Genomic DNA, 60,948 nt, shown 5'->3' with positions numbered 1-60,948 from the left:
TAGCCATCAAAAAAAAAAAATATATATATATATATATATTAAAAAAATCCTGTTTCTTATTTTCCATAATTAGCTAGTAATATTTGTAGTAATATAGGCAATTTATGCAAAGGATTTTACCTCTCACCAGTCTCGCCATTACCAAAATTACATTATTGCAAGCAATTATTATATTAATAAACAATTATTGTGAATCATCCTATATTGTCCCTGACATCTTTTACAGTGCCTTGCGAAAGTATTCGGCCCCCTTGAACTTTTCGACCTTTTGCCACATTTCAAGCTTCAAACATAAAGATATAAAACTGTAATTTTTTGTGAAGAATCAACAACAAGTGGGACACAATTATGAAGTGGAACGAAATTTATTGGATATTTCAAACTTTTTTAACAAATAAAAAACGGAAAAATTGTCCGTGCAAAATTATTAAGCCCCTTTACTTTCAGTGCAGCAAACTCTCTCCAGAAGTTCAGTGAGGATCTCTGAATGATCCAATGTTGACCTAAATGACTAATGATGATAAATAGAATCCACCTGTGTGTAATCAAGTCTCCGTATAAATGCACCTGCTCTGTGATAGTCTCAGAGGTCCGTTTAAAGCGCAGAGAGCATCATGAAGAACAAGGAACACACCAGGCAGGTCCGAGATACTGTTGTGGAGAAGTTTAAAGCCGGATTTGGATACAAAAAGATTTCCCAAGCTTTAAACATCCCAAGGAGCACTGTACAAGCGATAATATTGAAATGGAAGGAGTATAAGACCACTGCAAATCTACGAAGACCCGGCCGTCCCTCTAAACTTTCAGCTCATACAAGGAGAAGACTGATCAGAGATGCAGCCAAGAGGCCCATGATCACTCTGGATGAACTGCAGAGATCTACAGCTGAGGTGGGAGACTCTGTCCATAGGACAACAATCAGTCATATACTGCACAAATCTGGCCTTTATGGAAGAGTGGCAAGAAGAAAGATATCCATAAAAACTGTAGTTTAAAGTTTGCCACTAGCCACCTGGGAGACACACCAAACATGTGGAAGAAGGTGCTCTGGTCAGATGAAACCAAAATCGAACTTTTTGGCAACAATGCAAAACGTTATGTTTGGCGTAAAAGCAACACAGCTCATCACCCTGAACACACCATCCCCACTGTCAAACATGGTGGTGGCAGCATCATGGTTTGGGCCTGCTTTTCTTCAGCAGGGGCAGGGAAGATGGTTAAAATTGATGGGAAGATGGATGAAGCCAAATACAGGACCATTCTGGAAGAATGATGGAGTCTGCAAAAGACCTGAGACTGGGACGGAGATTTGTCTTCCAACAAGACAATGATCCAAAACATAAAGCAAAATCTACAATGGAATGGTTCACAAATAAACATATCCAGGTGTTAGAATGGCCAAGTCAAAGTCCAGACCTGAATCCAATCGAGAATCTGTGGAAAGAACTGAAAACTGCTGTTCACAAACGCTCTCCATCCAACCTCACTGAGCTCGAGCTGTTTTGCAAGGAGGAATGGGCAAAAATTTCAGTCTCTCGATGTGCAAAACTGATAGAGACATACCCCAAGCGACTTACAGCTGTAATCGCAGCAAAAGGTGGCGCTCCAAAGTTTTAACTTAAGGGGGCTGAATAATTTTGCACGCCCAATTTTTCAGTTTTTTATTTGTTAAAAAAGTTTGAAATATCCAATAAATTTCATTCCACTTCATGATTGTGTCCCACTTGGTGTTGATTCTTCACAAAAAATTACAGTTTTATATCTTTATGTTTGAAGCCTGAAATGTGGCAAAAAGTCGAAAAGTTCAAGGGGGCCGAATACTTTCGCAAGGCACTGTACTCCTTCGCAACAGTTGTGGGATACGCAAATACACCCACACACTCATACACACTCAATAAATATATACATCTAATAAATTAGATGTATATATTTTTTTTAAATATTTCCCCATGATAGGACAATAAATAAATTAAATGTATAATTTATTTTTAAAACGCTGTTCCACCATGATAGGACAATAAATAAATAAATAAATAAATAAATAAATAAGATGCATAATTCATTATAATCATATCATCTGAACAACATTGAAAGCCCTCTCACACCCCCGCTCACAGCAATACATTGGTTCTGGGATATGCAACCATTTCCTTTCTCACTCAACGCCGCACTTTCCCAAACATCAAAAAACACACACCACACCATCCACACATACTGTGCCTTCTGTTTACTGAGTTTTTATCTTCACCATTTTGAATTAATGCTTTTGTGTTCCAATTAGTTATATTTGAAGATATAAAGAAAAGCTATATTCTTTGTTGTATTATTACAATCCATAACTGGGCTAGAATTGTGTTTCATTATTTTTCTCATCTATAAGAACTTAGTAATTTCTAGAATAGCCATGGACTAGTCTTTGTGTCTCTGAACAGCTGATTATCAATATATAGTTTATCAACGACGAGAACTGCTCGTTTCCCTTTTAATCTATTTTCCTTGAAAATTGGATGCAGAACTTTACACCGTTCTGCAATTTCCTTCGGGAACTGGTCATTCATGCTAATTTGGGTCCCAGCAAGTCTTTTACCAAGGCTTTTAACCATTATTTTATCTTTAAAGGAAGCACATTTGGCAACGATTGGGCGTTCATACCTCTGCCCTCTCTGTCTGAAGCAGTGCACCCGTTCGATTTGGATTTTGTCGAAAGCTTCACTTGGAATCTGAAGCGCTGTAAGGAGGAACACTCTAACTACAGATTCAGGAACTTCCTCTTTCTCTTGGATAACTGTAAGTACAAGATTCTCTCTCATGGATCTAGTCTGTATGTCAAGTAAGGCTTCTCTCAGAACATTGTTCTCCTTTTTAAGTTCATTCACTTTGGTTTCAATCTTATTGACTGTCACTTTTAGCTTGTTTGTATCTTTCTCCAATGTCGCAGCTTTTTCATCACTCATCTCGAGGCCTTCAACTCTTATATCTTTACTGACTAATTCAAGTATACTCAGTTTGTCATTTATTGATTTTAACAGATGGGTTTCGACCTTTACCATTCCCGCTGGTGAAAAGATTAAATCATCAGTGTCTGTAGAAGAGTCATGTCTTTGTTTTGAAATAGGTTCCTGTCTTACTCTCCGTCATGTTGAAATAGGTTCCTGTCTTACTCTCTGTCATGTTTGGGTGTTGCTTGTTTTCGTAACATTTGTCGATACATTTCTTAAGATTTGTTTTGTGTTGTTATCCAGATTGAAAGTTATCACCCACCAGATGGTGTAGTGCTAATATTTAGTCTAACTTACCGATATTGAATATTACATTTTTATCTTGAGGTGCTCTACATAACCACGTTCAGTCCACCATCTTCAGTCCGCCATCTTTTTGTGATGTCGTCTACCTTTTTTATTGTGGTTGATCCACATCAGAGCATCTGAATGGGAGATCCGTTCCCCTGTTGAAACCTGCTCAGGGAAGAAGCCTTAGTATCTGTTTAAAGATATCATTCATCAGGTCATACCAGAGATGTATTTAGTGGTAGTACAGGCGTTGGTTATTACCACTGTAGTGTTGAACCTCAAGCACAACTAAAGTACCTCAAGGAGAACTTAAGTACCTCAAGGAGAACTAAAGTACCTCAAGGAGAACTAAAGTACCTCAAGGAGACCTAAAGTAACTCAAGGAGACCTAAAGTAACTCAAGGAGACCTGAAGTAACTCAAGGAGACCTGAAGTAACTCTTGGAGACCTAAAGTAACTCTAGGAGACCTAAAGTAACTCTAGGAGACCTAAAGTACCTCAAGGAGCTCTAAAGTACCTCAAGGAGCTCTAAAGTACCTCAAGGAGCTCTAAAGTACTTCTAGGAGTCTGAAGTACTTCAAGGAGAATTAAAGTAACTCAAGGAGACCTAAAGTAACTCAAGGAGACCTAAAGTAACTCAAGGAGAACTAAAGCACCTCAAGTCAAGGAGAACTAAAGCACCTCAAGGAGAACTAAAGCACCTCAAGGAGACCTGAAGTACCTCAAGGAGTCTAAAGCACCTCATTAAATTACCTCAAGGAGAACTAAATTAACTCAAGGAGAACTAAAGCACCTCAATGAGTCTTAAGTACTTGACTAATGCAGCTCCAAAATGCAGGTGTTTCAGCCTAGCTTAGTGCTTTCTGTGGTGGTGGGGCAGCCAGCGGAAAATACAGAGCGTAGCAGTTGGTAATGTTCTCTAGTTGCGTCGTGCTTGGCTCAGTGTTCTGTCACTCATGGGGACACTATGTCAATGCAAAATCTAAGGGTAGAGCTCCAAAATCCAAGCCCCTTGGGTGCTGCCATAGAGTTACATTAGAAGTGCACATCCAAGAAGGCTCAAGGTCATTGTGATGTCCAAGATGGCGGAGCAGTCAGACATCTTTGTCCTGTCGTGTCCCTTGTATATATCTTTTTGCATCTTTTTCTTCGCATATCTTTTAAAAATATTTTTCTAAACCTTAACTTTTAAATACTCTCCTGCAACCCGCCTCACCCAATGTGGCGTGGATCTGTTTTTTTCTAAAGTATTTCTATTTACTTCGGATCTGGAATCCCTCAACTGAAGCTAGCCAGCTAACTACCTACCAGCTATCAATCAGCAAACCATTGCTTGCGGTCATCAGCTAACGTTTAGCTTAGAAAGCTCTCGCCAGTTCGAACAACGTGACTCAAACCAGAGCATAACGGACCTATTATTATTTTATATATTTTTCCCCCCCATATCCCCAGATTCCTACCGCAAACTCTGAACATTTTCATCTGGATCTTCGCAACTAGCTAACCACAATCCCGGATGACTACTCCTGACTAGCGTTTCCATCCCGGAGCAAGCATCAATTAGCCTGAAGCTAGCTCCGCAAGGGCTCCTGTGCTACCACTGAAGCCCACTCCTGGGCTACAATATCCGGACCCCTTCTACTGTCGGTACAGGGCACGGAACCCCGCCGATCCTCTACGACTGGAATACCGACATAATCTGCCTGAGGATTCCAACAGGCCCCTCAGGCACGATGTCCGCTGAAGGCCCATTCTGCTAACTGGCCTGCTAGCTATCTAGAGCTACTTGAAACCCTACTAATTCCACGAATGGTCTATCGACGTCACCGCACAAAGAGGAAAAACAGACTTACCCCCATCGCGACGTCCCCCAAAGGCTAACTGGCTAGCCCCGGTCTGCTAACTGCTAGCTTGCCTGCCCTGGTCTGCTAACTGCTAGCCCCGGTCTGCCAACTGCTTGCTTGCTAACCCGGTCTGCTAACTGCTAGCTTGCAAGCCCCGGTCTGCTAATTGCTAGCTTGTTTAGCCCCGGCCTACTAACTGTTAGCTTGTTAGCATCGGCCGGCTAACTGTCTGAATCGCCGTGTCCCCAGTCAGCCCAACCAATCATTGGACCCATATGTTCACTTGGCTACGCATGCCTCTCTCTAATATCAATATGCCTCATCCATTACTGTCCTGGTTAGTGATTACTGTCTTATTTCACTGTAGAGCCTCTAGCCCTGCTCAATATGCCTTAACCAACCATGTTGTTCCACCTCCTACATATGCGATGACATCACCTGGTTTAAACGTCTCTAGAGACTATATCTCTCTCATCATTACTCAATGCCTAGGTTTACCTCCAATGTACTCACATCCTATCTTACCTTTGTCTGTACACTATGCCTTGAATCTATGCTATTGTGCCCAGAAACCTGCTCCTTTTACTCTCTGTCCCAAACGTGCTAGATGGCCAGTTCATATAGCCTTTAGCCGTACCCTTATCCTACTTCTCCTCTGTTCCTCTGGTGATGTGGAGGTTAATCCAGGTCCTGCAATGCCTAGCTCCACTCCCACTCCCCAGGTGCTCTCATTTGTTGACGTCTGTAACCGTAAAAGCCTTGGTTTCATACATGTTAACATTAGAAGCCTACTCCCTAAGTTTGTTTTACTAACTGCTTTAGCACACTCTGCCAACCAGGATGTCTTAGCCGTGTCTGAATCCTGGCTTAGGAAAACCACCAAAAACCCTGAAATCTCCATTGCTAACTATAACATTTCCCGCCAAGATAGAACTGCCAAAGGGGGCAGTGTTGCAATCTACTTCAAAGATAGCCTGCAGAGTTCTGTATTACTATCCAAGTCTGTACCCAAACAATTCGAGCTTCTACTTCTAAAAATTCACCTTTCCAGAAACAAGTCTCTCACTGTTGCCGCTTGATATAGACCTCCCTCTGCCCCCAGCTGTAACCTCGATACCATATGTGAATTTATTGCGCCCCAACTATCTTCTGAGCTCGTGCTACTAGGTGACCTAAACTGGGACATGCTTAAAACCCTGGCCATCCTACAATCTAAGCTTGATGCCCTCAATCTCACACAAATTATCAATGAACCCACCAGGTACAACCCCAAATCCGTAAACACGGGCACCCTCATAGATGTCATCCTAACTAACTTGCCCTCCAAATACACCTCTGCTGTTTTCAATCAAGATCTCAGCGATCACTGTCTCATTACCTGCATCCGTAATGGGTCTGCGACCAAACGACCACCCCTCATCACTGTCAAACACTTCTAAAACACTTCTGCGAGCAGGCCTTTCTAATCGACCTGGCCGGGGTATTCTGGAATGACATTGACCTCATCCCAACTGTAGATGATGCCTGGCTATTCTTTAAAAGTGCCTTCCTCACCATCTTAAATAAGCATGCCCCACTCAATTTTTTTTAAACTAGGAATAGATATAGTCCTTGGTTCACTCCAGACCTGTCTGCCCTTGACCAGCACAAAAACACCCTGTGGCGTTCCGCATTAGCATCGAATAGCCCCCGTGATATGCAACTTTTCAGGGAAGTTAGGAACAAATATACTCAGGCAGTTAGAAAAGCTAAGGCTAGCTTTTTCAAACAGAAATTTGCATCCTGTAGTACTAACTCAAAAACGTTCTGGGACACTGTAAAGTCCATGGAGAATAAGAGCACCTCCTCCCAGCTGCCCACTGCTCTGAGGCTAGGAAACACTGTTACCACCGATAAAACCATTATAATTGAGAATTTCAAGAAGCATCTCTCTACGCCTGGCCATGCTTTCCACCTGGCTACCTCTACCACGGTCAACTGCCTGGCACCCTCCACAGCAACCCGCCAAAGCCCCCACCAGTTCTCCTTCACCCAAATCCAGATAGCTGATGTTCTGAAAGAGCGGCAAAATCTGGACCCATACAAATCAGCCGGGCTAGACAATCTGGACCCTCTCTTTCTAAAATGATCTGCCGAAATTGTTGCAACCCCTATTACTAGCCTGTTCAACCTCTCTTTCGTATCATCTGAGATTCCCAAAGATTGGAAAGCTGCCGCGGTCATCCCCCTCTTCAAAGGGGGTGACACTCTAGACCCAAATTGCTACAGACCTATATCTATCCTACCCTGTCTTTCTAAGGTCTTCGAAAGCCAAGTTAACAAACAGATTACCGACCATTTTGAATCCCACCGTACCTTCTCCGCTATGCAATTTGGTTTCAGAGCTGGTCATGGGTGCACCTCAGCCATGCTTAAGGTTCTAAACGACATCATAACTGCCATCGATAAGAGACATTACTGTGCAGCCGTATTCATCGACCTGGCCAAGGCTTTCGACTCTGTCAGTCACCACATTCTTATTGGCAGCCTCGACAGCCTTAGATTCTCAAATGATTGCCTCGCCTGGTTTACCAACTACTTCTCTGATAGAGTTCAGTGTGTCAAATCTGAGGGCCTGTTGTCCGGACCTCTGGCAGTCTCTATGGGTGTGCCACAGGGTTCAATTCTCGGGCCGACTCTCTTCTCTGTATACATCAATGATGTTGCTCTTGCTGCTGGGGATTCTCTGATCCACCTCTACACAGACAACACCATTCTGTATACTTCTGGCCCCTCTTTAGACACTGTGTTAACTAACCTCCAGACGAGCTTCAATGCCATACAACTCTCCTTCCGTGGCCTCCAACTGCTCTTAAACGCAGGTTAAACTAAATGCATGCTATTCAATCAATCACTGCCCGCACCTGCTCGCCCGTCCAGCATCACTACTCTGGACGGCTCTGACTTAGAATATGTGGACAACTACAAATACCTGGGTGTCTGGTTAGACTGTAAACTCTCCCTCCAGACTCACATTAAGCATCTCCAATCCAAAATTAAATCTAGAATCGGCTTCCTATATCGCAACAAAGCATACTTCACTCATGCTGCCAAACACACCCTCATAAAACTGACCATCCTACCGATCCTCGACTTCGGTGATGTCATCTATAAAATATCTATAAAACACTCTGCTCAACAAACTGGATGCAGTCTATCACAGTGCCATCCGTTTTGTCACCAATGCCCCATACACTACCCATCATTGTGACCTGTACGCTCTCGTTGGTTGGCCCTCGCTTCATACTCGTCGCCAAACCCACTGGCTACAGGTTATCTACAAGTCTCTGCTAGGTAAAGCCCCGCCTTATCTCAGCTCACTGGTCACCATAGCAGCACCCACTCGTAGCATGCGCTCCAGCAGGTACATCTTACTGGTCACCCCCAAAGCCAATTCCTCCTTGGCTGCCTTTCCTTCCAGTTCTCTGCTGCCAATGACTGGAACGAACTGCAAAAATCTCTGAAGCTGGAGACTCATATCTCCCTCACTCATATCTCCTCGCTTTAAGCACCAGCTGTCAGAGCAGCTCACAGATCACTGCACCTGTACATAGCCCATCTGTAAACAGCCCATCTATCTACCTACCTCATCCCCATACTGTATTTATTTACTTATCTTGCTCCTTTGCACCCCAGTATCTCTACTTGCAGATTCATCTTCTGCACATCTACCATTCCAGTGTTTAATTGCTATATTGTGATTACTTCGTCACCATGGCCTATTTATTGCCTTAACTTACCTCATTTGCACTCACTGTATATAGACTTTTTGTTTTCTTTTGTTCCACTGTATTATTGACTATGTTTTGTTTATTCCATGTGTAACTCTGTGTTGTTGTGTGTGTCGAATTGCTACGCTTTATCTTGGCCAGGTTGCAGTCGCAAATGAGAACTTGTTCTCAACTAGCCTACCTGGTTAAAAAAAGGTGAAGAAAAAAAATTGGCCACAGATAAAAGGACTTGAAATCACATTATATATACCATAGCTTTAATTAGACTGATCATGCCAACATCCTACTTTCAAAATCTTAGCTAGCATGCTAGCAGTCATCATCATGAATCAGGTCAACAATCTACTGGCAAATCCTTTTCAATCCTTGTCATATAAAGAGAAATTATAAAGAGAAATTATAGATAAAATGTACCGTTGCTCATCGATCATTGGACATAAACATAACACAACAAGTTGGAAATCTGAAATTCAACAATGAGTGGTTTGGAAGGAATCAGTGTCTAACTGCAAGCATTTCAAAGCAATCACTAGCCTGCTATTCAGTGGAGTGGGTGTGTGGTCCAAGTCTTGGTTTAAGTGTTTCTTTTCCAAGCTTTAAAGGGCTAAACGTTCAACAATGGCTGTGCTTTAAATCCAGCTTGACTTCTGCCACATTCAAAACAACTGTTAACTCGGAACTGGGAAATCTCAGACTTCAGTGAGTTCAAGGCAACTGGGAACTTGGAAAAAAAACAGGCTCTGACTGGGAAAATACGCTTGAACGGTCATCCAACTCGGAATTCCAAGTTGGGAACCCGGGCCTCTTTCTAGAGCTCCAATCTGAAGATCACTGACTTCATGATTCGACCTTGTTTTTTTCTTCAGAATTCCCAGTTGTCTTGAAAGCACCATAAATACAGAGAATGCCATACTTTGATGACAAAGTTTGACAACAAAATTTGCCCACGAAGGAGCAAATTTTGAGTGAGCACATCACAACTTGGCCATTCCAAAAATATCTTGTCTGCTGCTGCATAAATTATGTAATATACATGGGAGATATGTATACTGTAGCTAAGAAAGTAAAATAAAGTGTATGCTGTGTAGTAAGCTGATAGTAGCCCATGTGCCTCACCCTAATCATTTGGTTCCTTTTCCCCTCAAAACTTAGCCTACTGTTCTGACTTGATGGTGCACGTGTAGCCTATAGCCTCTTTTAGAGAAATGTCATTATTGAATATTGTATATATTGAGCCCCCTTTATTTATCCAATGGTTCTGACTTGGTGTACAGGGAGAACACTGTAAGAACGGCCCATGTTCTGAATTCTGTCGCTCTACATTTCAAAAGTGCTGAAGAAATAGTTATATTGACCACGTCCGTCCTAGCTCGCTCATTAATGTCTTAATCGAAAATACGGATTGCCTCTTATCCATTTATCGTCATCTTATTCCATAGTTTGTACATCTCAATTGTCAGTAGAAACCTACATTTGTTTCAGCAAGTCAGCCATATCAGATATATTCATATTTTTAAATGCATTAAATGAGGCTGAATGAACTGTTTCGCTGCCAGACAAGGCTCAGCTGATAGCCAGGTGTAGCAGTGGTAAGGTGTTGGGATTGTTGTTGGGACTCTGCTGTTGAGACAGCTTTATGTAAGCCCTAACAGCTTGTGGGTATTGTTTGTCACTGTTATAGTGTAATTAATGTATTGTTTAGTGTTGTGTTCTGTAGTGGCTTTGCCCCACCAAGACTGACATGCTAAAATCGCCACTGTGTCTTTCTGCAGCATACCACTCTGCATCCCATTGCTGGCTTACTTCTGACGCTAAGTAGGGACAATCCTTGTTGGTCCCTGGATGGGAGACCAGAGGCTGCTTATAGTGATACTGGAGTGCCAGTAGAGGGCACACTTCCCTATTGTTTAAGGAAATTGTAATGCAACAAGGCAGTGAAGAAGACATTGCCTGCAGAAGGTGCAGCCTTTTGGATGGGAGGTTAAATATGGTGTCCTGACTCTCTATGGTCACTAAAGATCCCATAGAATGGGTGCTAACCCCGGTGTCCTTTATAATTCCCATAAAATCATGGCCACCTAATCATCCCCAGCTTCCAATCTGTTCAGTCATCCCCTTTACTCCCCCTGTAACTCTTCCCCAGGTAGGTGCTGTAAAATATATATGTTCTCAGTCAACTTACCTGGTAAAATAAGGATAAATAAATACACAATCTGGGTATAAATATAACAAACAAACACTTTCATGATTTTAAGCATTATTATTTGTGTCTTACATTTTACATTTTAGTCATTTACCAGATGCTGTTAAGCAGAGTGACTTACAGTTAGTACACTAATCTTAAGGTGAGACAACCTCATCACAGTTGTAGTAAGTAAACGTTTCCTCAATAATGTAGTTACCAGCAAATTCAGAGCTAGAAGGAAAAGATGAAGGGACCAATCTCAACCTTTGTGTTGTATTACTTTGCTTACAAGTATTTATGAAGCATCTATTTTGTTTTTATGAAGATGTTATGAAAGCTCTATACAGGTGTAGTTGCTGCTAAAACGGATAATGATTTCTAGACGTGGCTATGTTCTAGAAGACATCTCACTCTACATCATGTGTTCCTTTAGGCTATGTTCTAGAAGACATCTCACTCTACATAATGTGTTCCTTTAGGCTATGTTCTAGAAGACATCCCACTCTACATAATGTGTTTCTCACGCCCTGACCTGAGAGAGACGTTTTTCTCTGTTTGGTTAGGTCAGGGTGTGACATGGGGTGGGCATTCTATGTGTTGTATGTCTATGTTGTCTTTTTCTTTGATTGGCCGAGTATGGTTTCCAATCAGAGGCAGCTGTCATTCGTTGTCTCTGATTGGGAATCATACTTAGGCAGCCCTTTTTCCCACAGTCAGTTGTGGGATCTTGTCTTTGTGTTGCATGTGTTTGCACGCCTAGCTTTTCGTTCATTGTATTGTTTATTGTTTTTACTGGTTCTCATTTATTCAATAAATATGATGAACCCAACTCACGCTGCGCCTTGGTCTCCTCCTAATGACGAACGTCACAGTGTTCCTTTAGGCTATGTTCTACAAGACATCTCTCTACATAATGTGTTCCTTTAGGCTATGTTCTAGAATACATCTCACTCTACATAATGTGTTCCTTTAGGCTATGTTCTAGAAGACATCCCACTCTACATAATGTGTTCCTTTAGGCTATGTTCTAGAAGACATCCCACTCTACATAATGTGTTCCTTTAGGCTATGTTCTAGAAGACATCCCACTCTACATAATGTGTTCCTTTAGGCTATGTTCTAGAAGACATCTCACTCTACATAATGTGTTCCTTTAGGGTATGTTCTAGAAGACATCTCACTCTACATAGTCTGTCATCTGACTATCATCATTATAGTGATATTTGGTGTGCTATCAAAGTCTAGATGAACAGAGGAAAAATAGACCAAAAAGTAGAGTCAAATGCGTCTTTATTAATTTGATAGAAAACATAAACAACACATATAGAATATACAGTATTTACACAGATGTTGATCATTTTGATAACTAAACAAAATGTAAAACATTTCAATTCTTGACCTTCCAAAATGAAAAAATATATCTACATATTTACATACTTTTTATATTTTCAATTGCATAAATGAACAATGAACAATTGAACATTCAAGAAAACATTAAACTGACTTAAAAAACTAAATATCAGCCTATTTAAGTTTCCATTGGAAGTTTTTATGAATGTCTCTCAAGTAGTAAGTGATATTGTGTAAGACATACTAATTTTGTCAATTTAAAAAAGGACTTTCTAAGGACAATTAAACAGTGTAAACGTATTCAGGCAGTCTTCAGGGCACTGACTCAACTGTGGTAATTCATCAGGATTATCTTTCTCTCATGGTGCTCTCTGTTCCATCAAGTTCTTAGTGGAATTGGTGTCATTAGTTCACAGATTTACTGCACACTCCTGAAACAGAAAATAAATTATTATAATTATATAATTAATACATGTATTATTTATAAAACTACTAATAAATACAGATTCAAGATATACTGATACAGACATACTGATGTACTGATACAGATATACTGATACTGATGTACTGATGTACTGATACCGACATACTGATGAACTGATACTGATATACTGATCTACTGACGTACTGATACTGATATACTGATACAGAGGTACTGATACAGATATACTGATACTGATGTACTGATATCGACATACTGATGAACTGATACTGATCTACTGACGCACTGATATACTGATACACTGATGTACTGATGTATTGATATACAGATGTACAGGTATACTTATGTACCGGTAAACTGATGTACTGATGTACTGATAAATCGGTGTACTGATATATAGTGATGTATTTATATAATACTGATGTACTGATATAACAGTGATGTACTGATATAATACTGATGTACTGATATCGTACTGATATAATACTGATGTACTGATATAATACTGATGTACTGATATAATACTGATAAAATACCGATGTACTGATATAATACTGATGTAATGATATAATACTGATGCACTGATATAATACTGATGTACTGATATAATACTGATGTAGTAATATCATACTGATATAGTGATCTAGTGATACTGATATAGTGAGTATTGCTCTGTTGAGAATAATGCGTATGGATCAGTTACTGTGTATTGAAGTTGTAATGAAGTCTGCATATGAAGTCCTCACCTTTGGTTTTTCATTATTTTCTCAATGGTTTTCTTGGCAAATGGAGCCTCTGGATTCAGACACTTCATCCCTTTTCCGTTCTTCAGAGTGACACTGAATATACAAGGAGAGACAGACTACTGTTAGAAGTTATCCATCACAACTTTCAACTGAGGATAGAGAGAAATAATATTATCTTAATAGCAGGTGTACAAATAAATAGTAACATTCACCATTGTGTCCATCTACTAAGCTAGTCACAATATACACTGATATTAATATAGTACAGACAGACAGACAGACAGACAGACAGACAGACAGACAGACAGACAGACAGACAGACAGACAGACAGACAGACAGACAGACAGACAGACAGACAGACAGACAGACAGACAGACAGACAGACAGACAGACAGACAGACAGACAGACAGACATATTTCTTACATGATCTCCATGTTCTGGCAGGAGTGTTTGGAGGTGTACACTTCGAGCTTCTCAATGAGAACAGGTTTAACGTGGTTCACCATTCCATTCAGACACAGGCACCGAGTTTTAGAATGACCCACTTGGCCTGGGGATGACAAGAAAAGGTTATGACATGTTTGTTTATGGTGTGATTGCAGCTAAGAACTAAACTCTTCAGTCAGAAATCCAACTTAATATTTGACTACACTTCTCCCTGGCTATGCTACAGATTTCTAATAAAGATGTCAAAGATATTATAAATATAATTCAAAATATTTCATAGATGTTACCTTCAACATTGACCAGGAGCAGACAGGCCAGGAAGCTGATGAGGACTGTTGATGTCATCATGTTGGTCATGGATACTGCTTCTTCAGTTTCTTTAAGAGTCTGGATGGACAGCTCAGTCAAGTGATGGATGTTGTGAATGGAGGAGAGCTTGGCTTGTATTTATACTGTATTTATATTAAGCCCCACCCTTTCTCTGACAGTCATCCAATGAGAAGGGGAGAGAGAGAAAGAGAGGGGTTTTCCCTGTCCTCTGTTTCAGCTCCTTTCTCCTTTTCCCTGCTTCTCCTTTCACACAGGATTTCCCATTTCTCAGAAACACTCTCTCTGACAGTGAAATTTGAGGCGTGTTTAAGACAGAGAGATGATAGAACCTGTCTTTCCTTTTCCATCCCAAATGGCACCCTATTCCCTATATAGTACACTACTTTAGACCAGAGCCCTATTCCCTATATATTGCACTACTATAGACCAGAGCCCTATTCCCTATATAGTTAACTACTTTAGACAAGAGCCCTATTCCCTATATAGTACACTACTTTAGACCAGAGCCCTATTCCCTATATATTTAACTACTTTAGACCAGAGCCCTATTCCCTATATAGTTAACTACTTTAGACAAGAGCCCTATTCCCTATATAGTGCTCTACTTTTGACTAGAGCCCTATTCCCTATATAGTGCACTACTTTTGGCCAGAGGCCAATTCCCTATATAGTTAACTACTTTAGACCAGAGCCCTATTCCCTATGAAGTGCACTACTTTTGACCTGAGCCCTATTCCCAATATAGTGCACTACTGTTGACCAGAGCCCTATTCCCTATATATTGCCCTACTTTTGACCAGAGCCATATTCCCTATATATAGTGCACTACTGTTGACCAGAGCCCTATTCCCTATATAGTGCACTACTTTTGACCAGAGCCATATTCCCTATATATAGTGCACTACTGTTGACCAGAGCCCTATTCCCTATATAGTGCACTACTTATGACCAGAGCCCTATTCCCTATATAGTGCACTACTTTAGACCAGAGCCATATTCCCTATGTAGTGCACTCCTTTTGTCCAGAGCCAAAAAAACTATATAGTGCACTTCTTTTGACCAGAGCCCTATTCCCTATATAGTGCACTACTGTTGACCAGAGCCCTATTCCCTATGCAGAACACTACTTTTGACCAGAGGACTATTTGTGCCATTTGAAAGTTAACCATGGCCTTCTTGGTTACATTTCCATGATATCAAAGACAACGACGTCAGGCTACCTTAAGACACGTTTGGCACCAATAAAGGTGTCCCTATTATTCCCATGCGAAACAGTTCAACATATATTATGACAACATTTTGTGAAGTCTTTGAGAAGTTTTGGTCTTCGGCAAGGTGTTTTTTCAGCTGTTCCTGAGGCAAGCCAAAGTTCGGTAGCCAAAGTCTACGCCTGTTTGTCGGTGATTGGTCAACAGTAGGGATTCTTCAATGAAGTGTATTTTGTCGTTCAATGAGAGACGACTCATTTTCATGCATATTATTGCACTTGAGAAACACTGCATCCAAACATTTTAGTTAGATGTAAAATTGCACGACTAAAGACTTCCTCTGCAAAAATGGCAAAATGAATTACAGATTTCTTTAGTTATCTCAGATGAATTCTGACTACTTTTGAGGATTTATATACTGGCTACAGCGTTTCTGTTTTTTTCTAGTTTTTCAAGCTTAGGTCTTTTAACGAAGTATGCGAGGCACACATGTCCCAAGTACTGCTAGGAGCTAACCTAATACAGCAAGCATTAAAAAAACACCTGAAACTATACTGAACAAACATATAAACGCAACATGTAAAGTGTTGGTTCCATGTTTCAGGAGCTGGGAGTATTTATGTTTGTAATAAAACCCTTTTGTGTCGAAAAACTCATTCTGATTGGCTCCCCATTGGGTGGGCCTGAAAAGAATATACACAGTACGAGTCAAAAGTGTGGACACACCTACTCATTCAAGTGTTTTCTTTATTTGGACTATTTTCTACATTGTAGAATAGTAGTGAAGACATCAAAACTATTTATTTTCAAATAATGTGGCCCCAATCAACAACTTCAATTTGAAGTATTTGAAAGTATTTTCAATTATTTATTTCCAAGTACATTATTTAACATACCCAACCGACCTGGGTTAAATGCATGGGACTGCATTTCAATCAGTGATTTTTATATTTTCAAACACATGCCAAGACTTTTCAAGTGTATTTCCAAAATACATACCAATATTCAACTACTTGTCAAATAAAAAATATCTAATACAGTAAAGATCTAACACAGTAATTGAAAAAAAAAAGTATCTGATCTCAGATCTGATTGTGACCCGTAATTAAGGCTCTCTGTCAGATGAATGATCTGATCTCAGACCTGTAATTAAAGATCCCTGTCAGATGAATGATCTGATCTCAGACCTGTAATTATGGACCCCTGTCAGATGAATGATCTGATCTCAGACCTGTAATTATGGATCCCTGTCAGATGAATGATCTGATCTCAGACCTGTAATTATGGATCCCTGTCAGATGAATGATCTGATCTCAGACCTGTAATTAAGGATCCCTGTCAGATGAATGATCTGATCTCAGAACTGTAATTAAGGATCCCTGTCAGATGAATGATCTGATCTCAGACCTGTAATTAAGGATCCCTGTCAGATTAATGATCTGATCTCAGACCTGTAATTAAGGATCCCTGTCAGATGAATGATCTGATCTCAGACCTGTAATTAAGGATCCCTGTCAGATTAATGATCTGGTCTCAGACCTGTAATTAAGGATCCCTGTCAGATGAATGATCTGATCTCAGAACTGTAATTAAGGATCCCTGTCAGATTAATGATCTGATCTCAGACCTGTAATTAAGGATCCCTGTCAGATGAATGATCTGATCTCAGAACTGTAATTATGGATCATCCCTGTCAGATTAATGATCTGGCTCAATATGGTATATTTATCAACTTAGAGGACTGTGTTGATAGTAGCCTACTGTAGAATAACTGACTGGGTGAAAAGCAGATTCTGTGGAAAAGTTCCCGTTTCCAGGAAAGAAGTTACTGTCCATTTGAAAAAGGGCCAAATGGAAGTGAAACTGAAAGTGAATACAGGCCTAGTTCCCTCCTTATTGAAGGAATGTAGTTTCAGTTTGGGACTTTCCCTTTCACCTCTTACATCTGGTCGGTTTAAATGGGATAGTAGGTAAATGGTTTGATTTCAAGGAATGCAGTTGTGTCCCTGTGTGTTAATATACAAAGTAGTAGAGTAGTACACTACCAAACTACCACAAATGTATGAATAAACTCACATTTCCTTTTAAGAATCTGATACTGTTCAGATTAACTTTTTTTCCAGAACAAAGAACCAACCAGACATGAAAGTTACTTTAGGAAACGTTGTTTTTAATACAAGGTACAACAACCACCAACAAACCACAGCAATACTGGTAAGAAAGATGGTGGTACTGTTATAAGAACAGTATCAGAGATTTAAAGGTTTAAATGACATCAAGTGGATTTAGTGAAGAGATGGGTAGAACAGAGACAAAGTAACATGATGACACCAAAGAATATGAAGCTGTGGTTTAAAACAGGAAGTGGCAACACTGAATTCTAGAGAATCACACAACTTTGTGTGTGTGTGTGTGTGTGTGTGTGTGTGTATTTCTGTGTGAGTGTATCTCTTTGTGTGTGTGTGTGTGTGTGTGTCTCTCTGTGTGTGTGTGTGTATTTGTGTGTGAGTGTATCTCTGTGTGTGTGTCTGTGTGTTTGTGTATTTGATTTGTGTGTGAGTGTATCTCTGTGTGTGTGTGTGTGTGTGTGTGTGTGTGTGTGTGTGTGTGTGTGTGTGTGTGTGTGTGTGTGTGTGTGTGTGTGTGTGTGTGTGTGTGTGTGTGTGTGTGTGTGTGTGTGTGTCTGTGTGTTTACAAGATAAACAGCGAAAGTCAATTAAAAAAACAATTTTGCTATTAAATTCATTTCTGAATTTCTTTTTGCGAGTAACATTCCCCTTTACTCCTGGTTACAATAATAGGCTAATCATCTTGACGTGTAGGCTATGCAATTACCAATAGGCAGGTTTCCAATGACTCAGGTTTATTTGATTAAAGCAATGTCGGCAAAGACATCTTTGTGACATGTGTAATGGAAGAAGCCACTGCTCCTAAACCGCCATAAAAAAGCCAGACTACGGTTTGCAACTGCACATGGGGACAAAGATCATACTTTCTGGAGAAATGTCCTCTGGTCTGATAAAATAAAAATAGAACTGTTTGGCCATAATGACCATTGTTATATTTGGAGGATAAAGGGGGATGCTTGCAAGCTGAAGAACACCATCCCAACCGTGAAGCACGGGGTTGGCAGCATCATGTTGTGGGGGTGCTTTGCTGCAGGAGGGACTGGTGCACTTCATAAAATAGATGGCATTATGAGGGAGGAAAATCATGTGGATATATTGAAGCAACATCTCAAGACATCAGTCAGGAAGTTAAAGCTTGGTCGCAAATGGGTCTTCAAACTGGACAATGACCCCAAGCATACTTCCAAAGTTGTGGCAAAATGGCTTAAGGACAACAAAGTCAAGGTATTGGAGTGGCCATCACAAAGTACTGACCTCACTCCTATTGAAAATCTGTGGGCAGAACTGAAAAAGCATGTGCGAGCAAGGAGGCCTACAAACCTGACTCAGTTACACCAGCTCTGTCAGGAGAAATGGGCCAAAATTCACCCAACTTAGTGTGGGAAGCTTGTAGAAGGCCACCTGAAACGTTTGACCCAAGTTAATAATAGATTGTAATGAGGTTTAGCATTGAGTGAGTCATTTGTCCCAAAAAATTAGCTTTAAGGTTTTTTTTAAATATTTAGCACCAACCTATTGCTAGTTACCCATTCTAAAACTGACTGGAGCTCTATGTTAAGTGTCTCTGATATTAATTTTACTGTTGTAGCCGACGTGTATACTGTTGAGTCATCAGTGTACATAGACACACAGGCTTTATTCAAGGTCATTGGAAGGTCATTTGTAAAAACAGAAAACAATAATAGCCCTAGCCGGTTGCCCTGCGGTACACCACACTCAACTGAATTTTCATGAGAGAGCCTTCCATTAACAAAACCCCTCTGTGTTCTATTAGATAGGTAACTCTGTGTTCTATTAGATAGGTAACTCTGTGTTCTATTAGTTAGATAACTCTCAATAAACCCTCTGAGTTCTATTAAATTGGTAACTCTGGGTTCTATTAGATAGGTAACTCTGGGTTCTATTAGATAGGTAACTCTGTGTTCTATTAGATAGGTAACTCTGGGTTCTATTAGATAGATAACTCAGGGTTCTATTAGATTGGTAACTCTGTTCTATTAGATAGGTAACTCTGTGTTCTATTAGATAGGTAACTCTGGGTTCTTTTAGATAGGTAACTCTGTGTTCTATTAGATAGATAACTGTGTGTTCTATTAGATAGGTAACTCTGTGTTCTATTTGATAGGTAACTCTGGGTTCTACTAGATAGGTAACTCTGGGTTCTAATAGATAGGTAACTCTGGGTTCTATTAGATAGGTAACTCTGGGTTCTATGAGATAGGTAACTCTGTGTTCTATTAGATAGATAACTCAGGGTTCTATTAGATAGGTAACTCTGTGTTCTATTAGATAGGTAACTCTGTGTTCTATTAGATAGGTAACTCTTGGTTCTTTTAGATAGGTAACTCTGTGTTCTATTAGATAGATAACTGTGTGTTCTATTAGATAGGTAACTCTGTGTTCTATTTGATAGGTAAATCTGGGTTCTATTTGATAGGTAACTCTGGGTTCTAATAGATAGGTAACTTTGGGTTCTAGTAGATAGGTAACTCTGGGTTCTATTAGATAGGTAACTCTGGGTTCTATTAGATAGGTAACTCTGGGTTCTAATAGATAGGTAACTCTGTGTTCTATTAGATAGGTAACTCTGTGTTCTATTTGATAGGTAACTCTGGGTTCTATTAGATTGGTAACTCTGTTCTATTAGATGGTAACTCTGTTCTATTAGATAGGTAACTCTGGGTTCTTTTAGATAGGTAACTCTGTGTTCTATTAGATAGATAACTGTGTGTTCTATTAGATAGGTAACTCTGTGTTCTATTTGATAGGTAACTCTGGGTTCTATTAGATAGGTAACTCTGGGTTCTAATAGATAGGTAACTCTGGGTTCTATTAGATAGGTAACTCTGGGTTCTATGAGATAGGTAACTCTGTGTTCTATTAGATAGGTAACTCTGTGTTCTATTTGATAGGTAACTCTGGGTTCTATTAGATAGGTAACTCTGGGTTCTATTAGATAGGTAACTCTGGGTTCTATTAGATAGGTAACTCTGGGTTCTATTAGATAGGTAACTCTGGGTTCTATTAGATAGGTAACTCTGGGATCTAATAGATAGGTAACTCGGGGTTCTAATAGATAGGTAACTCTGGGTTCTAATAGATAGGTAACTCTGGGTTCTATTTGATAGGTAACTCTGTGTTCTATTAGATAGGTAACTCTGTGTTCTATTTGATAGGTAACTCTGTTTTCTATAAGATAGGTAACTCTGTGTTCTATTAGATAGGTAACTCTGTGTTCTATTTGATAGGTAACTCTGTGTTCTATTAGATAGGTAACTCTGGGTTCTATTAGATAGGTAACTCTGTGTTCTGTGAGATAGGTAACTCTGGGTTCTATTAGATAGGTAACTCTCAATCCATAATAAGGTAGACGATGCAAATCCATAACGCCTACGTTTTTTCAGCAATAGATTATGATAAATGACATCAAAAGCTGCACTGAAGTCTGTAAGAACCGACACTGGGGTAGAGAAGCAGGTACGGAGAGTGAACATTTCATTTTGCACCGACATGGAACAGGACAGGAACAGCGTCAGAACCGGTTAACACAATGACATACGACAATTAATGCAGATGCGGGGAACAGAGCTGGGGAACAGACAGAGATAGGGGAGGTAAAGTCCAGGTCAGTGCAATGAATCGCTGATGTGCGTGATGAGGGATGCAGGTGTGCGTAATGATGGTGGCAGGAGTGCGTAGTGCTGGGCAGGGAGGGAGAGCGGTAGCAGGCGTGACAAAGTCTAACAAAACAGCTCCCACAATCTTCTTACCATCAATTTCTTTCAGCCAATCATCAGTCATTTGTGTCAGTACCAAGGATGTTGAGTGCCCTTCCCTATAAGCATGCTGAAAGTCTGTTGTTTGTTTTCTGTCAAAAACCATAGTATTTGATCAAACACAATTTTTTCCAAAAGTTTGCTAAGCATTTGTAACAGGCTGATTGGTCGGCTGTTTGAACCATTAAATGATGCTCTGCTGTTCTTGGGTAGCTGAATGACCTTGGTCTCCCTCCATGTCTGAGGGCACACCGTCTTCTAACCTTCAATTGAAGATGAGGCAAACAGGAGTCAAAATGTATTCTGCTACCAACCTCAGCAAATTTACCATCAAGGTCGTCGGTACCAGGTGGTTTGTCCTTATGTATAGATAGCAAAAACAAATGTCACCTCTTCCATACCCTTTGTGGAAGAGGTGGAACTCAAACTTTGTGGAACTCAAATCTACAGTGCTTGTATTTCATTATTTGGTACATTATGCACGAATATGAAGGCTCAGCATTTGTTGTTTGCATGTCATACCTAAGTTTGCTAGTCTTGTCAACAACAAAGATATTAAAGTGGTTGGCAATATCAAAGGGTTTTGTTATGAACAAGCCATCTGCCTCAATGAAGGATGGAGGCGAGTTTGCTTTTTTCCCTGGAATTTAATTTAAAGTACTCAAGAGTTTTTTACTTTCATTCTTTATATTATTTATGTATGTTCCATAGTATAGTTTCTTATTTTCATTATTTTAGTTACGTAATTTCTCAATTGACTATGTTTGCCAGTCTGCTGTGTTGTCAGACTTATTTGCTTTTCCCTTTGCCTCATCCCACTCAGCCCTACAGTTTTTCAAATCATCATCTATCTCAAATCAAATCAAATTGTATTTGTCACATGCTCCGAATGCTTACTAACAAGCCCTTGACCAAAAATGCAGTTTTAAGAAAGACTTAAGAAAATTACAAAAGTTTAAAAAAATCAAATCAATCAAAAAGTAACACAATACATCTACATAACAATAACGAGGTTATATACTGGGGCAACCAGTACCGAGTCAATGTGGAGGCTATATACTGGGGCTACCGGTACCGATTCAATGTGGAGGCTATATACTGGGGCTACCGGTACCGATTCAATGTGGAGGCTATATACTGGGGCTACCGGTACCGATTCAATGTGGAGGCTATATACTGGGGCTACCGGTACCGAGACAATGTGGAGGCTATATACTGTTGCTACAGGTACCGAGTCAATGTGGAGGCTATATACTGGGGCTACCGGTTCCGAGTCAATGTGGAGGCTGTGTACTGGGGATACCGGTACCGAGTCAATGTGGAGGCTATATACAGGGGCTACCGGTACCGAGTCAATGTGGAGGCTATATACTGGGGCTACCGGTACCGAGTCAATGTGGAGGCTATATACTGGGGATACCAGTACCGAGTCAATGTGGAGGCTATATACTGGGGATACCGGTACCGAGTCAATGTGGAGGCTATATACTGGGGATACCGGTACCGAGTCAATGTGGAGGCTATATACTGGGGATACCGGTACCGAGTCAATGTGGAGGCTATGTACTGGGGCTACCGGTACCGAGTCAATGTGGAGGCTATATACTGGGGCTACCGGTACCGAGTCAATGTGGAGGCTATATACAGTGAGGGAAAAAAGTATTTGATCCCCTGCTGATTTTGTCCGTTTTGCCCACTGACAAAGAAAGGATCAGTCTATAATTTTAATGGTAGGTTTATTTGAACAGTGAGAGATAGAATAACAACACAAATATCCAGAAAAACGCATGTCAAAAATGTTAGAAATTGATTTGCATTTTATTGAGGGAAATAAGTATTTGACCCCCTCTCAATCAGAAAGATTTCTGGCTCCTAGGTGTCTTTTATACAGGTAATGAGCTGAGATTAGGAGCACACTCTTAAAGGGAGTGCTCCTAACCGCAGCTTGTTACCTGTAAAAAAGACACCTGTTCACAGAAGCAATCAATCAATCAGATTCCAAACTCTCCACCATGCCCAAGACCAAAGAGCTCTCCAAGGATGTCAGGGACAAGATTGTAGACCTACACAAGACCATCGCCAAGCAGCTTGGTGAGAAGGTGACAACAGTTGGTGCGATTATTCGCAAATGGAAGAAACACAAAAGAACTGTCAACATCCCTCGGCCTGGGGCTCCATGCAAGATCTCACCTCGTGGAGTTGCAATGATCATGAGAACGGTGAGGAATCAGCCCAGAACTACACGGAAGGATCTTGTCAATGATCTCAAGGCAGCTGGGACCATAGTCACCAAGAAAACAATTGGTAACACACTACGCCGTGAAGAACTGAAATCCTGCAGCGCCCGCAAGGTCCCCCTGCTCAAGAATACATATACAGGCCCGTCTGAAGTCTGCCAATGAACACCTGAATGACTCAGAGGACAACTGGGGAAAGTGTTGTGGTCAGATGAGACCAAAATGGAGCTCTTTGACATCAACTCAACTCGCCGTGTTTGGAGGAGGAGGAATGCTGCCTATGACCCCAAGAACACCATCTCCACCGTCAAACATGGAGGTGGAAATATTATGCTTTGGGGGTGTTTTTCTGCTAAGGGGACAGGACAACTTCACCGCATCAAAGGGACGATGGACGGGGCCATGTACCGTCAAATCTTGGGTGAGAATCTCCTTCCCTTAGCCAGTGCATTGAAAATTGGTCTTCAATGTTTATTCCCGCATCACAATGACCCAAAACACACGGCCAAGGCAACAAAGGAGTAGCTCAAGAAGAAGCACATTAAGGTCCTGGAGTGGCCTAGCCAGTCTCCAGACCTTAATCCCATAGAAAATCTGTGGTGGGAGCTGAAGGTTTGAGTTGCCAAACGTCAGCCTCGAAACCTTAATGACTTGAAGAAGATCTGCAAAGAGGAATGGGACAAAATCCCTCCTGAGGTGTATGCAAACCTGGTGGCCAACTACAAGAAACGTCTGACCTCTGTGATTGCCAACGAGGGTTTTGCCACCAGGTACTAAGTCATGTTTTGCAGAGGGGTCAAAAACGTATTTCCCTCATTAAAGTGCAAATCATTTTTTAACATTTTTGACACGTATTTTTCAGGATTTTTTTTGTTATTCTGTCTCTCACTGTTCAAATAAACCTACTATTAAAATTATAGACTGATAATTTCTTTGTAAGTGGGCAAAAGTACAAAATCAGCAGGGGATCAAATACTTTTTCCCCCCACTATACAGGGGTACCGGTACCGAGTCAATGTGGAGGCTACATACTGGGGCTACCGGTACCGAGTCAATGTGGAGGCTATATACTGGGGCTACCGGTACCAAGTCAATGTGGAGGCTATATACTGGGGCTACCGGTACCGAGTCAATGTGCGAGGTACAGGTTAGTCGAGGTAATTTGTAATGTAACTATGCATAGATAATAAACAGTAAGTAGTAGCAGTGTAAAAACAATGTAGATTGTGAGGGTGTCCATTTGAATAGTTGTTCAGCAGGTTTATGGCTCGGGGGTAGAAGCTGTTAAGGAGCCTTTTGGTCCTAGACTTGGCGCTCCGGGAACCGCTTGCTGTGCGGTAGCAGAGAGAGAACAGTCTATGATTTGGGTGACTGGAGGGCATTTGGCAGTTCTTACAGGCAGTTTCTTGATGGGCGCATGACACGATCGTGTCTTGGAGCTCTACAGCTTAGTTGTTGCTCTGACATGCGCTGTCAACTGTGGGAGCTTATATAGACAGGTGTGTGTCTTTCCAAATCATGTCCAATCAATTGAATTTACCACAGGTGGACAGTCAAGTTGTCGAAATATCTCAAGGGTGATCAATGGAAACAGGATGTACCTTTCACGTCCTGACCATAGTAAGATGTTATTTTCTATGGTAGAGTTGGTCAGGGCGTGACAGGGGGTGTTTTTCTATGTTTTCTATTTCTATGTTCATGTTCTAGTTTTTAATTTCTATGTTGGTTTTGTTTGGGATGATCTCCAATTAGAGGCAGCTGGTCCTCGTTGTCTCTAATTGGAGATCATACTTAAGTAGGGTTTTTTTTCCACCTGAGTTTGTGGGAGATTATCTATGAGTCAGTATATGTTTCACCTCTGCGTCACGGTTTGTTGTATTTTTTCATTCAGTTTATTTAGGTATTGCATAGTTTCACAGTGTAAATTAAATGTTGAATGACACACACGCTGCACTTTGGTCCGCTTCTCCTTACGACAACCGTGACAGTACCTGAGTTCAATTTCGAGGAAAAGAGGAAAAATAGAGCAACAAGTAGAGTCAAATGCTTCTTTATTAATTTGATAGAAAAACTGAAAAATACATACATATATTCTTGACATTACATAATAAAAAAGTATATTTACATATTTACATGCTTTTTATTTTTTCCATTGGAAATATTAGAAATGTCTCTCAACTAGTAAGTCATGTTGTGTAACAGATACTGACTTTGTAAATATAAAATACAACTTTCTAAGTACCATTCAACAGTGTAAACATATATTTAGGCAGTCTTCAGGCTGTCTTCAGGCAGTTTTCAGGCAGTCTTCTTTGCATTCCTCAGGAATAGCTCTCTCTCCATCAAGTTCTCACCTGAACTGGTGTCGTTAATTTTACTGCACACTCCTGAAAGGAAAAACAATCATTATCCATATATCATTAGTACATATATCAATAACACATATATCATTAATAAATGTATAATGTACATATAGTAATACACATATTACTGATATAATGCTGATGTACTGATATAATACTGATATACTGATTTACTGATATACTGATGTACTGATATAATACTGATGTATTGATGTACTGATATAATACTGATGTACTAATATAATACTGATGTACTGATATAGTACTGATATACTGATTTACTGATATACTGATGTACTGATATAATACTGATATACTGATAAAATACCATTATACTGATATAATACTGATGTACTGATATAATACTGATGTACTGATATAATACTGATGTACTGATATAATACTGATAAAATACCGATGTACTGATATAATACTGATGTACTGATATAATACTGATGTACTGATATCGTACTGATATAATACTGATGTACTGATATAATACTGATGTACTGATATAATACTGATGTAGTAATATCATACTGATATAGTGATGTGAGTATTGCTCTGTTGAGAATAATGCGTATGGATCAGTTACTGTGTATTGAAGTTGTAATGAAGTCTGCATATGAAGTCCTCACCTTTGGTTTTTCAGTATTTTCTCAATGGTTTTCTTGGCAAATGGAGCCTCTGGATTCAGACACTTCTTCCCTTTTCCGTTCTTCAGAGTGACACTGAATATACAAGGAGAGAGAGACTACTGTTAGAAGTTATCCATCACAACTTTCAACTGAGGATAGAGAGAAATAATATTATCTTAATAGCAGGTGTACAAATAAATAGTAACATTCACCATTGTGTCCATCTACTAAGCTAGTCACAATATACACTGATATGAATATAGTACAGACAGACAGACAGACAGACAGACAGACAGACAGACAGACAGACAGACAGACAGACAGACAGACAGACAGACAGACAGACAGACAGACAGACAGACAGACAGACAGACAGACAGACAGACAGACAGACAGACAGACAGACAGACAGACAGACAGACAGATTTCTTACATGATCTCCATGTTCCGGCAGGAGTGGCTAGAGGTGTACACTTCGAGCTTCTCAATGAGAACAGGTTTAACGTGGTTCACCATTCCATTCAGACACAGGCACCGAGCTTTAGAATGACCCACTTGGCCTGGGGATGACAAGAAAAGGTTATGACATGTTTGGTTATGGTATTATTGCAGCTAAGATCTAAACTCTTCAGTCAGAAATCCAACTTAATATTTGACTACACTTCTCCCTGGCTATGCTACAGATTTCTAATAAAGATGTCAAAGATATTAGAAATATAATTCAAAATATTTCATAGATGTTACCTTCAACATTGACCAGGAGCAGACAGGCCAGGAAGCTGATGAGGACTGTTGATGTCATCATGTTGGTCATGGATACTGCTTCTTCAGTTTCTTTAAGAGTCTGGATGGACAGCTCAGTCAAGTGATGGATGTTGTGAATGGAGGAGAGCTTGGCTTGTATTTATACTGTATTTATATTAAGCCCCACCCTTTCTCTGACAGTCATCCAATGAGAAGGGGAGAGAGAGAAAGAGAGGGGTTTTCCCTGTCCTCTGTTTCAGCTCCTTTCTCCTTTTCCCTGCTTCTCCTTACACACAGGATTTCCCATTTCTCAGAAACACTCTCTCTGACAGTGAAATTTGAGGCGTGTTTAAGACAGAGAGATGATAGAACCTGTCTTTCCTTTTCCATCCCAAATGGCACCCTATTCCCTATATAGTACACTACTTTAGACCAGAGCCCTATTCCCTATATATTTAACTACTTTAGACCAGAACCCTATTCCCTATATACTGCCCTACTTTAGACCAGAGCCCTATTCCCTATAAAGTACACTACTATAGACCAGAGCCCTATTCCCTATATAGTGCACTACTTTAGACCAGAGCCCTATTCCTTATATAGTGCACTACTTTAGACCAGAGCCCTAATTCCTATATAGTTAACTACTTTAGACAAGAGCCCTATTCCCTATATAGTACACTACTTTTGACTAGAGCCCTATTCCCTGTATAGTGCACTACTTTTTGCCAGAGGCCAATTCCCTATATAGTTAACTACTTCAGACCAGAGCCCTATTCCCTATGAAGTGCAGTACTTTTGACTAGAGCCCTATTCCCAATATAGTGCACTACTTTTGACCAGAGCCATACTCCCTATATATAGTGCACTACTGTTGACCAGAGCCCTATTCCCTATATAGTGCACTACTTTTGACCAGAGCCCTATTCCCTATATAGTGCACTACTTTAGACCAGAGCCATATTCCCTATGTAGTGCACTCCTTTTGTCCAGAGCCAAAAAAACTATATAGTGCACTTCTTTTGACCAGAGCCCTATTCCATATATAGTGCACTACTGTTGACCAGAGCCCTATTCCCTATGCAGAACACTACTTTTGACCAGAGGACTATTTGTGCCATTTGAAAGTTAACCATGGCCTTCTTGGTTACATTTCCATGATATCAAAGATAACGACGTCAGGCTACCTTAAGACACGTTTGGCACCACTAATGGTGTCCCTATTATTCCCATGCGAAACAGTTCAGACATATATTATGACAACATTTTGTCAAGTCTTTGAGAAGTTTTGGTCTTCGGCAAGGTGTTTTTTCAGCTGTTCCTGAGGCAAGCCAAAGTTCGGTAGCCAAAGTCTACGCCTGTTTGTCGGTGATTGGTCAACAGTAGGGATTCTTCAATGAAGTGTATTTTGTCGTTCAATGAGAGACGACTCATTTTCATGCATATTATTGCACTTGAGAAACACTGCATCCAAACATTTTAGTTAGATGTAAAATTGCACGACTAAAGACTTCCTCTGCAAAAATGGCAAAATGAATTACAGATTTCTTTAGTTATCTCAGATTAATTCTGACTACTTTTGAGGATTTATATACTGGCTACAGCGTTTCTGTTTTTTTCTAGTTTTTCAAGCTTAGGTCTTTTAACGAAGTATGCGAGGCACACATGTCCCAAGTACTGCTAGGAGTTAACCTAATACAGCAAGCATTAAAAAAACACCTGAAACTATACTGAACAAACATATAAACGCAACATGTAAAGTGTTGGTTCCATGTTTCAGGAGCTGGGAGTATTTATGTTTGTAATAAAACCCTTTTGTGTCGAAAAACTCATTCTGATTGGCTCCCCATTGGGTGGGCCTGAAAAGAATATACACAGTACGAGTCAAAAGTGTGGACACACCTACTCATTCTTTCTTTTCTTTATTTGGACTATTTTCTACATTGTAGAATAGTAGTGAAGACATCAAAACTATTTATTTTCAAATAATGTGGCCCCAATCAACAACTTCAATTTGAAGTATTTGAAAGTATTTTCAATTATTTATTTCCAAGTACATTATTTAACATACCCAACCGACCTGGGTTAAATGCATGGGACTGCATTTCAATCAGTGATTTTTATATTTTCAAACACATGCCAAGACTTTTCAAGTGTATTTCCAAAATACATACCAATATTCAACTACTTGTCAAATAAAAAATATCTAATACAGTAAAGATCTAACACAGTAATTGAAAAAAAAAGTATCTGATCTCAGATCTGATTGTGACCCGTAATTAAGGCTCCCTGTCAGATGAATGATCTGATCTCAGACCTGTAATTAAAGATCCCTGTCAGATGAATGATCTGATCTCAGACCTGTAATTATGGACCCCTGTCAGATGAATGATCTGATCTCAGACCTGTAATTAAGGATCCCTGTCAGATTAATGATCTGATCTCAGACCTGTAATTAAGGATCCCTGTCAGATGAATGATCTGATCTCAGACCTGTAATTAAGGATCCCTGTCAGATTAATGATCTGGTCTCAGACCTGTAATTAAGGATCCCTGTCAGATGAATGATCTGATCTCAGAACTGTAATTAAGGATCCCTGTCAGATTAATGATCTGATCTCAGACCTGTAATTAAGGATCCCTGTCAGATGAATGATCTGATCTCAGAACTGTAATTATGGATCATCCCTGTCAGATTAATGATCTGGCTCAATATGGTATATTTATCAACTTAGAGGAATGTGTTGATAGTAGCCTACTGTAGAATAACTGACTGGGTGAAAAGCAGATTCTGTGGAAAAGTTCCCGTTTCCAGGAAAGAAGTTACTGTCCATTTGAAAAAGGGCCAAATGGAAGTGAAACTGAAAGTGAATACAGGCCTAGTTCCCTCCTTATTGAAGGAATGTAGTTTCAGTTTGGGACTTTCCCTTTCACCTCTTACATCTGGTCGGTTTAAATGGGATAGTAGGTAAATGGTTTGATTTCAAGGAATGCAGTTGTGTCCCTGTGTGTTAATATACAAAGTAGTAGAGTAGTACACTACCAAACTACCACAAATGTATGAATAAACTCACATTTCCTTTTAAGAATCTGATACTGTTCAGATTAACTTTTTTTCCAGAACAAAGAACCAACCAGACATGAAAGTTACTTTAGGAAACGTTGTTTTTAATACAAGGTACAACAACCACCAACAAACCACAGCAATACTGGTAAGAAAGATGGTGGTACTGTTATAAGAACAGTATCAGAGATTTAAAGGTTTAAATGACATCAAGTGGATTTAGTGAAGAGATGGGTAGAACAGAGACAAAGTAACATGATGACACCAAAGAATATGAAGCTGTGGTTTAAAACAGGAAGTGGCAACACTGAATTCCAGAGAATCACACAACTTTGTGTGTGTGTGTGTGTGTGTGTGTTTGTGTGTGTGTGTGTGTGTGTGTGTGTGTGTGTGTGTGTGTGTGTGTGTGTGTGTGTGTGTGTGTGTGTGTGTGTGTGTGTGTGTGTGTGTGTGTGTGTGTGTGTGTGTGTCACTGTGTGTGTGCGTGTGTGTGTGTGTGTGTGTCTGTGTGTATTTGTGTATTTGATTTGTGTGTGTCTGTATCTCTGTGTGTGTGTGTGTGTGTGTGTGTGTGTGTGTGTGTGTGTGTGTGTGTGTGTTTACAAGATAAACAGCGAAAGTCAATAAAAAAAACAATTTTGCTATTAAATTAATTTCTGAATTTCTTTTTGCGAGTAAGGCATTCGCCTTTACTCCTGGTTACAATAATAGGCTTATCATCTTGACGTGTAGGCTATGCAATTACCAATAGAAAGGTTTCCAATAACTCAGGTTTATTTGATTAAAGCGATGAAGCCAAAGACATCTTTGTGACATGTGTAATGGAAACGGCAGATATAGGAGCCATTTTCTAAAGATCGACAACATTTTTATTCGTTCGACAGGGGGTGATTTTTATTTTTGTTGAACTTTCTTTATTAGCACAAATTATGATGGAGCCAGTGTTGAATGTACACAGGGCTCGTGATGTCATCACGTAACTAGAAAGCATTTCATTCTAAATGCCTACTGCTTACTAAATAAAATATGTGTATCTCGGGGAAAGGTTACGTGACATGTGTACAACATGGCCGGTGTCAGTAAACGTCTGCAAAAAAGTGTAATGAAATTGTTGGCAGCAGACCTGGTTAGGCTGTTTTCATGTTATCCAGAGGTAAACAAATCATCAGCCAGAGCGTCAAGTGTGCGCTTCGAGAGCGAAACGAGATGGGTGGGGCTAAAGCTTAGGGTGAGGGTGTGAACGATGCTGAATGGGTGTAGACAAAGAAGTGCTCTTCAACAGATCGCTAAACATTCAAAGGTAATTTTGTCAAAACTGAGTTGACAAGTTGATCAACTTTCAAAGCAGAATTACTATCCAATTGTTACTCTATACCATTTTGTAGATCTGAGTCTGTACTTTTATATACTGTAAAAAACAAACACAATTTCAAATTTTGCTACGTAAGACCAAATCCACGTGGGGAGTCACACATGTGCAGTTTTGTCACACAACACAATGCCACAGACGTTTACATTTTGTGGGAGCACTCATTTGGCATGCTGACTGCCCGAATGTTCACCAGAGCTGTTGCCAGATAATTTAATGTTAATTTCTTTACCATAAGCCGCCTGCAACGTCATTTTAGAGAATTTGGCAATACGTCCAACCAGACTCACAAACGCAGACTTCGTGTAACCACGACAGCCCGGATTTTTTATGACTTAAAGTAATGATGGACAGTCATTTCTCTTTCCTTCTTGAACTGATCTTGCTGTAATATGGACTTGGTCTTTTACCAAATACAGCTATCTTCTGTATACCAACCCTAGCTTGCCACAACACAATTGATTGGCTCAAACCCATTAAGGAGGAAAGAAAGGAGGAAAGAAAGGAAAGAAATTCCACAAATTAACTTTTAACAAGGAACACCTGTTAATTGAAATGCATTCCAGGTTACTACTTCAAAAAGCTGGTTGAGAGAATGCCAGAGTGTGCAAAGCTGTCATCAAGGCAAATGGTGGCTACTTTGAAGATCCTAAAATATATTTTGATTTATTTAAAACTTTTTTGGCTACTACATGATTCCATATGTGTTACTTATAGTTTTGATGTCTTCATTATTGTTCTATAGTAAAAAACCCTACTCCTAACCCTTGAATGAGTAGGTGTGTCCTAACTTTTGGCTGGTACTATATATATCAACTGTACATAAAAATATATATGTTTATGATGTCTTCATTATTGTTCTATGGTAAAAATAAAGAAAAACCCTTGAATGAGTAGGTGTGTCCAAACTTTTGACTGGTACTATATATATATATACAGTTGATGTCGTAAGTTTACATACACCTTAGCCAAATACATTTAAGCTCAGTTTTTCACAATTCCTGACATTTAATCCAAGCAAAAATTCCCTGTGTTAGGTCAGTTAGGATCCCAGAACCAAAGCAAAGGACCTTGTGAAGATGCTGGTTGAAACATGTACAGAGTATCTATATCCACAGTAAAGTGAGTCCTTTATCGACATAACCTGAAAGGCCGCTTAGCAAGGAAGAAGCCACTGCTCCTAAACAGCCATAAAAAAGCCAGACTACGGTTTGCAACTGCACATGGGGACAAAGATCATACTTTCTGGAGAAATGTCCTCTGGTCTGATAAAATAAAAATAGAACTGTTTGGCCATAATGACCATTGTTATATTTGGAGAAAAAAGGGGGATGCTTGCAAGCTGAAGAACACCATCCCAACCGTGAAGCACGGGGTTGGCAGCATCATATTGTGGGGGTGCTTTGCTGCAGGAGGGACTGGAGCACTTCACAAAATAGATGGTCTCATGAGGGAGGAAAATTATGTGGATATATTGAAGCAACATCTCAAGACATCAGTCAGGAAGTTAAAGCTTGGTCGCAAATGGGTCTTCCAACTCGACAATGACCCCAAGCATACTTCCAAAGTTGTGGCAAAATGGCTTAAGGACAACAAAGTCAAGGTATTGGAGTGGCCATCACAAAGTACTGACCTCAATCCTATAGAAAATCTGTGGGCAGAACTGAAAAAGCATGTGCGAGCAAGGAGGCCTACAAACCTGACTCAGTTACACCAGCACTGTCAGGAGAAATGGGCCAAAATTCACCCAACTTAGTTTGGGAAGCTTGTCGAAGGCCACCTGAAACGTTTGACCCAAGTTAATAATAGATTATAATGAGGTTTAGCATTGAGTGAGTCATTTGTCCCAAAAAATGTGATTTAGGTTTTTTTTTATATTTAGCACCAACCTATTGCTAGTTACCCATTCTAAAACTGACTGGAGCTCTATGTTAAGTGTCTCTGTTATTAATTTTACTGTTGTAGCCGACGTGTATACTGTTGAGTCATCAGTGTACATAGACACACAGGCTTTATTCAAGGTCATTGGAAGGTCATTTGTAAAAACAGAAAACAATAATAGCCCTAGCCGGTTGCCCTGCGGTACACCACACTCAACTGAATTTTCATGAGAGAGCCTTCCATGAACAAAAACCCTCTGTGTTCTATTAGATCGGTAACTTTGTGTTCTTTAGATAGGTAACTCTGTGTTCTATTAGATAGGTAACTCTGTGTTCTATTAGATAGGTAACTCTGTGTTCTATTAGATAGGTAACTCTGTGTTCTATTAGATAGGTAACTCTGTGTTCTATTAGATAGGTAACTTTGTGTTCAATTAGATAGGTAACTCTGTGTTCTATTAGATAGGTAACTCTGTGTTCTTTAGATAGGTAACTCTGTGTTCTATTAGATAGGTAACTCTGTGTTCTATTAGATATGTAACTCTGTGTTCTATTAGATAGGTAACTCTGTGTTCTATTAGATAGGTAACTCTGGGTTCTATTAGATAGGTAACTCTGGGTTCTATTAGATAGGTAACTCTGGGTTCTATTAGATAGGTAACTCTGGGTTCTATTAGATAGGTAACTCTGGGTTCTATTAGATAGGTAACTCTGGGTTCTATTAGATAGGTAACTCTGGGTTCTATTAGATAAGTAACTCTGGGTTCTATTAGATAGGTAACTCTGTGTTCTATTAGTTAGGTAACTCTGTGTTCTATTAGATAGGTAACTCTGGGTTCTATTAGATAGGTAACTCTGGGTTCTATTAGATAGGTAACTCTGTGTTCTATTAGTTAGGTAACTCTGTGTTCTATTAGATAGGTAACTCTGGGTTCTATTAGATAGGTAACTCTGGGTTCTATTAGATAGGTAACTCTGGGTTCTATTAGATAGGTAACTCTGTGTTCTATTAGTTAGGTAACTCTGTGTTCTATTAGATAGGTAACTCTGGGTTCTATTAGATAGGTAACTCTGGGTTCTATTAGATAGGTAACTCTGTGTTCTATTAGTTAGGTAACTCTGTGTTCTATTAGTTAGGTAACTCTGTGTTCTATTAGATAGGTAACTCTGTGTTCTATTAGATATGTAACTCTGTGTTCTACTAGATAGGTAACTCTCAAACCATAATAAGGTAGACGATGCAAATCCATAACACCTACGTTTTTCAGCAATAGATTAAGATCAATGACATCAAAAGCTGCACTGAAGTCTGTAAGAACCAACACTGGAGTAGAGAAGCAGGTACGGAGAGTGAACATTTCATTTTGCACCGACATGGAACAGGACAGGAACAGCGTCAGAACTGGTTAACAGAATGACATACGACAATTAATGCAGAAGTGGGGAACAGAGCTGGGGAACAGACAGATATAGGGGAGGTAAAGTCCAGGTCAGTGCAATGAATCGCTGATGTGCATGATGAGGGATGCAGGTGTGCGTAATGATGGTGGCAAGAGTGCGTAGTGCTGGGCAGGGAGGGAGAGCGGTAGCAGGTGTGACAAAGTCTAACAAAACAGCTCCCACAATCTTCTTACCATCAATTTCTTTCAGCCAATCATCAGTCATTTGTGTCAGTACCAAGGATGTTGAGTGCCCTTCCCTATAAGCATGCTGAAATTCTGTTGTTAATTTGTTTTCTGTCAAAAAACATAGTATTTGATCAAACACAATTTTTTCCAAAAGTTTGCTAAGCATTTGTAACAGGCTGATTGGTCGGCTGTTTGAACCATTAAATGATGCTCTGCTGTTCTTGGGTAGCTGAATGACCTTTGACTCATGTCTGAGGGCACACCGTCTTCTAACCTTCAATTGAAGATGAGGCAAACAGGAGTCAAAATGTATTCTGCTATCAACCTCAGCAAATTTACCATCAAGGTCGTCGGTACCAGGTGGTTTGTCCTTATGTATAGATAGCAAAAACAAATGTCACCTCTTCCATACCCTTTGTGGAACTCAAATCTACAGTGCTTGTATTTCATTATTTGGTACATTATGCACGAATATGAAGGCTCAGCATTTGTTGTTTGCATGTCATACCTAAGTTTGCTAATCTTGTCAACAACAAAGATATTAAAGTGGTTGGCAATATCAAAGGGTTTTGTTATGAACAAGCCATCTGCCTCAATGAAGGATGGAGCCGAGTTTGCTTTTTTCCATGGAATTTAATTTAAAGTACTCAAGAGTTTTTTACTTTCATTCTTTATATTATTTATGTATGTTCCATAGTATAGTTTCTTATTTTCATTATTTTAGTTACGTAATTTCTCAATTGACTATGTTTGCCAGTCTGCTGTGTTGTCAGACTTATTTGCTTTTCCCTTTGCCTCATCCCACTCAGCCATACAGTTTTCAAATCATCATCTATCTCAAATCAAATCAAATTGTATTTGTCACATGCGACGAATACAGCAACCTTACCGTGAAATGCTTACTAACAAGCCCTTGACCAAAAATGCAGTTTTAAGAAAGACTTAAGAAAATTACAAAAGTTTTAAAAAATCAAATCAATCAAAAAGTAACACAATACATCTACATAACAATAACGAGGTTATATACTGGGGCAACCGGTACCGATTCAATGTGGAGGCTATATACTGGGGCTACCGGTACCGAGTCAATGTGGAGGCTATATACTGGGGCTACCGGTACCGAGTCAATGTGTAGGCTATATACTGGGGCTACCGGTACCGAGTCAATGTGGAGGCTATATACTGGGGCTACCGGTACCGAGTCAATGTGGAGGCTATATACTGGGGCTACCGGTACCGAGTCAATGTGGAGGCTATATACTGGGGCTACCGGTACCGAGTCAATGTGGAGGCTATATACTGGGAATACGGGTACCGAGTCAATGTGGAGGTTATATACTGGGGATACCGGTACCGAGTCAATGTGGAGGCTATATACTGGGGCTACCGGTACCGAGTCAATGTGGAGGCTGTATACTGGGGCTACCGGTACCGAGTCAATGTGGAGGCTGTATACTGGGGCTACCGGTACCGAGTCAATGTGGAGGCTATATACTGGGGCTACCGGTACCGAGTCAATGTGGAGGCTATATACTGGGGCTACCGGTACCGAGTCAATGTGGAGGCTGTATACTGGGGCTACCGGTACCGAGTCAATGTGGAGGCTGTATACTGGGGCTACCGGTACCGAGTCAATGTGGAGGCTGTATACTGGGGCTACCGGTACCGATTTAATGTGGAGGCTGTATACTGGGGCTACCGGTACCGAGTCAATTTGGAGGCTGTATACTGGGGCTACCGGTACCGAGTCAATGTGGAGGCTGTATACTGGGGCTACCGGTACCAAGTCAATGTGGAGGCTATATACTGGGGATACCGGTACCGAGTCAATGTGGAGGCTATATACTGGGGATACCGGTACCGAGTCAATGTGGAGGCTATATACTGGGGCTACCGGTACCGAGTCAATATGGAGGCTATATACTGGGGCTACCGGTACCGAGTCAATGTGGAGGCTATATACAGTGGGGGAAAAAAGTATTTGATCCGCTGCTGATTTTGTACGTTTGCCCACTGACAAAGAAAGGATCAGTCTATAATTTTAATGGTAGGTTTATTTGAACAGTGAGAGACAGAATAACAACAAAAATATCCAGAAAAACGCATGTCAAAAATGTTAGAAATTGATTTGCATTTTATTGAGGGAAATAAGTATTTGACCCCCTCTCAATCAGAAAGATTTCTGTCTCCTAGGTGTCTTTTATACAGGTAACGAGCTGAGATTAGGAGCACACTCTTAAAGGGAGTGCTCCTAACCGCAGCTTGTTACCTGTAAAAAAGACACCTGTCCACAGAAGCAATCAATCAGATTCCAAACTCTCCACCATGGCCAAGACCAAAGAGCTCTCCAAGGATGTCAGGGACAAGATTGTAGACCTACACAAGGCTGGAATGGGCTACAAGACCATCGCCAAGCAGCTTGATGAGATGGTGACAACAGTGGGTGCGATTATTCGCAAATGGAAGAAACACAAAAGAACTGTCAGTATCCCTCGGCCTGGGGCTCCATGCAAGATCTCACCTCGTGGAGTTGCAATGATCATGAGAACGGTGAGGAATCAGCCCAGAACTACACGGGAGGATCTTGTCAATGATCTCAAGGCAGCTGGGACCATAGTCACCAAGAAAACAATTGGTAACACACTACGCCGTGAAGAACTGATATCCTGCAGCGCCCGCAAGTCCACCTGCTCAAGAATACATATACAGGCCCGTCTGAAGTCTGCCAATGAACACCTGAATGACTCAGAGGACAACTGGGGAAAGTGTTGTGGTCAGATGAGACCAAAATGGAGCTCTTTGACATCAACTCAACACGCCGTGTTTGGAGGAGGAGGAATGCTGCCTATGACCCAAGAACACCATCTCCACCGTCAAACATGGAGGTGGAAACCTTATGCTTTGGGGGTGTTTTTCTGATAAGGGAACAGGACAACTTCACCGCATCAAAGGGACGATGGACGGGGCCATGTACCGTCAAATCTTGGGTGAGAGCCTCCTTCCCTCTGCCAGGGCATTGAAAATGGGTCGTGGATGGGTATTCCAGCATGACAATGACCCAAAACACACGGCCAAGGCAACAAAGGAGTAGCTCAAGAAGAAGCACATTAAGGTCCTGGAGTGGCCTAACCAGTCTCCAGACCTTAATCCCATAGAAAATCTGTGGTGGGAGCTGAAGGTTCGAGTTGCCAAACGTCAGCCTCGAAACCTTAATGACTTGGAGAAGATCTGCAAAGAGGAACTGGACAAAACCCTCCTGAGATGTGTGCAAACCTGGTTGCCAACTACAAGAAACGTCTGACCTCTGTGTTTGCCAACAAGGGTTTTGCCACCAAGTACAAAGTCTTGTTTTGCAGAGGGGTCAAATACTTATTTCCCTCATTAAAATACAAATCATTTTATAACATTTTTGACATGCGTTTTTCAAGATTTTTTGTTGTTATTCTGTCTCTCACTGTTCAAATAAACCTACTATTAAAATTATAGACTGATCATTTCTTTGTAAGTGGGCAAACGTACAAAATCAGCAGGGGATCAAATACTTTTTCCCCCCACTTTACAGGGGGTACCGGTACCGATTCAATGTGGAGGCTACATACTGGGGCTACCGGTACCGAGTCAATGTGGAGGCTACATACTGGGGCTACCGGTACAGAGTCAATGTGGAGGCAATATACTGGGGCTACCGGTACCAAGTCAATGTGGAAGCTATATACTGAGGCTACCTGTACCGAGTCAATGTGGAGGCTATATACTGGGGCTACCGGTACCGAGTCAATGTGCGAGGTACAGGTTAGTCGAGGTAATTTGTAATGTAACTATGCATAGATAATAAACAGTAAGTAGTAGCAGTGTAAAAACAATGTAGATTGTGAGGGTGTCCATTTGAATAGTTGTTCAGCAGGTTTATGGCTCGGGGGTAGAAGCTGTGAAGGAGCCTTTTGGTCCTAGACTTGGCGCTCCGGGAACCGCTTGCCGTGCGGTAGTAGAGAGAGAACAGTCTATGATTTGGGTGACTGGAGGGCATTTGGCAGTTCTTACAGGCAGTTTCTTGATGGGCGCATGACACGATCGTGTCTTGGAGCTCTACGGCTTAGTTTTTGCTCTGACATGCGCTGTCAACTGTGGGAGCTTATATAGACAGGTGTGTGTCTTTCCAAATCATGTCCAATCAATTGAATTTACCACAGGTGGACAGTCAAGTTGTCGAAATATCTCAAGGGTGATCAATGGAAACAGGATCTACCTGTCACGTCCTGACCATAGTAAGATGTTATTTTCTATGGTAGAGTAGGTCAGGGCGTGACAGGGGGTGTTTTTCTATTTCTATGTTCATGTTCTAGTTTTGTATTTCTATGTTGGTTTTGTTTGGGATGATCTCCAATTAGAGGCAGCTGGTCCTCGTTGTCTCTAATTGGAGATCATAAGAAAGTAGGGTTTTTTTCCACCTGAGTTTGTGGGAGATTATCTTTGAGTCAGTATATGTTTCACCTCTGCGTCACGGTTTGTTGTTTTTTTTCATTCAGTTTATTTAGGTATTACATAGTTTCACAGTGTAAATAAAATGTGGAATGACACACACGCTGCACTTTGGTCCGCTTCTCCTTACGACAACCATGACAGTACCTTAGTTCAATTTCGAGGAAAAGAGGAAAAATAGAGCAACAAGTAGAGTCAAATGCTTTTTTATTAATTTGATAGAAAACCTGAAAAATACATACATATATTCTTGACATTACATAATAAAAAAGTATATTTAAATATTTACATTTTTTTTATTTTTTCCATTGGAAATATTAGAAATGTCTCTCAACTAGTAAGTCATATTCTGTAACAGATACTGACTTTGTAAATATAAAAAACAACTTTCTAAGTACCATTCAACAGTGTAAACATATATTTAGGCAGTCTTCAGGCTGTCTTCAGGCAGTTTTCAGGCAGTCTTCTTTGCATTCCTCAGGAATAGCTCTCTCTCCATCAAGTTCTCACCTGAACTGGTGTCGTTAATTTTACTGCACACTCCTGAAAGGAAAAACAATCATTATCCATATATCATTAGTACATATATCAATAACACATATAACATTAATAAATGTATAATGTACATATAGTAATATACATATTACTGATATAATGCTGATGTACTGATATAATACTGAAATACTGATATAAAACTGATGTACTGATATGGTACTGATATAATACTGATGTACTGATATAATACCGATATACTGATGTACTGATATGGTACTGATGTAATACTGATGTATTGATATAATACTGATGTACTGATATAATACTGATATACTGATTTACTGATATACTGATGTACTGATATAATACTGATGCACTGATAAAATACTGATGTACTGATATAATACTGATGTACTGATATAGTGCTGATATAATACTGATGTACTGATATAATACTGATATAGTGATGTACTGATATAGTACTGATGTAATACTGATGTACTGATATAATACTGATGTACTGATATAATACTGATGTACTGATATCGTACTGATATAATACTGATGTACTGATATAATACTGATGTACTGATATAATACTGATGTAGTAATATAATACTGATATATTGATGTGAGTATTGCTCTGTTGAGAATAATGCGTATGGATCAGTTACTGTGTATTGAAGTTGTAATGAAGTCTGCATATGAAGTCCTCACCTTTGGTTTTTCATTATTTTCTCAATGGTTTTCTTGGCAAATGGAGCCTCTGGATTCAGACACTTCATCCCTTTTCCGTTCTTCAGAGTGACACTGAATATACAAGGAGAGACAGACTACTGTTAGAAGTTATCCATCACAACTTTCAACTGAGGATAGAGAGAAATAATATTATCTTAATAGCAGGTGTACACAATTAAAAAATAAATAAATAAATGGCAACATTTACCTTCATGTCCATCTATATACTAAGCTATGCACAAGATGCAATTATATCAATATAGGTCAAACAGACAGACAGACAGACAGACAGACAGACAGACAGACAGACAGACAGACAGACAGACAGACAGACAGACAGACAGACAGACAGACAGACAGACAGACAGACAGACAGACAGACAGACAGACAGACAGACAGACAGACAGACAGACAGACAGACAGACAGATTTCTTACATGATCTCCATGTTCTGGCAGGAGTGGCTGGAGGTGTACACTTCGAGCTTCTCAATGAGAACAGGTTTAACGTGGTTCACCATTCCATTCAGACACAGGCACCGAGCTTTAGAATGACCCACCTGGCCTGGGGATTACAAGAAAAGGTTATGACATGTTTGTTTATGGTGTGATTGCAGCTAAGAACTAAACTCTTCAGTCAAATCAAACCTATTATTTGACTACACTTCTCCCTGGCTTTTCAAGTTGCTTCATATGCTACAGATTTCTAATAAAGATGTCAAAGATATTAGAAATATAATTCAAAATATTTCATAGATGTTACCTTCAACATTGACCAGGAGCAGACAGGCCAGGAAGCTGATGAGGACTGTTGATGTTATCATGTTGGTCATGGATACTGCTTCTTCAGTTTCTTTAAGAGTCTGGATGGACAGCTCAGTCAAGTGATGGATGTTGTGAATGGAGGAGAGAAGTGATGGAAGTTGTGAATGGAGGAGAGCTTGGCTTGTATTTATACTGAAATCCCCACAATCTCTGATGGTCATCCAATGAGAGTGGGAGGAAGAGAGAGAGAGTGTGAGAGAGCGAGAGAGAGAGGGTTTTCCACTTGTCTCTCAGCTCCTTTCTCTTTTTCCCTGCTTATCCTTTCACACAGGACTTCCCGTTTCACAGAAGCTCTCTCTGACAGTAAATTCTGAGTAATGTTTTAGGCAGAGACATGATGCAATCTGTCTTTCCCTATGCGTCCCAAATGCCACTCTATTCCCTATATAGTGCACTACTTTAGACCAGAGCCCTATTCCCTTTACAGTGAACTATTGTTGACCTCAGCTCTATTCCCTATATAGTGCACTACTTTTGACCAGAACCCAATGGACAATGGTCAATAGTATTTCACTAAATAGGGAACAGGGTTCCATTTGGGGTAAAGCCTGCATAAGTGAAACATGGATATCATGAACATCTCCATGGTGTTCATCTCCATGGTGTTCTTTAGAATGAAGAGCAACACAAGAGTCAAAGATAACGATTTTCTCTTGAAAAAAAAAAAATCATCAATAGTACTGTTTGTCTATTTTCAGACACCGTAACCAGTATACACTTTCAGAAAATAGTCATAATGAATCGAAGATAACGCAAGAAACCTGTCATGCTTCTCATTTCTAACAATTTGTGCATATAATATGACGATATTTTGTTACGTTTTTTTTTTCATTTTGGTATTTGGTAAGGGTTTTTTCGGCTGTTCCTGAGGCAAGCCAAAGTTCGGTAGCTGAAGTCTACGCACCTTCGTCTGTGATTGGTCAACAGTAGGGATTCTTCAATTAAGTGTTTGTTGTCATTCAATGAGAGATTACTCATTTTCATGCACATTTTTTCACTTGAGAAATACTGCACCCAAACATCTTAGCTAGATGTAAAAGACCTCCTCAAGACCTACTCAACAAACAATATCAAAATGAATGACACATTTATTTAGTTATCTTAGATTAATTCAGACTTTTTTGAGGAAGTGTTTACTGGCTGCAGTCGGCTCCTCTCCTTGTTCGGGCGGCGTTCGGCGATCGACGTCACCGGCTTTCTAGCCATCGTCGCTCCATTTTTCATGTATCCATCTGGAAGTCTCTCCAGCGCCTCGACCAGCGCAACCGAGGTTCCTCTTACAACTAGACCTATACCTGGCCACCGTTCACCCAGCTCCCTCAGGAAGGGAGAGAGTGTCCACCCTCGTCTCATGCCTCTCGTGGAGAGCTCTGGAGTTGGCAAACGCTGTGTGGGGTGAGGAAGACGCGGCGTTGGACCACTTTGAGGAGTTCACCCGCCGCTTCCGGGCCGTATTTGACCATCCGCCCAAAGGTAGAGCCATCCGGTGCCCATGGAGTTGGGAGGGGCTGCGCGTAGGGAGGCTGGAGGAGGGGCCTTCACGTGCACCATCTGTGGCCGCAGAGGGCACACTGCCAGTCGGTGCCGGGTTGGTCCCTCTGGGAGTCGAGGCAGCAGGCAGGGCACTCTGGCGTCACCCCAAGTGAGTCTGCACCACTCTCATCCAGAGTCCTCTGTTGTCCACTTGTTTGTACCTGTTTGTTTCCCTGAGTTTTCCCCACATTCCCAGCATAAGGCGCACGTCGACTCAGGCGCAGCTGGGAATTTTATCGACAGAGTGTTAGCTCTTAGTTTAGGGATCCCCATTATTCCTGTGGTTAGACCTTTCCCGGTTCACGCTCTGGATAGTCAACCATTAGGGTCCGGGCTAATCAGGGAAGCCACCATCTCCCTGGACATGGAGATGCAGGGAGGTCACAAGGAGAGAATCAGTCTCTTTCTCATTGACTCTCCTGCGTTTCCCGTGGTACTAGGCCTTCCCTGGTTGGCTCGTCATAACCCCAAATTTCCTGGCAACAGAAGGCTCTCACAGGGTGGTCGCGAGAGTGCTCGGGGAGGTGTGTCTGCATTTTCTCGCGTGTTATTTCATGAAGCCTGTTTGTATACATTTGATGATTGTGACTGTTTTTGCGCATTTTACAAGTTGTCTTGTTGGTTGGAGGTTTTTTGGACACAGCTGCGTCCGTCTGTATATTCTCTCCTGCCAAAATAAAGTGTGTGCCTGTTCACAATTCTCTGTTCTCCTGCACCTGACTTCAGCACAAGTAAGCACACGCCTGACACACTCTTTCCATTTCCCCTGAAGACCGGAACATACTGTTGGTGGGGACTCGGCAGAGGATAGCTAGAAGCAAACCAAACCTAGTATGCAAACGCCTTAAGAATCAGGCAACCCCAAGACACTTTGAACAGCCCTAAGAGAGGAGTAGTTCAAACCCTGTTCCCATAAAAAAAAGATCTAAGCAGAAAAGGGAAGCATATTGGAGGAATGATATGATCCAAGTTGTCTGAGGAGCACTGAAGTGGAACTTGAATTGTATGACCAATCCTCCCTGATATTCTGTTGAATGAGAGACATTGTCTTGAGAACTCAAAAGATGAAGCTCTTATGCAAATACATTCTGGCTATGCATGACTGTTACCTGTAATAGATCAGGTAAAAAGGATCCTTGTCAAACTATACAGGGATTCTTTTTATTTTTTGTATTTCACCTTTATTTAACCAGGTAGGCCAGTTGAGAACAAGTTCTCATTTACAACTGAGACCTAGCCAAGATAAAGCAAAGCAGTGCGACACAAACAACACAGAGTTACACATGGGATAAACAAACGGACAGTCAATAACACAATAGAAAAATCTATATACAGTGTGTGCAAATGTAGTAAGATTAGGGAAGTAAGGCAATAAATAGGCCATAGTGGCGAAATAATTACAATTCTGTAATGACCTGGAGCCAGTGGGATTGGTGACGAATATGAAGCGAGGGCTAGCCAACAAGAGCATACAAGTCGCAGTGGTGGGTAGTATTATGGGGCTTTTGTGACAAAATGGATGGCACTGTGATAGACTACATCCAATTTTCTGAGTAGAGTGTTGGAGGCTATTTTGTAAATGACATCGTCCAAGTCAAAGATCGTTAGGATAGTCAGTTTTACGAGGGTATGTTTGGCAGCATGAGTGAAGAATGCTTTGTTGCGGAATAGGAAGCCAATTCTAGATTTAATTTTGGATTGGAGATGTTTAATGTGAGTCTGGAAGGAGAGTTTACAGTCTAACCAGACACCCAGGTATTTGTAGTTGTCCACATATTCTAAGTCAGAACTGTCCAGAGTAGGGATGCTAGACGGGTGGGCTGGTGCAGGCAGCAATTGGTTGAAGAGCATGCATTTAGTTTTACTTCTATTTAGGAGCAGTTGGAGGCCACGGAAGGAGAGATGTATGGCATTGAAGCTCGTCTGGAGGGTTGTTAACGCAGTGTCCAAAGATGGGCCAGAAGTATACAGAATGGTGTCGTCTGCGTAGAGGTAAATCAGAGAATCACCAGCAGCAAGAGCGACATCATTGATGTTTACAGAGAAAAGAGTCGGGCCAAGTATTGAACCCTGTGGCACCCCAATAGAGACTGCCAGAGGTCCGGACAACAGGCCCTCCGATTTGACACTGAACTCTATCAGAGAAGTAGTTGGTAAACCAGGCGAGGCAATCATTTGAGAAACCAAGGCTGTCGAGTCTGCCAATAAGAATGTGGTGATTGACGGAGTCGAAAGCCTTGGCCAGGTCGATGAATACGGCTGCACAGTATTGTCTTTTATTGATGGTGCTTATAATATCGTTTAGGACCTTGAGCATGGCTGAGGTGCACCCATGACCAATTCTGAAACCAGATTGCATAGTGGAGAAGGTACGGTGGGATTTGAAATGGTTGGGGATCTGTTTGTTAACTTGGCTTTCGAAGACTTTAGAAAAGGAAGGGTAGGATAGATATAGGTCTGTGAACAGTTAGGGTCTAGAGTGTCACCCCCTTTAAAGTGGAGGATGACCGCGGTAGCTTTCCAATCTTTGGGAATCTCAGATGATACAAAACAGAGGTTGAACAGGCGAGTAATAGGGGTTGCAACAATTGCTGCGGAAAATTTTAGAAAGAGTTTGAGATTGTCTAGCCCAGCTGATTTGTAGGGGTCCAGATTTTGCAGCTCTTTCAGAACATCAGCTATCTGGATTTGGGTGAAGGAGAAATGGGGGAGGCTTGGGCAAGTTGCTGTGGGTGCAGAGCTGTTGACCGGGGTAGGGGGTCATGTGGAAAGCATGGCCAGCCGTAGAAAAAGGTAGCAACAGCTCCACAGTAGCTGTACAAATACCATAATCAAATGCACTATTCAATTTGTGTTAGAAGAGTCTGAACAATGGATAAATGTACAAAATCCTTTGTAACAATCTGGTATATTTATAACCTTAATTGATTCACCTAATCAATAAGAGGACTGTGTTAATAGTAGACTACTGTAGAATAACTGGGTGACAAGCAGATTCTGTGGAAAGGTTCCCATTCCCAGGAAAGAGGATGTATTGTTGAAAAAGGGACATATGAAAGTTAAACTCAAAGTGAATACAGGCCTAGAATACAGGAATGTAATTTCAGTTCGGGACTTTCCCTTTCACCTCTCAAATCTGGTTGGCTTAAATGGGATAGTAGGGATTTCAAGGAAATGAATCAACAACATAGCTAAATAGGATAGGAGGGAAATGGTTTGATTTCAAGGAAAGCAGTGGTGTCCTTGTGTGTCTGTAACACCCAACAGGGCTGTGTGACAGAGGACCAAGTAAAAATGGAAGTAAAGGGAAAACAGCCTGAGGAATCAAAGGAGAGTAGTTTCACTTCTCAAAGGTCTACCTCATAGACTTCTACCTTCTCACTGATGTCATTAATATGGTGCATTAAATCAACTAAATAAAAAAATGATCCCTGACAAACAATAAGTTAATAAATAAAGTAGTAGAGTTTTACCAAACTACATCAAGTTTATTCATTAACTCACATTTCCTTTTCAGAATCTGATACTGTTCAGATGAACTGGGTCCATTTTCACAGAGCAAACAACCAACCAGACATGGAAGTTACTTTAGGAAACGCTGTTTTAATATATATCAAAATATAAAATATAACTAAAAATATTGACAAACGAACCACAACAATATTGGCAAGAATTATGGAGGTACTCTTATAAGAACAGTATTAGAGGTTTAAAGGTTTAAATGACATCAAGTGGTTTCACTTAATAGATGGGTAGAACAGAGACAAAGTAACATGACGACACTAAAGAACATAAAGCTGTGGTTTAAAACAGGAAGTGGCACAACTGTAGTACGTGTGTGTGTGTGTGTGTGTGTGTGTGTGTGTGTGTGTGTGTGTGTGTGTGTGTGTGTGTGTGTGTGTGTGTGTGTGTGTGTGTGTGTGTGTGTGTGTGTGTGTGTGTGTGTGTGTGTGTGTGTGTGTGTGTATACAAGATACACAGCAAAAGGATGGTTAGATACCTAGTCAATAAAAACAGTTTTTTGCTATTAAATTCATTTCTGAATTTCTGTTTGCGAGAAAGGCATTCCCCTTTGCTCCTGGTTACAATAGTAGGCTAATCATCTAGACATATAGGCTATGCTTATGGTTTTAAGAAGGTCATACCTTCAGGTGTTCTACTCCGTCAGCCAGCACCTCACCTAAACAGGTGTTCTACTCCGCTAGCCAGCACCTCTCCTAAACAGGTGTTCTACTCCGCTAGCCAGCACCTCTCCTAAACAGGTGTTCTACTCCGCTAGCCAGCACCTCTCCTAAACAGGTGTTCTACTCCGCTAGCCAGCACCTCACCTAAACAGGTGTTCTACTCCGCTAGCCAGCACCTCACCTAAACAGGTGTTCTACTCCGCTAGCCAGCACCTCACCTAAACAGGTGTTCTACTCCGCTAGCCAGCACCTCACCTAAACAGGTGTTCTACTCTGCTAGCCAGCACCTCACCTAAACAGGTGTTCTACTCCGCTAGCCAGCACCTCACCTAAACAGGTGTTCTACTCCGCTAGCCAGCACCTCTCCTAAACAGGTGTTCTACTCCGTCAGCCAGCATCTCACCTAAACAGGTGTTCTACTCTGCTAGCCAGCACCTCACCTAAACAGGTGTTCTACTCTGCTAGCCAGCACCTCTCCTAAACAGGTGTTCTACTCCGTCAGCCAGCATCTCACCTAAACAGGTGTTCTACTCTGCTAGCCAGCACCTCACCTAAACAGGTGTTCTACTCTGCTAGCCAGCACCTCTCCTAAACAGGTGTTCTACTCTGCTAGCCAGCACCTCTCCTAAACAGGTGTTCTACTCTGCTAGCCAGCACTTCTCCTAAACAGGTGTTCTACTCTGCTAGCCAGCACCTCGACTAAACAGGTGTTCTACTCCGCTAGCCAGCACCTCTCCTAAACAGGTGTTCTACTCAGCTAGAAAGCACCTCTCCTAAACAGGTGTTCTACTCTGCTAGCCAGCACCTCACCTAAACAGGTGTTCTACTCTGCTAGCCAGCACCTCTCCTAAACAGGTGTTCTACTCCGCTAGCCTGCACCTCTCCTAAACAGGTGTTCTACTCTGCTAGCCAGCACCTCTCCTAAACAGGTGTTCTACTCCGCTAGCCAGCACCTCACCTAAACAGGTGTTCTACTCCGCTAGCCAGCACCTCACCTAAACAGGTGTTCTACTCGGCTAGAAAGCACCTCTCCTAAACAGGTGTTCTTCTCTGCTAGCCAGCACCTCGACTAAACAGGTGTTCTACTCTGCTAGCCAGTACCTCTCCTAAACAGGTGTTCTACTCTGCTAGCCAGCACCTCTCCTAAACAGGTGTTCTACTCTGCTAGCCAGCACCTCTCCTAAACAGGTGTTCTACTCCGCTAGCCAGCACCTCACCTAAACAGGTGTTCTACTCCGCTAGCCAGCACCTCGACTAAACAGGTGTGCGTTTCTTTCGCTTCTAGATTATATTATTCAGCACCACGGGCACTTAATGCAGTTTAGCCAACGCTGGCTGAGCACGTTAAAGTCACATCAAATATTTCAGCACTGGACAGCTCCGCACTCTGTTCTGTTCTCTGACACCTGATATTCCCATTCACAACGGGAGGATTGTAGATGTATTCCCATTTCTCATGAGTTCTACAGTTTAGTCTCTTTTGCTTCTCCATAGAAGAGATTTAGGGACAGGCTATGAGGTTTAGAACAGGGCCCTGACTCGACCGCTAGGGATCACTATTTACCCTATAGAAGAAATAACCTACTGTATGCCTACAGAAATCATGTGGCAAACACTACAGACTATAGAAGTTATGCAAGCATAGTAAATCAGGGGAGACATATGTGGAAACCATGATGTATGGAATTGAATGTAGCCTTTTTCTGTTACCCATCAATCTCCTCTAGAAAAAAAATGCACAATACAGAGATGAATCAGCATCTACCAGCATCCAAGCCTTCAGCTGCTGTGGAAGTGCAGGAACTCCTCAAGTATCCCGTTGTCATGTAACACACCAGAAATCTCATCCTTTTCTTCCCTCCGCACGCATCTGGTCCCTTAGCCTAACGTATCAGTCCTAATGACTAGGACTATTATCTAATTCTGGATATCATGGTGTATGTATTTCACATTGCCATGATGTTAGGTCATTCCGAGTAGAATATTTCACCTAGGGCTCCTTTCTTTCACCATACAGGCCATTTTGGAATTTTTGCTTTGCAGAATTAGATTTTAGCCTCTTGTCAATGCACCACGACACCACTGATGTCTGGGTATTTTTGTTGGAAAATGTTGGCCCAGTCACTTTTACTCAGGCCCAGCTACACTGCAATTTCTGCATGTGTCATCAATGACTATTATACTGTAGTGACATTAGGTGTGTTCGCAAAAGTCTATGGCCTGATTCAGACTTAGAAAATATTCATTGATGTTTCAGCACCAATTGGTAGATTTAAAAATACTCTGATCTTTTAGAATATTTAGTGTCAGGAAAGTATTTATAAATAATCAAAAACAGGTTTGGAGAGAGAACCTTTACATAGAAAACATATTGATGCGTAAACAATACAGTGGTTGAACCATCCTGAAAGTTTCCCTATTCAAGTTCAATCCATTAAATATAGGAAGTTGAGAAAAGTGTACAGCAAGGGTTGAACAGAAGTCCTGTAAATATACCCTAATAATGCTCACTAATCATTGTATTGTGATGTCAACAGTCCAGTCGTTGTGAACTATCATCGCCAGGCTCCAGACCAGTCCAATCATCGCCAGGCTCCAGACCAGTCCAATCATCACCAGGTTCCAGACCAGTCCAATCATCACCAGGTTCCAGACCAGTCCAATCATCACCAGGCTCCAGACCAGTCCAATCATCGCCAGGCTCCAGACCAGTCCAATCATCGCAAGGCTCCAGACCAGTCCAATCATCACCAGGTTCCAGACCAGTCCAATCATCGCCAGGCTCCAGACCAGTCCAATCATCACCAGGTTCCAGACCAGTCCAATCATCGCAAGGCTCCAGACCAGTCCAATCATCACCAGGTTCCAGACCAGTCCAATCATCGCCAGGCTCCAGACCAGTCCAATCATCGCAAGGCTCCAGACCAGTCCAATCATCACCAGGTTCCAGACCAGTCCAATCATCACCAGGTTCCAGACCAGTCCAATCATCACCAGGTTCCAGACCAGTCCAATCATCACCAGGTTCCAGACCAGTCCAATCATCACCAGGTTCCAGACCAGTCCAATCATCACCAGGTTCCAGACCAGTCCAATCATCACTAGGTTCCAGACCAGTCCAATCATCACCAGGTTCCAGACCAGTCCAATCATCACCAGGTTCCAGACCAGTCCAATCATCACCAGGTTCCAGACCAGTCCAATCATCGCCAGGTTCCAGACCAGTCCAATCATCACCAGGTTCCAGACCAGTCCAATCATCACTAGGTTCCAGACCAGTCCAATCATCGCCAGGTTCCAGACCAGTCCAATCATCGCCAGGCTCCAGACCAGTCCAATCATCGCCAGGCTCCAGACCAGTCCAATCATCACCAGGTTCCAGACCAGTCCAATCATCGCCAGGCTCCAGACCAGTCCAATCATCGCCAGGCTCCAGACCAGTCCAATCATCGCCAGGCTCCAGACCAGTCCAATCATCGCCAGGCTCCAGACCAGTCCAATCATCGCCAGGCTCCAGACCAGTCCAATCATCGCCAGGCTCCAGACCAGTCCAATCATCGCCAGGCCCTCTCTGAATTCCAGGCCCTCTCTGGCAGTCATCCAATGAGAGTGGGAGAAAGAGAAAGAAGGAGTTTTTCCCTTTTCCCTGCTTCTCCTTTCACACTAGACATTTTGTTTCTCAGAAACACTCTCTGACAGTGAACCAGGAGGCATGTTGAAGGCAGGGATAAACAGCCTCTCTGACAGTGAACCAGGAGGCATGTTGAAGGCAGGGATAAACAGCCTCTCTGACAGTGAACCAGGAGGCATGTTGAAGGCAGGGATAAACAGCCTCTCTGACAGTGAACCAGGAGGCATGTTGAAGGCAGGGATAAACAGCCTCTCTGACAGTGAACCAGGAGGCATGTTGAAGGCAGGGATAAACAGCCTCTCTGACAGTGAACCAAGAGGCATGTTGAATGCAGGGATAAACAGCCTCTCTGACAGTGAACCAGGAGGCATGTTGAAGGCAGGGATAAACATACTCTCTGACAGTGAACCAGGAGGCATGTTGAAGGCAGGAATAAACAGCCTCTCTGACAGTGAATGACCTACTCATTAACCGTACAGGGTTTGAAATACAGGGGGTGGGGGGTCACATAATATAAATATATATGTGAGCCCCCCCATATCAACAGATTGCCACCCCCAAAACTCAATGTATAGTTCGAACCCTGTTCCCATCTAAGCAGAAAGGGGAAGCATGTTGGAGGCATGATATGATCCAAGTTGTCTGAGCAGCACTGAAGTGGAACTTGCATTGTATGACCAATCCTCCCTGATATTCTGTTGAATGAGAGACAACTATACATTGTCTTGAGAACTCAAAAGATGAAGCTCATATGCAAATACATTGTAGCTATGTGTGACTGTTACCTGTAATAGATCATGTAAAAGGGATGGATAAATGGATAAAAGTACAAGGTCCTTTGTATCAATCTGGTATATTTATAACCTTAATTGATTCACCTAATCAATAAGAGGACTGTGTTAATAGTAGACTACTGTAGAATAGCTGACTGGGTGACAAGCAGATTCTGTGGAAAGGGTCTTATTCCCAGGAAAGAGCTTGTCTGTCTTTTTGAACAAGGGCCAAATGAAAGTGAAATTCAAAGTGAATACAGGCCTAGTTCCCTCCTTATTGAATGAAAGTAGTTTCAGTTATGGACTTTCCCTTTCACATCTTACATCTGGTCGGTTTAAATCAAAATCAAATCAAACTTTGTTTGTAACATGCGCTGAATACAACAAGTGTAGACCTTACCGTGAAATGCTTACTTACTACAAGTCCTTTATTTTCAATGCCTCGCAAAGATCGGCACTGATTGGTAAAAAAAAAGCAGACACTGAATATTCCTTTGAGCATGTTGAAGTTATTAATTACACTTTGAATGGTGTATCAATACACCCAGTCAGTACAGAGAAACAGGTGTCCTTTCTAACTCAGTTGCCAAAGAGGAAGTAAACTGCTGAGGGATTTCAACATAAGGCCAATGGTGACTTTAAAATAGTTACAGAGTTTAATGGCTGTGAAAGGAGAAAACTGAGGATGGATCAACAACATAGTTACTCCACAATACTTACCTAATTACAGAGTGAAAAGAAGGAAGTCTGTACAGAAAAAAAATATTCCAAAACATGCATCCTGTTTGCAAGACGGCACTAAAGTAATACTGCCAAAAATGTGGCAAAGAAATGAACTTTTTTGTCCTGAAAAAAAAAGTGTATGTTTGACGCAAATACAAGACATCACTGAGTGCCACTCTTCATATTTTCAAGCATGGTGGTGGCTGCATCATGTTATGGGTATGCTTGTCATCAGGCAAGGACTAGGGAGTTTTTTATGATTTAAAATGAAACAGAATAAAGCAAAGCACAGGCAAAATCCTAGCGGAAAACCTGGTTCAGTCTGCTTTCCAACAGACACTGAGAGACAAATTTACCTCTCTACAGGATAATAACTTAAAACACAATTCCAAATATACACTGGAGTTGCTTACCAAGACCACACTGAATGTTCCTCAGTGGTCTAGTTACAGTTATCTTATTTATCATTCCTTTCTATTGGGCACAAAATAATAATCTGAAACACATCCAAAACAAACAGCAAATGCATCCAACAAATTTGTAGAGTCACAAGCCTGATATAGTCATTGTGTATAAATATGGGACCAACTACTTTACTTTTTACTACTTTAATACACACATAAGTGAATTTGTCCAAATACTTTTGGTCTCCTAAAATGGGGGGACTATGTACAAAAAGTGTTGTAATTTCTAAACAGTTCATCCGATAGAGATAAAAAATACCCTCAAATTAAAGCTGACAGTCTGCACTTTAACCTCACATTAATTGTATAATTTAAAATCCATTGTGCTGGAGCACAGAGCCAAACAACATCAAAACATTCACTGTCCCATTACTTTTGGAGCTCACTGTATTTGTCCTTTGAACTCCTCCAGGGATACCAGATCCTGGAGTTTTAGGTTGGCTCGGAGGGAATTCCTTCTTGATCGTCAGGGATCATGTGAAATATGTTTTATGTAGTTGATTTAATGCACCAGATTGAAGACATCAGTGAGAAGGTAGAAGTCTATGAGGTAGACCTTTGAGAAGTGAAACTACTCTCCTTTGATTCCTCAGGCTGTTTTCCCTTTACTTCCATTTTTACTTGGTCCTCTGTCACACAGCCCTGTTGGGTGTTACAGACACACAAGGACACCACTGCTTTCCTTGAAATCAAACCATTTCCCTCCTATCCCATTTAGCTATGTTGTTGATTCATCCTCAGTCTTCTCCTTTCACAGCCATTCAACTCTGTAACTGTTTTAAAGTCACTGTTGGCTCATGGTAAAATACCTGAACAGTTTCCTTCCTCTTTCGCAACTGAGTTAGAAAGGACGTCTGTATCTTTGTACTGACTGGGTGTATTGATACACCATTCCAAGTGTAATTAATAACTTCACCATGCTCAAAGGGATATTCAGTGTCTGCTTTTTTGTTGATGTGTCCTTCTTTGCGAGGCATTGAAAAACCACCCTGGTCTTTGTGATTGAATCTGTGCTTGAAATTCACTGCTTTACTGAGGGACCTTACAGATACTTGTATGTGTGGGGTACAGAGATGGGGTAGTCATTTAAAAATCATGTTAACCACTATTATTGAACACAGAATGAGTCTGTGCAACATCCATTTTGGAAAAAGTCAAGGGGTGTGAATACCTTCTGAAGGCACTGTATGTATGTGGTTGTATATGCCCATCCTACTCCTGAGGTTATTTTAAGATTACCTCGTGCCTTCATTCATCAGTCAAATCAGCCACGTGTATTTCAGTCTCTCTCTCTCCCTGTCTTTCTCTCGCTGTCTCCCCCTCTCTCCCCAACGTCATTAGAACGGTACACACCACTCGAGTCACGCATTACGTAACGACATGCAGATGCAATTAGATCAGGGTTGTGTCCATTAGGCACCAAGAAGGAACAGAAAACAGACTAGTACAAGGGAGGGACTACCTGGACTTGTCCAAAAATAAACGCTCCTTCTTAGTTTTCCGTTGTAAAATGTTTTGTAACGTTGTTTCCTGATGAACATCACCCTGATGAATGCTTTAATGACTTCCTCAGCTCAAGTGGATCTGTTCATTTAAAAGCCCCTTTTTCTGGTCCCTCGCCGCCGACCGAAGGCCGCATCTCGGCCACCAAACCGGGTGAAGGAGGGGGAACTAACGTCTGCTGGCCGTGTGTCAGAGGCCTAGTGCCTTCCGGCTCGACCAAAGTGTTTGTGTAAATAAATAATGTTTATTTAATCTACCTTTTTTGATTGACCATCCCGTCCCCTTACTGGGTAAACTGGTATCTACTAACAAATGAAAGTGCTAATACCAATTACCCCACCAAAGACATTCTCTAAAAAGTCTGTCATAACAGACTTCATATGGGCAAATAAAACTCAGAACGGAAAGGAAAGTTTTACATCTTCCTAAATCGGAGGGTGGTTTTAACCTTCCTAAGTCAGAGGGTGGTTTTAACCTTCCTAAGTCGGAGGGTGGTTTGAACCTCCCAGATTTGGAATTGTATAAACTCGCCACCCAAGGCTTTTACTTGAGACATATTGTTAAATACACTAAAGAGGAACAAATGGTACATATTGAAGATGCGCATGCTCATCCCCAGAATATTTTCAAAGGATCAAGCTAAGAACATGAACAACTTCATAGTTAACAACACTTTAACAATATGGAATAAAATTAAATGTATTCTACAATAACCAATATCACTACCTAGAAACACAACATTATGGATCAATCCTTGGTTCGCTTTTCAGAATTCACCGATAAATTGGTCCACATGGAAAACTAAAGGCATAGAAACCGTAAATGACCTGGTAATAGGAAATACATTTATTTCCATGCCAGAATTAAAAAGCAATTTTGGACTGACCAATGTATATTTTCAAATACATGCAACTTATCATGAAATTTTGATTTGAAATCTTGAGGAAATCCTATTTGAGTCAAAAACGGATGTTCATATGATAGATAAGATTATACAAAACCTTGCGGAGAGCATATCCAACTGACAATCCTTTTAGAACTATTAAAACCAAGACTTAAAAATAACTGATATTGGCACAAGATAGTTATTCCCTCTAACGAAATTATAGGTAACTAAAATGTTCGCTTAATCCAGTAAAAACTCATGCAAGAGACAACATTCACTAATTCTACAGCACAACGACAGAGTCATGTCTTAAGTGTAAAACTAACAATGACTCAAATAATCCATGCCTTCTGGGAACGCTATAAAGTCCAACAGTTATGGGCGGAGTTAGAATGTTGGCTGTTAGAAGTATTACAATGTAAATGTAAGGTCAGCATATTTCAAGACATCATATGAGGGGGCAGTGAGATACCCGACGGGTTGGACGACACTCTTCTAGTCAATTGTCATGAAAAAACATATACTTAAAAACTGGAAATCAACCAATCCTCCATCGTTAAGAAAATGGAAAAATCACATGCTTTATTATGTGAATATTGAAAGAGCGTGGGCGACGGAGAGGAACAAAACGGTGCAATGTGGCGGAGAGATAGGGGTGAGAACAGGTGGGTCTGGACAAGTGGGTCTGGACAGATGGGTCTGGGTATGTTGTCTTTTATATATTTGGTTTTGTATTGTTTAAAAAAAAGACAAATCAAATAACAATAAATGAGAGCGGTGCTCTAACAGTTATTATGTAGTCAAACTATGACCAACAAATAGGAACCCAGTAGATCAGACTTGATGTCCATTTTGAAACAGGAAGAGAATGAATGGCCTTTTACCATCCCTGACCTTGTCCCCCTCACCCAATCCCCCTCACCCAATCCCCCTGACCCAGTTCCCCTGACCCAATCCCCCTGACCCAGTTCCCCTGACCCAGTCCCCCTGACCCAATCCTCCTGACCCAGTTCCCCTGACCCTGTCCCCCTGACCCAATCCTCCTGACCCTTCCCCCAGCCCAGAGCGCCATACAGAGTAGTTAGTAGGTTCGTAGTTGCCTAGCATGTATAATAATACGAATATTAATAATAATTTACAGTAACATACTGCAATACTGCTTAGCTGAAGCTTTTAGCCAAAAGCTAACGTTTAACTTTTTTACCATCCCTGACCCAGCCTAGGGCCTAGGACAGACACCTGTAACCATTGGTTCTGACTGACTGGCTCTCTGGCTCTGACTGGCTGGCAGTGTTGTGTATTCCTCGATGCCAAAAAATGTACCAAGAAAAAAAAACATTGAAACTAATGTATCTTTTGTCTCTCTCGTGTTTCATAAAATGTCCTTCAATTCGCAAGCGGCTAAATGTATCTAACTGGAGAAAGCATCCGAGCGAGCAAAACAGTGCCCCTTTGTCTCTGTATATGTAGCCCATCTATCTGATGCTGTCTGGTAATAAAGAGTATGACATTGTTGCTGTCTGTAGCATTGAATGCAAGGGAAGCCAGTGAACATTTGGCCTGCCTTCATAAAAAAAGTATAAAATAATAGCCAATCAGTGTTGAGCTTAACTGTGAATGGTCGTGGCGCACCAAAAAAATTAATGTCAAGGGAAGCCAGTTTGGATTTGGCTTCAGACCAATCACATCACAAACCAAACCAAACCAAATCATTATTGACAAAAAAAAACGTATTGTTGCATCTCGTTTTGTTGGTTTTCCTCCAGCCCTGGATGTACAGATGCTCTGCTCTCTGCATGGTGTGCTGCCGACCCATACCTATAATGGAAGCGAACACAGTTCAGACACACTCTTCAGAGGACCACAATGCAAATACACAGTATATACAAAAGTAGTGGGTACTTCCGGGTTTGGAGCGAGTAGTCGTGATGCACTTCGCTCCGCAGGTAATATTACATCTCATTACATTACAACGGTTTGATCTGTTTGATCTGAGCAATTTTTTAGCTAGCTACTTAGCTGTCTTTGTATCAAAGATAATTGTGTAGTTTAGAGTAATTATCGAGGTTAGCTAGCAGCTATTTTCGTCCGCCGCGCCACCGTTCTCCTACTTAGTCAACACTGCTAGCTAGCCAACTTCTACCGACTAGCAGCACTGTAGAAACTAATACATTACAACGGAACGATTTGATTAGTGTAGTGTTAGCTAGCTACATAGTTGTCTTTGCTGTCTTTGTATCTAAGATAATTGTGTAGTTTAGAGTAATTATCGAGGTTAGCTAGCCAGGATAGCTAGTGTTAGCTAGCTACATAGTTGCCTTTGTATCATGATAAGGTGTAGCACTGAAACTATCGAGGTTACCTAGCCAGCTACACTTTCAAACAAAGTCAACAACGCAGCCACTGCTAGCTAGCCTACTTCACCAGCCAGCAGTACTGTATCATTTTAGTCATTTTAGTCAATAAGTTGTCTTTGTCATAGTTTGATAATTGTGTAGTTTAGAGTAATTATCGAGGTTAGCTAGCCAGCTATTTTCGTCCCCCGCGACGCCATTTCCAAACCTAGCCAACTATTACCGACGAGCAGCATTGTAGAAACTAAATACATTACAAAGGAACGTCTTGATTAGTGTTATGTTAGCTAGCTACATAGTTGCCTTTGTATCATGATAAGGTGTAGTACTGAAACTATCGAGGTTACCTAGCCAGCTACACTTTCAAACAAAGTCAACAACGCAGCCACTGCTAGCTAGCCTACTTCACCAGCCAGCAGTACTGTATCATTTTAATCATTTTAGTCAATAAGATTTTTTCAACGTAAGCTTAACTTTCTGAACATTCGAGACATGTAGTCCACTTGTCATTCCAATCTCCTTTGCATTAGCGTAGCCTCTTCTGTAGCCTGTCAACTATATGTCTGTCTATCCCTGTTCTCTCCCCTCTGCACAGGCCATACAAACGCTTCACATCGCGTGGCCACTGCCACTCTAACCTGGTGGTCCCAGCGCGCACGACCCACGTGGAGTTCCTGGTCTCCGGCAGCCTCTGGAACTGCCGGTCTGCGGCCAACAAGGCAGAGTTCATCTCAGCCTATGCTACCCTCCAGTCCCTCGACTTCTTGGCGCTGACGGAAACATGGATTACCACAGATAACACTGATACTCCTACTGCTCTCTCCTCGTCTGCCCACGTGTTCTCGCATACCCTGAGACCATCTGGCCAGCGGGGTGGTGGCACTGGAATCCTCATCTCTCCCAAGTGGACATTCTCTCTTCTCCCCTGACCCATCTGTCTATCGCCTCCTTTGAATTCCATGCTGTCACAGTTACCAGCCCTTTCAAGCTTAACATCCTTATCATTTAACGTCCTCCAGGTTCCCTTGGAGAGTTCATCAATGAGCTTGACGCCTTGATAAGTTCCTTTCCTGAGGATGGCTCTTCTCCAACCTATCTCCTGATTCTGCCTCCTCAACCCTCCTCTCCTCCCTTTCTGCATCCTTTGACTCACTATGTCCCCTATACTCCAGGCCGGCTCGGTCCTCCCCTCCTGCTCCGTGGCTCGACGACTCATTGCGAGCTCACAGAACAGGGCTCTGGGCAGCCGAGCGGAAATGGAGGAAAACTCGCCTCCCTGCGGACCTGGCATCCTTTCACTCCCTCCTCTCTACATTTTCCTCTTCTGTCTCTGCTGCTAAAGCCACTTTCTACCACTCTAAATTCCAAGCATCTGCATCTAACCCTAGGAAGCTCTTTGCCACCTTCTCCTCCCTCCTAAATCCTCCTCCCCTCCTCCCCCTCCTCCCTCTCTGCGGATGACTTTGTCAACCATTTTGAAAAGAAGGTCGACGACATCCGATCCTCGTTTGCTAAGTGAAACGACACCGCTGGTCCTGCTCACACTGCCCTACCCTGTGCTTTGACCTCTTTCTCCCCTCTCTCTCCAGATGAAATCTCGTGTCTTGTGACGGCCGGCCGCCCAACAACCTGCCCGCTTGACCCTATCCCCTCCTCTCTTCTCCAGACCATTTCCGGAGACCTTCTCCCTTACCTCACCTCACTCATCAACTCATCCTTGACCGCTGGCTACGTCCCTTCCGTCTTCAAGAGAACGAGAGTTGCACCCCTTCTGAAAAAACCTACACTCGATCCCTCCGATGTCAACAACTACAGACCAGTATCCCTTCTTTCTTTTCTCTCCAAAACTCTTGAACGTGCCGTCCTTGGCCAGCTCTCCTGCTATCTCTCTCAGAATGACCTTCTTGATCCAAATCAGTCAGGTTTCAAGACTGGTCATTCAACTGAGACTGCTCTTCTCTGTGTCATGGAGGCTCTCCGCACTGCTAAAGCTAACTCTCTCTCCTCTGCTCTCATCCTTCTAGACCTATCTGCTGCCTTTGATACTGTGAACCATCAGATCCTCCTCTCCACCCTCTCCGAGTTGGGCATCTCCGGCGCGGCCCACGCTTGGATTGCGTCCTACCTGACAGGTCACTCCTACCAGGTGGCGTAGCGAATCTGTCTCCGCACCACGTGCTCTCACCACTGGTGTCCCCCAGGGCTCTGTTCTAGGCCCTCTCCTATTCTCGCTATACACCAAGTCACTTGGCTCTGTCATATCCTCACATGGTCTCTCCTATCATTGCTATGCAGACGACACACAATTCATCTTCTCCTTTCCCCCTTCTGACAACCAGGTGGCGAATCGCATCTCTGCATGTCTGGCAGACATATCAGTGTGGATGACGGATCACCACCTCAAGCTGAACCTCGGCAAGACGGAGCTGCTCTTCCTCCCGGGGAAGGACTGCCCGTTCCATGATCTCGCCATCACGGTTGACAACTCCATTGTGTCCTACTCCCAGAGTGCTAAGAGCCTTGGCGTGACCCTAGACAACACCCTGTCGTTCTCCACCAACATCAAGGCGGTGACCCGATCCTGTAGGTTCATGCTCTACAACATTCGCAGAGTACGACCCTACCTCACGCAGGAAGCGGCGCAGGTCCTAATCCAGGCACTTGTCATCTCCCGTCTGGATTACTGCAACTCGCTGTTGGCTGGGCGCCCTGCCTGTGCCATTAAACCCCGTTACTGACAGGTGTATACATTTGAGCACACAGCCATGCGATCTCCATAGACAAACATTGGCAATATAATGGCCTTAATGAAGAGCTCAGTGACTTTCAACGTGGCACCGTAAATAGGATGCCACCTTTCCAACAAGTCAGTTGGCCTTGCTAGAGCTGCCCTGGTCAATTGTAAGTGTTGTTATTGTG

General features: G+C 41.5%; 3 protein-coding genes across 3 annotated transcripts; all 3 read right to left on the bottom strand.

Annotated features, from left to right (window-relative positions):
• Nucleotides 1-12,363: 12,363 nt before the first annotated feature.
• Nucleotides 12,364-14,498, bottom strand: scyb7 (Platelet basic protein). Its single transcript, NM_001141223.1, is given in 4 exon segments — nt 12,364-12,870; nt 13,628-13,720; nt 14,053-14,179; nt 14,364-14,498. Coding segments are annotated over 4 exon segments (303 nt in total). The 5' UTR covers nt 14,434-14,498; the 3' UTR covers nt 12,364-12,857.
• Nucleotides 14,499-25,790: 11,292 nt separating this feature from the next.
• Nucleotides 25,791-27,639, bottom strand: LOC106570889 (C-X-C motif chemokine 11-1). Its single transcript, XM_045695237.2, has 4 exons — nt 27,502-27,639; nt 27,191-27,317; nt 26,758-26,850; nt 25,791-26,143 (listed from the first exon to the last, which is right to left on the bottom strand). The coding sequence occupies exons 1-4, from the start codon at nt 27,569-27,571 to the stop codon at nt 26,131-26,133; spliced, it is 303 nt and encodes a 100-aa protein (XP_045551193.1). The 5' UTR covers nt 27,572-27,639; the 3' UTR covers nt 25,791-26,130.
• Nucleotides 27,640-40,227: 12,588 nt separating this feature from the next.
• On the bottom strand, nt 40,228-42,404 carry LOC123727116 (C-X-C motif chemokine 11-1-like). The gene is made up of 4 exons (XM_045695236.2): nt 41,917-42,404; nt 41,592-41,718; nt 41,134-41,226; nt 40,228-40,464 (listed from the first exon to the last, which is right to left on the bottom strand). The coding sequence occupies exons 1-4, from the start codon at nt 42,137-42,139 to the stop codon at nt 40,452-40,454; spliced, it is 456 nt and encodes a 151-aa protein (XP_045551192.2). The 5' UTR covers nt 42,140-42,404; the 3' UTR covers nt 40,228-40,451.
• Between the last annotated feature and the right edge of the window lie 18,544 nt (nt 42,405-60,948).

This window comes from Salmo salar, chromosome 15 (genome assembly GCF_965601325.2).
Source record: "Salmo salar chromosome 15, fSalSal1, whole genome shotgun sequence".
Taxonomy (NCBI): Eukaryota; Metazoa; Chordata; class Actinopteri; order Salmoniformes; family Salmonidae; genus Salmo; species Salmo salar.
This window is presented reverse-complemented; position numbering and strand designations above follow the sequence as displayed.

Excerpts from the sequence above, each read along its gene's own strand:
- LOC123727116 (XM_045695236.2), bottom strand. The coding sequence starts at position 42,139 with ATGACCATCAGAGATTGTGGGGATTTCAGTATAAATACAAGCCAAGCT. Across the intron at positions 41,719-41,916 it reads GCTCCTGGTCAATGTTGAAG|GCCAGGTGGGTCATTCTAAA; the intron begins GTAACATCTATG and ends TGTAATCCCCAG. Across the intron at positions 41,227-41,591 it reads TGCCAGAACATGGAGATCAT|TGTCACTCTGAAGAACGGAA; the intron begins GTAAGAAATCTG and ends TTGTATATTCAG.
- LOC106570889 (XM_045695237.2), bottom strand. The coding sequence starts at position 27,571 with ATGACCAACATGATGACATCAACAGTCCTCATCAGCTTCCTGGCCTGT. Across the intron at positions 27,318-27,501 it reads GCTCCTGGTCAATGTTGAAG|GCCAAGTGGGTCATTCTAAA; the intron begins GTAACATCTATG and ends TGTCATCCCCAG. Across the intron at positions 26,851-27,190 it reads TGCCGGAACATGGAGATCAT|TGTCACTCTGAAGAACGGAA; the intron begins GTAAGAAATCTG and ends TTGTATATTCAG.